Source organism: Macrotis lagotis, chromosome 1 (genome assembly GCF_037893015.1).
Source record: "Macrotis lagotis isolate mMagLag1 chromosome 1, bilby.v1.9.chrom.fasta, whole genome shotgun sequence".
NCBI lineage: Eukaryota > Metazoa > Chordata > Mammalia > Peramelemorphia > Peramelidae > Macrotis > Macrotis lagotis.
The window spans coordinates 697,791,537-697,863,625 of NC_133658.1; positions in this window are offsets into that span (position 1 = coordinate 697,791,537).

Sequence of the window (72,089 nt, forward strand, 5' to 3'; positions counted from 1 at the left end):
TATCTCACAAATTAATGAAGAAGCATGTACCCTTTGTACATGTGATGCTTATGATATCAAATTGTTTGTAGGGCTGGAGAAACATCTTTGAAAAGCAAATCTTGCTCAAAGAAGTTTTCTGATGTTCAGAAACTTCAGTCCCACATATATTCAGGGAAACAAACATGCATATTAAACAAAACACTGCATATTAAAAGGGAAAAAGTTATCAGTGTTGGAATTAGCACTCCATTCTAGTAGGTTTGCATCAGAATAAATACATTAACAGCTTCCCCCATATTCATCAGGCAGGTTGTGTTTAGTAAGATTCTTTATCCTTTTAATCTTTGAACTAAAAAAAAAAAAAGAAAATTGCTTTGCCCCTTGGGCATTAGTGAATGGAAAACTGAATTTTGAGGGATGAAGGATTAACTTTTTTTTCAGAATAATACTGCTAGTGGATTGCCAGTGACTTTTCTCCCCTTGTTACCTCCAGTTATTGCCTTTAAGAAATTGTTTCCCTTAGCCAATTGCCCAGTGTGAACACCCAGGTACAGGGATGGCTTTAGATAAGGCAGGTGCCACGTGTAGGTAATATAGTGATACTAGAACAGGCCTCCTTGTTCAAAGGGATCATCTTTCCAACCCAGCTATTCAATGCCTAAAATTTCACCCTTAATACTTAATGTACTTGGCTTATGGATTTTGTTTTGTTAAAATTAAATTTTTTTTGAGGAAAAAAGAGCATTAATTAAGTACTTCACATGTTACAAATACTGTACTAAACATTTTACAAATACCTTTTTTGATCCTCACAACAGGTCCAAGAGACAGGTATTGTTATCCCCATTTTACATTTGGTGGAAACTGAGGAAGAAAGAAATTAGGTGCACTACCCAGGATCACAAAGATAGCAAATGACTAAGATTTGTTGAACTTGTCCTCCTGACTCCTTGTCCAGTTCTCTACCTACTGAAACCACGACTACCTGTATGATAATGGTCAGTATTTAAATAGTTTTAAAGTTCGAAAAATCCTTTGTATATATTAAGTTAATTGATTCTCATAACAACCCTATGAGGAGTAATAATCAGTCTTATTGGTCATTTATGCTTTCACACAAGCAAATTTATGTGATTCTTCCCTAAAAGCAGATTATGCCAGGGTTAAGGGTAGAGAATATAAAGGAATCAAAGGGTTTTTTTTAATGTTTCACTCCCTACTCCTGATCACACACACACACACACACACATACACACACACTGCAGGTGATTAAATATATGTTTTCCCTAGGCTTTCATCTTCAAACACATTAAGAATATACTAAAAAAATTCTTGACTATGATAAGTTGTTGGAGAAAAAAAATCTGATTAATAACCTTCCATGACTAATCTCCTCTATGCTGTTTTATAGATCCACCCAAGGTTATATTCTAAGACCCAGGTTTCCCCATATTTTTCCCCAACCCCTAGCATTCTGTCAGACCTGGAATTTAACAGTAGATAAGACATTCTGATTCTTATATTCACTCACCCCCTGCCAGTATCTCTACACATCCCAGTGAACACTCTTTTTCCCTAATGATACTTTATTTTTCAAATTATATGTAAACATTTTCAACATTTATCCATATGTATATGCTAATTTATGTTACATAATTTCCTTTCACCATTCTTCACTAACCCCTCCTCTCAGAGATGAAAAGTCTAGTGAACATAGTATATATAAATTTCCATTTAATATGTTTATAGATTAGTTATTTTCTATATGAGGAATTAGGTCTAAGGGAAAAGAAAGAAAATCATGAGACAGGAAGGAAAAATATAAGATCAACTTTTAAAAAGTGAATGCTCACTGAGATTTTGTACTTTGTTGTTGTTATTGTTGTTGTTGCTATTTTTCTTCCTTTGGATGGGGTTAGCATTGTCCATAACAGGTCTCTCATGGTTGTTCTAGCTCTCTGAACTGCTGAGAGGAGCTGCATCCATCAAGGCTGATCAAATCGCAATATGGTTGTTAATGTACATAATTTTCTTTTGGTTCTGCTCCCTTCACTCAGTGTGAATTCCTGTATTTCATTTCATGCTTCTGACCATTCATGGTTTCTTATAGAACAATAGTACTCCTTAACATTTGTATATCATAGCATGTTTAGTAATTCTCCAATTGATGGGTATCCTCGAAATTTCCAATTTTTTGTCACTTTGAGAAGGGCTAAAATGAATATTTATGAACATGTTCCACTTTCTCCATTTTTTAAATTATTTCTTCTAGATATAGGCCTAGTATTGATATTGCTTACTTAAATCAGTTTTGTTGCTCTTTGGACAAAATTCCATATAGTTCTCCAGAATGACTGGATTAGTTCACAACTTCACCAATAATTCATTAATGTCCCAAACCTCCCACAACTTCTCCAACATTGCTTCCTTTCCCCTTTTTGTCATCTTAGTCATTCTGATAAGTGTGAGATGATATATCATAGTTGTTTTAATTTGTATTTCTCTTATCAATAATGATTTGGAGAATTTTTTTCTATGATTATATATAATTTTAAAGTCTGCATATAAAAACTCTGTTAATATCCTTGGACCTTCAATTTCTTTTTCTTACTGCTACAGCTAGTATTTCCAATATTATATTGAATCCTAATGGTGATAATGGGCATCCTTGTTTCACCCTTGAATTTATTGGAAATGCTCTGAGTTTATCCCATTAAATATGATATTTGTTGATGGTTTAATATAGAAGCTATTTTTATTTCTAGGAAAACTCTATTCCTAAACTTTCTAGTGTTTTAAATGGTAGTGGATGTTGTATTTTATCCAAGGCTTTTCCAGCATCTATTGAGAAAAATTGTCAGGGACCCAGCTCTAGACCTTGGCTACCTATGGGCTAGGAGACACCTGCGAGTGTGAACCCACCCATATGGGTGCTGGGAACGCCCCATTAACAGGAACGGCTCCGCCCATGAGTGAGGAACAGGGGAGGAGCTCAGGACAATAAAAGGGACAGGGCTGGGGAAGAGGAGCCATTTTCCCCTGCAATGTAAGCAATAAAGACCTGCTTGTTAGACCACAACTGGGTGCTCTGTCCAGTTATTGCCCTCCGTCCCCAAGGAGGGTCTGTGATGTCTGAAGCCCAACTGGTCCTGTGATGCATGAAGACAAGGAAGAGGTATGTATCCAGGCGATGGATGGCTTGGGATAGGTCCCTGAGCAAAAAAATTATACGATTTCTGTTAGTTTTACTATTGATATATTTAATTATGTTGAGTGTTTTCCTAATGTTGAATGAACCCTGCTTGTCTGATATAAATCCAACCTGATCATGGTGTATTATCCTGGTAATAACTTGCTGTTTTCTCTTGCTAAAATTTTATTTAAGATTTCTACATCAATATTCATTAGGGAGATTAGTCTATAATGTTCTTTGTTTTGGTTCTTCCTTCTTTGAGTGTCAGCACCATATTGGTGTCATCAAAGGAGTTTGGCAGAATTCTTTCCTCTCCTATTTTTTAAATAGTTTATGTAGAATAGGAATTAATTGTTCCTTAAATGTTTTGTAGAATTCACTTGTAAATCCAACTGGACCTGGAGACTTTTTCTTGAAGGGTTAATTGACGGTTTCTTCAATTTCTTTTTTTTTTTTTGTGAAATGGGATTATTTAAGTAATTTATTTCCTCTTCTGTGAATCAGGGTAATTTGTGTTTTTGTAAATATCCATCCATTTCACTCAAGTTGTCCAATTTATTTGCATCTAGTTCAGCAAAGTGGTTCGGAATAATTGCTTTAATTTCCTCCTTATTGGTGGTTAGTTCATCCTGTTCATTTTTGATATTGAAAATTTGCTTACATTCTTTCTTTTTTTAAAATCAGATTAACCAAAGGTTTGTCTATTTTATAGGTTTTTCCATAAAATCAAATCTTAGTTTTATTTATGAGATCAATGGTTTTCTTGCTTTCCATTTTATTAATATCTCCTTGATTTTCAGAATTTCTAATTTGGTATTTAATTGGCAATGTTTAATTTGTTACTTTATTAGATTATCTTAGTTGCATATCCAACTAAAAAAAGAAATCAAAGGAAACGGAATTGGCAATGAGGAAGCAAAGCTTTCACTCTTTGCAGATGATATAATGATACCTAGAGCACCCAAGAAAATCATCTAAAAAAATTCCTTGAAACAATTAACAAACTCAGCAAAGTAAAATTAAAAATATTCCCACATAAATCATCAGCATTTCTATATATTAACAACAAAGCTCATGAGCTAATATAATAAAAAGGACAATTCTACCCAAATTAAATTACTTATTCAGTGCCATACCAATCAAACTACCAACTACGTTCCTGAGCTAGAAAAAAAATAGTAACAAAATTGAACTGGAACAACTAGGGCAAGAATAGCAAGGGAACTGATAGAAAAAAAATGTAAAGGAAGATGACCTAGCTCTGCCAGGGCTAAAACTGTGCTATAAAGTAGCAGTAACGAAAACTGCCTGGTATTGGTCAAGAAAAAGAGTGGATTAGGATAGGTTGAAAAGAAACTGCAGTAAATGACTACAGCAATCTTCTGCTTGACAAACCTAAAGACATCAGCCTCTGGGATAAGAACTCAATATTTGACAAAAATTGTTGGGAAAACTGGAAAATAGTATGGCAGAAACAAGCATAGATCTACATCTCACACCCTATAGCCAAATAAGGTCAAAATGGGTACAGGATTTAGACATAAAGAGCAACATCACAGATTAAATTAATAGACCAAAAAATTATCTATCTGATCTATGGAAAGGGATAAATTTATGGCCAAACAAGAATAAGATCACATTATAAACTTCAAAATAAATTATTTTGACTATATTAAATTAACAAGTTTTTGCATGAATAAAATCAATGTGCCAAAATTAGAAGAAAAGCAGAAAGCTGGGAAACAATCTTCACAAACATGAGTTCTGATAAAAACTTTCATTTCTAAAATATATAGAGAATTTCATCAAATTTATAAGGTCACAAATCATTCCCCAATTGATAAATGGTCAAAGGATATGAACAGACAGTTTTCAAATAAACAAATTAAAATTATATATAATAATATGAAAAATGCTCCACATCACTCTTGATTAGAGAAAAGCAAATTAAAAAAAATGAGGTATCATCTCACAATTATTAGATTAGTTTAGATGAGAAAAAGGGAAGATAATCAATGTTGGAGAGGTTGTGGGAGGACTAGGACATTGATACATTACTGGTGGAGTTAGAAACAGGTCCAACCTTCTGGAGAACAATATGGAACTATGCCCAAAGAGCAATAAAACTGTTCATACTCTTTGACCCAGCAATTCCAATAGGACTATATCCAGAAGATATTATTAAAAATGGGAAAAGTCCTACATGTTCCAAAATATTCATAGCAACTCTTTTTTGTAGTGGCAAAGAATTGGAAATTGAAGGGATGTACATCAATTGGGGAATAGCTAAACTAGTTATGGTACATAAATACTATGGAATATTATTGTTCTATAAGAAATCATAAATGGTTAGACTCTAGAGAAGCATGGAATGACATGTGGGATCTGATGCTGAGTGAAAGGAGTAGAGCCACACAAACAATGTACACATCAACAACATTATGAGATGAACAACCTTGACAGAAGGAACTCCTCTTGCCAGTCCAAAGAGCTAGGACAACTGTATTAGACTAGAAATGGTCTATATTATCCCCAACCAGAGGAAGAAAAACAAAACAAAACAAAACACACAGAAAACAAACACCCCTAGCAAATCTGATCGAATACTTTATAAAAAATTATCTCTTTTGTATCTCTTTCTCTTAATCTAATTCCTCATGCCAAAAATGGCTGATTTATAATATGTTTAACAAAATATGTATGTAAAATGCTAACCTGACTGTTCCCTGCTGAGGGGACAGGGGTGGGAAAGAAGGGTGGAGGGAAATTTTGTAACTGGGAAATGTGCATATACAAATGGATGAAGATTAAAAAAAAATAAAAGTGTACTTGGACCATTTATAAATTGGGGAATGATGTGTTACATTATCTATTTGATTCAATTCTCTATTTACTTTATAAATGAGACCTTTATCAGAAATTCAATCTGTGAAAATTGTTTCCCAGATTTCTCTTTTCCTTCTAATCTTGGTAGCATTGGTTTTATTAGTGCAAAACTTTTCAATTTAATATAGTCAAAATCATTCATTTTGCAATTTATAATGAACTCAATTTCTTGTTTTATCATATTTTTCCCCTTTCCATACATAGATCTCACAGATAGTGTATTTCTTTATCAATGCTTTCAGCCTTTATGTCTAAATCCTGTACCCAATTTGACCTTATTGCAGTATAGGGAGCAAGATATGTGTCTTTACCTAGATTTTGCCATACTATTTTCCAATTTTCCTAGCAATTTTTGTCAAATAGTGGGTACCAGAAAGATTACAGCATTCATTTACAACTCTTTCTTTTGAACCTCTGCTAATCCATTGGTTTGTTACAATATTTCTTAATCATTACCAAATAGTTTTTCTTTTTTATTACCAAATGTAGATTATGAAAGGCTCTTTTTAAGTATTCATCCATATGACTAAGTTACAAAATTTCCTTCCACCCTCCCTTCTCACCCTCCTCTACTCATCAGTGAATAGTCAGGTTAATATTGTACTTAAACATTGTATTAAGCATGTTTACAGGTTAGCCGTTTTTGCTATGAGGAATTAGGATTAACAGAAAGAAATTCATAAGAGATATTTTTTTAAAAAAAATTACTGCCACATTCCCCAGATTCTGAAGGTTTTCTTTCTGGTTTGTTTTTTTTTGCTTTGTTTTATTTTGTTTTTCTTCCTCTGGATGGGGATACCATTGTCCATAGTCAGTCTAATTGGGTTGTTCTGGCTCTCTGAACTCTTGAGATCAGCTGCATCCATAAGGGTAGATCATCTCACAATGTTTTGTTAATGTGTACGTTATTCTCTTGTTTCTGCTTCCTTCACTCAGCATCAAATCCTATGATTCCTTCCATTCTCCTCTAGAGTCTGACTATTTATGGTTTCATATAGAACAATAATATTCTATAATATTCATGTATTATAACTTGTTTAAATCATTCCCCAATTGATGTGCATCCCCTCAATTTCCAATTCTGTGCTACTACAAAAAGAGCTGCTATGAATATTTTGAAACATGTGGAAATTTTCCCATTCTTTTTATGATTTCTTCTGGGTATAAGCCTAGAATTGGAATTGCCAGGTCAAAAGGTATGAACAGTTTGCTCTTTGGCTATAGTTCCACATTGTGCTCCAGAATGGTTGGATCGCTTCTCAAATCCAGCAGGAATATGTTAATGTCCCAATCCTCCCACAACCTCTCCAACATTGATGACTTTTCTTTTTTGTCATCTTAGACAATCTGATAGGTGTGATGTGATACCTCTGAGTTGTTTTAATTTGGATTTCTCTAATAATTATTTGGAGTATTTTTTCATACGATTATATATAGCTGTAATGTCTTCAATTGAAAACTGTTTATTTATATCTTTTCAACATTTATCAACTGGGGAATGATTTGTGATCTTATACATTTACCACAGTTCTTTGTTTTAGAAATGAGACCTTTATCAGAACTCCTAGTTGTGAAGATTGTTTCCCTGCTTTTTGTTTTCCTTCTAATTTTGATAGCAATTATTTTATTTCTGCAAAACCTTTTTAATTTAGTGTCCTCACAATCATTCATTCTGCAGTTTATAATGTACTCTAATTCTTGTTTAGTCATAAATTTTTCCCCTTTCCATAGATCAGATAATTTCTTGGTTTATTAGTTTATCTATGGTATCACCCTTTATGTATAAATCTTGTACCCATTTTGACTTTATTTTGGTATAGGGTGTGAGATATGGGTCTATGTCTAGTTTTGTCATCCAGTTTTCCCAATAATGTTTGTCAAATAGTGTAGATTGCTGCAAGTTGTTTACTGCATTTTCTTTTGAACCTATCCTAATCCACTGATCCATTACTCTATTTCATAACCAGTACCAGGAAGTTTTAATGACTGCTGCTTTATAGTATAGTTTTAGATCTGGTAGAGCTAGGCCACCTTCCTTTACATTTTTTTTTCATTAGTTCCCTTGCTATTCTTGACCTTTTGTTGCTCTGGATGAATTTTGTTACTATTTTGTTTCAATTGGGTAAAATAATTATTTGGTAGTTTAGTACAGCACTGAATAAATAATTTAATTTGAATAGAAATGTTATTTTTCTGTTATGTTTTGCTTTTGGCATAACCTAGAGTAATTGACTTTTTTCCAATTATTTAGATCTGAGGTTATTTGGGTGAGAAGTGTTTTATAATTGCCTTCATGTAGTTTTGGGGTTTGTTTTGGGAGGTGTATTCCCAATTATTTAATGTTGTCTGCATTTACTTTTAATGGAATTTCTCTTTCTATCTCTGGCCCTTGGGCTTTGTTTTTCATACATACATACATACACGCACATATATACTAATGATTTCTGTGGGTTTATTTTATATTCTGCTATTTTGCTAAAGTTTTTAATTGTTTCAAGTTTTTTAGATGCTTTTCTCAGGTACTCTATGTATACCATCATATGATATACAAACAGAGAAAGTTTTACTTCATCATTACCAATTCTAATTCCTTCAATTTCTTTTTCTTCTCTGATTGCTAAAGCTAACATTTCTACTACCATATTGAATAATAATTGTGATAATGGGTATATTTGTTTCATCCCTGATCTTACTGAAAATGTTCCTAGTTTATCCCCATTATATACTGAATTTGTTGATGGTCTTAGCACTGCTTATTATTTTAAGGAAATTTTCATTATTCCTCTACTCTCAAGATTTTTTAAGAGGAATGGATATTGCACTTTATCAAAGGCTTTTTCAGCATCTGTTGAAAAAATCATATGATACCTGTTGTTTTTGCTATTGATATGTACAATTATGTTGAATATTTTCCTAATATTGAACCATCTCTGCATACCTGGTAAAAATCGAACTTGATCTTAATATATTTTCTTAGTAATAACTTGCTGTAATCTTTTAGGTAAAATTTTGCATCAATATTCACTAGGGAGATAGTTTTCTAATTTGCTTTATTTCTTTTGGATTTAGTTATCAGTATCATATTTTTGTCATATAAGGAATCTGGAAGAACTTCTGCTTCTCTTTTTTAAAAATAATTTATGTAGAATTGGAATTAAATGTTCGTTAAATGTTTGGTAGAACTCAATTGTAAATCCATCTGGATCTGGATACTTTTTCTTAAAGAGTTTATTGATGATTTCTTCAATTTCTTTTTCTGGATGGAGTTATTTATTTTATTTCCTCTTTTGTTAATCTGGGCAGTTTTTATTTTTGCAAATATTCAACCATTTCATGCATGTTATCAAATTTGTTGGTATTCTCTTGTGTAAATAACTCTGAATTATCTCTTTAATATCCTCATTTGATTTCACCGTTTTTCATTTTTGATACAGCAATTTGATTTACTACTTTATTTTTTAATCAGATTAACTAAAGGTTTATATCTTTTTCATAAACCCAATTCTTAGTATTATTTATTCAGTCAATTGTTTTCTTGATATCAATTTTATTAATATTTTCTTTGATTTTCAGAATTTCTAATTTAGTATTTAATTAGGGACCTTTAATTTTATCCTTTTTCTAGCTTTTTTTAGCTGAATATCCAATTTATCATATCTTCATTTATATTTTTATATAAGCATTAAAGATAAAAAGTTTTCCCCTAAAAACTGTTTTGGTGCATTCTATAAATTTTGCATTGCTGTCATCTTTGTCTCTAAAGTAGTTTCAATAGTGAGATCTCTTTTAGCATTTTGTTGTTCATCTTTGCTGTTTTAGTTCTGTTGCTGGAGCATATGGAGTATAGAACCAAACTTTTATTTTTCTGTGGCTTGGGTCTGATCCCTGGTTTGTTGCTTGCCAAGATATTGCCTATGCAATCCAGGCCTTGCCTTTTCAGAGTCACCCCCCCCCCCTTATGTCCAGGTTCTGACTTAAGAGAAGATCATTCCTGACCCTGTCTTGTCTTTTACCCTGGTGTTTCCAGGGTTAACATTTTGTTTAGGGTTGGTATCCTCCCTGCTGGCTTGCTATCTAGCTGTTGGGAAGTTGTCAGGACTTGGTTTGAACGATGCCTAAAAGCCTCCTGCTTGCTTTTCCCCTGTCTCCCATCTCCTGGACTTTAATTCCCTCCCCACCCTCCAAGACACAGACCTTCACTGAAGATCCTCCATGATGTATACAGTTGAAAAGTTCTTTGAATCTTCTTTTTTCCTTGGTGGGATCTGTAGTGTGAAAGTCAAAGTAAAGGCTTCATTTATTTTTGGTAGGGAAGTACTCCAGGAGCATGTTAGCTGCACCACCATCTTGGTTCTACCCCAGAAGTCTCCATTTCATAAATTTTGGTATGATGTCTCATTGATATCATCTTCTTGGATGAAATGATTGATTTCTTCAATCATTTATTGTTTGACCCACACACTGTTTAAAATTTAGTTATTTAATTTCCAATTAATTTTTTGGTTTATCTTTCCAAGGTCCTATATTACATGTAATTTTTATAATCTTAAAAGTATGCATTAATTATTCCTGCCTCTCTGCATTTGATTGTAAGGATTTTATGCCCTACTACATGATCAATTTTGGTATAGGTGCCATGCACTACAGAGAAAAAAACTATATTCTTTTCTCTTCTCATTCAGGTTTTTTCAGAGATATAATATCAAAGTTTTCTAATATTTTATTCACCTTCTTAACTTCCTTCTACCTTATTTTATAGTTAGATTTATTTAGTCCTGAGAAAGGTAAGTTGAAGTCCCTGATTATTATAATTTTGCTGTCTATGTCTCCTTGTGATTAATTCAGTTTCTCCTCTAAGAATTTGGATACTATACCACTAGGTACATATATGCTTAATAATAATATACTTCATTGTCTGTGGTGCCTTTTAAGAAGATGTAATTTCATTTCTTACCACTTTTAATAAGATCTATTTTTCCTTTTGTTTTATTTGCTATCAGGACTGCTACCCTTTTTTGTTTGGTTGTTTTTGTTGTTTTTTTTTTTTATTTCCCTTGAAACATAATGTATTTTGCTCCAGGCTTTTACCTCTACTCTGTATCTATCTTTCTGCTTCAAATGTTTTTCTTGTAGACAATATATTGTAGGATTCTGGTTTTTAATCTCTTCTGCTACTTTTTTTTGGTTTTGTGGGAAATTTCATCCCATTCAATTTACAATCAAGATTACTAGTCCCAAATTAAAACAAGAAATATTCTATCTGGAAAGGGGGAAAATTTATGACCAAGAAAGAAAGAGTACATTATAATTGAAAAATGGATGATTCTGACTCTATTAAATCAAAAAAGGTATTTGCACTAATAAAAATCAATGCTCCCCAAACTAGAAGGAAAACAGAAAGCTGGGAAATAATTTTCACAGCAAGGGGTCCTGAGAAAGATCTCATTTCTAAAATATATAGAGAATTGCATCAAATTTCTAAGGTTACAAGTCATTCCCCAAATGATAAATGGTCAAAGGATATGAACAGTTTACAAATAAAGAAATTAAACCTATATATAAATTTATGTAAAAAATTGTCCAAATCATTATTAATTAAAAAATGCAAAACAACTATAAAGCATTACCCACACCCATCAGACTGGTTAAGATGACAAAAAGGGAAAATGTTCAATGTTGGTGAGACTGGAGGAGGATTGTGGCATTAATGCATTGTTGGTGGCACTGTGAACTGATACAACCATTCTGGAGAACAATATGGAACCATGCCCAAACAGTAATAAAATTGATTATACCTTTTGACCCAGTAATTTCAATGTTAGGCTTATATTCAGAAGAAATCATAAAAAAATGGGGAAAAGTTCCAATGTCCCCAAATATTCATTGTGGCTCTTTTTGAAGTGGCAAAGAATTGGAAATTGAGAGGACACTCATCAATTGGGGAATAACAAGTTATGGTACATGAATTCCATAGAATACTATTGTTCTATAAGAAACCATAAATGATCAGACTCTAGAGAAGCATGGAAGGAATTACAGTGTCTGATACTAAGTAAGGAAACAGAACCAAGAGAACATGCTAAACATTAACAACAACATTGTGAATTCATCAGCTTTGATGGATGCATCCTCTCAGCAGTTCAGAGAGCTAGGACAATCCTATTAGACTGACTATGTACAATGTTATCTGCATCCAGAGGAAGGAAAAAACACAACATACAAACAAAAATACTTCTTAATTTGATGACCACTACATTCACTTTTTACAAATTCCTCTTACATATTTCTGTTCATGAATACAAATTCTTCATATCAAAAATGATTAATCTGTAACCATATTTAACACAAATATGCATGTAAAATATCCCCTGACTGTTCACCACTGAGGAAGTGGGGTTTGGAGGGAGGTTGGAAGGAAATTATGTAACTTAAAAATATGCATATGCACGTGAATGAATGTTGAAAATCATTTATAACATGTATCTGGAAAGATGAAATATCAAAAAAAAGTAGTACTAATACTTCATTTCCCTTCATGGTTTCTTTCCCTATTTGTAATTTCTCTTTCCTTTCCTCTTGTTTTTCCTCTCCAATATTTTGCTCCCTTTCCCTTTTAATTTTAATTTTAAATTTTAACTTTACTTTCACTTTCTACCTTCACCTTTCTTTTTTATCAGTTCCTTCTTTCCTTTTCTTTCCCTTCCCTCCTCCTTCCTTCCCCCCCCCATTCTTTCTTGTTGGGGATAGATTTTTAAACCCATTGGGAATATAAAATGTTTCTTCTCTGAGCCAAATCACCTTCCCTTCTTTCCCTAGTAGAACTTTTGTGCCTCTTCATCAGGTGTTATTTATCCACTAACACCTAGCCTTTTTTTTTCTTTTTTTCTTTTTTTATTGTTTTAATTCTTTCTTGTACTTAGATCCCATTTGTAAAATTTTGCTCCTTTTATCTGACCTGATAGAATACTATTCATCAAAGTATTATCAATAGAAATACAAAGTTGAAAATTGTGAAGCTGAACAAAATCTTTTCATAATGTTTTTCATGTTTCCATGTGCAGTCCCTCTAAGTACACTCTCTCCTTCTGTTTCTGTAGTACTCCAACTATAGCCCCACAACCCTCCCCAACCAAAGTATCAGGTATATTCTCTGCACACCCCACCCTTTGGTTTCCCAACAATAGTACTTAAATCCTGGTTAACTAAAGTATTAATAAAAATAAAATCACTTCCTAATCACTTTATATATTATCCTTCTAAGTAGATATCCACTCTCTGCTCCTATGATACCACAATTGGGTAACCTTGAAGTCAGGAAGATGGGATTTTAAAGCCAGCCTTAGACACTTTATACTTACTAGCTTTGTGAGCTTGGACAAGTCACTTCACCTCGATTGCCTCTGATCCAGGGCCATCTCCAATTATCCTGATTCATATGTGGCCACTGGAGCCAAATGCCTCTGGAAGAGAATGTGAGGCTTTTGACTTAACACAGCCCCCGCCCCCTACTTAAATCTAATTCATATGCTTGTCCTGGCATTGCCTCTCTGATGTCATGGTCTTCTTCGAGAATGAAGGACAAAATCTCAACACAAACTTCTAATTATCTAGTATAGTAAAGTCATTTCTGATTTAATTAAGTATAGAATTTCTAAGCATACTAAGTACTGGGATACCCTGAAAGTCTCTCTTAGGAACTCTAACATTGTTGTAAGGTGTGGGAGACACTGGCACAGGATCACCCATCATAGATTGGCCTCATCAGAGAAAGTGCTGAGGTCTATGAGCAAGACAGAATTTAAGCAGGTCAAAGAAAACAAAAGACACATAAGTTTAGAGTAAACATCTGAGCTTTTCACCTGAACTATTTGTACATGACCTGAAGTAAAACATTCTGAACTCATATTGACCTGATAAGCCATAGTTGGATACACTGTAATTTGTCTCAAACCTAGTCATGTCATTTTGGTTTTCTTGGAGAGGAGGATAAGAACAAATTATACCCATATTCTCTAAATACAATCTCTTCAACTATAGTCATCCCTTTAATTATCCTAAAAGAAATACAGTTCTCAAGACTTACAAGTGTAATTGTTTTTTTTTTCTTTCCATTTATCTTTTTATGTATCTCAAGTCTGATATTTGAAAATCAAATTCTCTAGTCAGTTTTGGTCTTTTTATTAGGAAATTATGGAAGTGCTCTATTTCTTTGAACATCAATCTTTTCCCCTGACAGAATATGCTGAATTTTTTAGGGAAGGAAATTCTTGGTTGTAATCTAAAGTCCTTTGCCCTCTAAAATACCATATTCCAGGCCCTCTCATTCTTCCATTTTGAAGTCATGTACAATTCTGATTGTGGTTCCTTTTATTTAAATTGCCTCTTTTTTTTGGCTGCTTACAATACTTTTTCCTTTATTTGAACATTATGGAATGGGTTATGATAGTCCTTGGAGGTTTTCATTCTGTTTCTGAAGAAGTTCTGTGTATTCTTCAATAAATGTCTTCTTGTTCTATCAGATTTGAAAGGTTTTTCCTGATAATGTCCTTGAAAGATATTTTCCAGGCTCTTTTTTTTATCTAAGCTCTCTGATAGACTCAGTTGCATTCCCTTTCCATGTGGTCAATTTTATTTTTTGAAAAGTTACACCCTTTTTCTGGTAGGTTATTTTTACTTTTAAAGGAGGTGATTTCTTTGGTAATTTTTTTTTTATAATTTTATTCATGGCTCCCATTTGTTCCCATTTTTCTTCTTTCTCTCTTCTTCAATTTTTGAATTATTTTTAAGCTCTTCTAATGAGGTTTTGGATCTCAGTCCATTTCATAGACTCCTTTAAGACTTCTCATGTAAGTAATTTTTCACTACTTTCTAGCATTTTTGTTCATTTTGATTGTTTGAGCTTTGCTCCTGGGTTGTAAGGTATATAGACCTTTGCTTTTTCTGCTGAGGCAAGGGTCTGATTCCAGTCTTATAATTTGCCAAGATGTTGTCTATATAGCCCAGGCATTGCTTATGCAGAACTTTGTTTCCTCCTTTATGTCCAGGCTCTGCCTATGATGTGCTTTGTTCTCAGTCCTATCTTTAGCCCCAGTGTTCCCAGGTTTCAGAATTTGTCTGGGGTTGGGACTATCTCTGCTGGCTTGCTGGCTAACTACTGGGACCTGGACTGAACTGTGACTAAAAGCCTCCCACTGGTTTTCCTGCTCTCCCACCTAGCTGGGCTTTACTTCTTCTTTCCCCCTGAAGAGACAGACCTTCACTGAAGATATTACAGGGTGTCTCCAGTTGAAAACTTGTTTAAATATTTTCTTTTGTAAGGATTTATAACTATGATGGCTGTGTAGAGAGTTCATTTAATGTTGTGTAGGGAAAAGTTCAGGAGCCCGCTTAGCTTCAGGCTGCCATCTTGACTCCACCCTGGAAGTGAGTTCAGTGCACACTTTTTTAACTCTCATTTGCTCGCTTTTTTCTCTCCTTCTTTCATACACATACTCTACTTAAACTCCTATAGTTAATTCCAGGCAGCTTCCATTAATGTAAATATTGTTATCAGTCAAAAGATTAACTACTAGGTCCTTTCTATCATCATACTTACGACAGTTTCCAACGAATAAACAGCTATGAAACTAACTCCTAAAGACCTTATATATACCTGTAGAACAGCAACTGAATACTTTCACAAACTTGGAAATATAGTATTTTTTTCTTTTCTGAATGGAAATGGTGATGATGATGATGGTAATGTTATCTGCAATATATAAGACTTGGTGCTTAAGAGAGTGAGGAAAGGTTGTTGCCAGGATAAAAGGTACAAAAAGGGAAGACACAGGATTCAATGGGAACATGGTGTGGGGGGGGGGGCAGAGGAGGCATAGATGTGTCTCACCTGTGCTTTACTTCTGATTGCAAAGGGTTGAGTAAATACACTTGTTACATAAACTAAGCAGTGCCAGATATATATGTGTGTGAGTCAGGTGAGACACATCTATGCCTCCTCTGCCTTCCCTTACTGCACATTCCTGGGATATAATAACAAATCTTACTATTTTAGATCCATCATAGTCATGGAATCTTTAGCATGTAGGCACTTGAGAGGTTATCAAAATAAATTTGCTCATTTCTACAGCATTCTTGCCAAGTAGTCTCTGCCTGAAAACCTTCAGTAATGGAAAAATCATTTCTTCTTAAGGCATCCCATTTCACTTATGGACATCACTTATTGTTAGATAGTTCTTTTTATGATATAAAATCAACCTTCCTGTGGCTTTTCTCCAGTTGTGTTAACTCTGTCTCTAAAAATGCACAAAGTAAATCTAATCACTTTTCTATATGAAAGTTTTTCATTCTAATCCTTCATTTACTATCTGTGAGAATTCAGATAAATAATTTCTATTCCCTGTTGTTAAAGTTTCCTCATATATAAATGAGTAGTTTGAACTAGGTAATTTTTGAGGATTCTTTCAGCTCTAATAATCTGTGTCTTTTTTTAAAAATTTACTTGAAGACAATTGTGATACCCTCCTTAAAAAAAAGCAATTTTTAAAACTGCTTTTTGCAGGGAAATATAAGTTCCTTCTGAAACATGTTTTTCATTACACTCCAACTTGTCAATTTTCCTGCTAAAAGTATGTTTATAGAAATTAACATGATTTTCAGATGCAATTTGATCTGACTTAGAGTACCAAAACTTAAGATTATAAAAAAACTGGATAGAAGTAGTAGCAGAGTCCTAACCCTTGCCACCACTTGGCTAGCTTTTTCTTCCTTAAATGATATTGAGAACTTCTTTGGTATATTTTGGCTCAGATTAAAGTCACAAATTGTTGACATCACAACCTCATCCACTGAGTAGAAAAATAACCATTAAGAGCTCAAGGAATACTGAGATAATTAACTGGTTGATTACTGTGAGTAACCTAGGCAACAAAGCCTCTCTCACCAAATCTCCTCAGTGTCCTCAGTGCTTTCCTCGCTAAATAGCCATCTGCTAAAACTAAATGCTTTACTTTTATTAATTGTTGAATGAAGTCTTAGTGTCTTATTTTGCTACAAAATGGAATCAAAACTGGCAAAAGACCATCCTGAGCATCAGTTCTAACTCAGAATACGTATTTTCAATACATAAGATTAAAATTTAACTTCAAATTAATAGAATTTCACTTTTTTTTTTTTGACAGAAAGAAATTTTTTTTGACTTTTATTTGATAGCATCCAGAGACTGGATGCAATTTTAAGTTGGACAAAACAACAGAATATCTGGCCAGAATCTGAAAGAATTGACATGTTTCTAACAGGTAGGCATATTTTAAACAGCCAGCTAATGCTGTCATAACCTCAGTCCAAAATTGAAATGGTTTTTCCTAATAAAATGGCAAACAAAACAAAAATTGAAAAAAATGATAAATGTTAGAGAGGCTATTTAAAACAGGGATACTGATACATTGTTGGTCAGTATGTAAATTGCTACAATCATCCCAAAAGTCATTTGGAATTATGCACAGGAAAATATTAAATAGTCCATGCTCCTTAAGCCATCAGTATACTAATGGCCTATACCCCAAAAAAAGATCAGAATGAAAATATATGAAACAATACTTTATTTTTTTAGTGGCAAAAAAATACTGAGATAGATATCCAATATTGATTATGGATGTATAAATGTGATATGGTACTGCACTTAAAGTAAACAAGTTTAATCTTCCTGAGTTCAAATATGACCTCAGCCATTTAGTAGATAATTGAGTTAAAGAACACTAGTACCTTTACCAAGAAAACCCCCAGATGAATTCAAGAAGAGTTGGATATGACTAACAAAGCAACTGAATGACAATAACAACATGAATTGGTTAAATTGTGATATTGTTTTGTAAGAAATGAGGAAATGCTTCATATAAAAAGAAATGGAAAGATTTATGTGAACTGATGTAGAATGAAGTAAAAAAATTCATACTATATAATCCATGTAAAAATAATTTTGAGAACTTTATTAACAAATTAATGGATTGTGCAGAACTTGGAGGAAAAAAATCCTACCAACAACTATGTAAAAACAACTTTGTAAATTATACAAACTATAATGAATACAATAGTCATTAATGATTCCAGAGGAATGGTACAGGAAAAATATCCATTACAGAGAGAAGATAGATTTGGGTGCAAAAGTGAGAGAGGGGGGGAAAGACACCCAGAGCAGCCCTTAAGCATGTCAAGAAACCAGTAATATAAACTGGTTACAAACTAACATTTTTTTATTTTTTATTTTAAAAACATTTGATCATATTAATTTCAAATTAAAAGTTGTTTTCTGAATCTCAAGCATCCTCTCTATTGAAGAACAACAAAAGAGAAAACTTTCATAACAACTATGTATAATTAATCAATACAAATTTACACATTAATTTGTCCAAAAATCTATGTGTCATTCTGCATTTTTGATCCATTACTTCTTTGACCAGAGATCGATAATAAACTTTACTTTAGTCCTGTGAAATCTCTAGCATCTCTCTAGCTACACATTAATAATGAGGTTGATACATGCATCACCAGACTAACTCATTATGGAAGAAAAGAGGTATTAGACTGACTTCTAGACTGAAGGTCTACAGAACCCTTGTGCTGACCTCATTGGTCTATGGCTGTGAAACCTGGACAGTCTAACAGCAACATGTTAGGAAACTGAATCACTTCTATTGAAATTGTCTTAGGAAGATTCTGAAGATCATCTGGCAGGAGAAGATACCAGACACTGAGGTTTTTTCCTCAAGATAAACTGCCTAGCATTTCAACATTACTACAGAGAGTGCGACTATGATGGGCTGGGCATGTTGTTAGAGTGCCAGAAGTTCACTTGCCATATAGACCATTTTAATGAAAACTCACACAGGGCAAGAACTCACAAGGTGGTCAGAAAAAGTGATGCTGCGATACCCTGAAGGTCTCATTGAAGTTTAAAACTGATTGTACAACATGGGAGACATGACACAGGACCACCCAGCATGGTATGCCCTCATCAGTGAGGGTAGCTGCGCTCTATAAGGATGATAGAATTGAAGCAGCTCAAAGGAAATCTGACATCAGTTTAGATTACCCACCCAAGGTGTTTTGGACTATTTGTGCTCAACCTGTGGTTGAATTTTCCAAGCTCATATTGGTAGGATCAGTCACAGTTGGACACACTGCAATTTGTCTCAAATGTAGTGAAGTCATTTTGAGCTCCTTCAAAAATGAAGGACAAGAATTAACCAAGTATACTTTTTACAGTATATCTAATTTAAATCAAGAGTAAAACTACTGGGCCAATGAAGACCTGGTATAGTGTTGTAGTTTCCATTAGAGGATGAACATTAGTTAATCCAAAAACAGGTCAATCCTGACCAGGATATGTTTACTTAACAGTTTCTATAACTTCTGTATTTTTTTTTCTCGTGTCTCAAACCAGGATCCTCTCGCTTCCAGATTCCAGAGCCTATCACCTTCCAAGTTACTTTCATGATGAAAGAGAAAATGAAGATATTCAATACTGATCTCAATTTAAAAAATGAGATATTTTGTGATTGAGTTATTGTTTAGCTATGTCTGATTCTTTCTGGTCCCATTTGGATTTTCTTCACAAGAATAGTAAGTGTTTTACCATTTCTTACTCCAGCTCATTTTACAAATGATGAAAATGAGACAAGTAGAGTTAAGGGATTTGCCCAGGGTTACAAGCTAGTAAATGACTGATGCAAATTTGAACTCAGGAAGATTAGTCTTCCTGATTCCAGACCCAGCATTATATTCAACTAAGGAATTTCCTTTCCTAGAACATTCAGATAAAAGTGAAATTATATCTAAATTATCAGGGCAAATGATTCAACTAAATATTTTGATTTGGTAATGAAGAACTAACCAGGTAGTAAAATTGATTTCCTTATCCTACCTATGACATCAATAGAATGTAGAAAAAATGTAATTGGATGTCTAATTATTTACCAGAAGTTAAAACCTATACAAATTCTAAAAATATTGTGCTATAATCTGACTTAAAAATGAATCATCGTTCAAATTCATATTTGTATGCTTACAAGAAATACAACACTTGGAAGTCATTTAGCCTCTGTCTACCTCAGTTTCCTCAGCTGGAAAAATGGAGATAACTATAACACCTCTCTGCCAGAGCTCTTGTGGGCATCAAATGAGATATTGTATTTGTGAAGCACTTAACATAGTATCTGGCACATAGTAAGTATTTAATAAATGCTTCTTTCCTTCTATTAAAGTTTGAGAGGGAAATGCTGAGGCTGCTACTTCTCCTATCTTACTTTTGCCATAGACTTGGGAAATAGGGTGGGGACAGTAAAAACTATTATGCCTTCTATTTCTCAGTTCATATTCTTTTTATCTCATCTTCTTCTTGGTCTTTTTTCTACCTGACAAACTGCTTTCTTATCTTTGTATTTTGCCCAGTCCAAGGTGAGCATTTGTCTCTTTCTCCACCTCCTGCTCCCCACTCCAGACAGCCAACTAAACTGTTTTCCTTCTAAGAAGAGAAGAAATATGGAAGGAGATAGCTGATAAGGATTGTGTAGTAATTTCCAGGAAACCACTGAAAACAAAAGCCAGTAAAAGAATTAGAATAAATAAAGATAACTCAATACAAAATCCCCAAAAAGTCAGGTAGAGGGAAGCTGGGTGATACTCTCATTCATCACAGTTGTACTCATCACTTTTGAAAAATTATGGTATTAAAAAGTCCCTTTTTATAGATATATAAGAATAAAAAAATCAATGTGTGAATCATGAGAAGCATTAGTAAGTACTAATAATAAGGCACTTTAGAGAACTTAAGTCTGTTACTAATTAGAATAACAGAAGGGAGGGCAGGTGCCTGATAATTTCAAATTCATTCACATTTAGATTGATTTAGAAATTAATTTGTTGCCAATATCTATAAAAGCCAGAAACTGTACTTGTCTCCCAGTAATATGGCTGTAAATTCACAGAATTGACCTTAGGGTAAAAATAGGAGCAGCCTATCATTTGTGCCTTTCTTCACCTCATTCCTGTGGAACCCCTTCTCTTTTGACTGTTGTATTCATGTCCAGAAAGTATTTATAGTGCCTCAGTTTCACCAGTCATTCATTTTAATGTCCCATCTTTGCCTGTTCTCCTTGATAGTTGAGTTCTCTATATTTTTCCTGATTATACCTCCATCAATTAAAACCTATAAGTTCAGAATACCATTCCTCCATACAAAACATATCAAGACCCTTAATTCGTGACCTAAGTCTGATGCTGTGAATTATAATAATAGCAACAGCAATAATAAGAACAACTACCATTTATACAGTACTTTAAGTTTTGTAAAGTATATTATAAATATTATCTCATGTGATCCTTATAACAACCCTGGGTTTAGGTGTTATAATCCCCATTTTAGAGAGGAATAAAAAAGGCAACCAGAGGCAAAGGACTTGCCTAGTATCATATAGTTAATGCCTGAGAGATTTGGATTTGAACTCTTCTTCTGAACTCTAAGTAGAGCACTCTATTGATAACAGTGTAATTGCAATCATTAGACTATATATCAGTTCTCAGACTGGCCAATATGACCAGAAAGGACAATGATCATTGTTTAAAGGGTTGTGGGAAATCTGGGACACTAATACATATTGTTGGTGGAGCTGTGAACTCATCCAACCTTTCTGGTGAGCAGTCTCAAACTATGCCCAAAAGGCAACAAAAATGTACAGCAATAACACTACTGGGCCTATACCCTGAAGAGATGATGATAAAGGGTAAAACCATCACTTGTACAAAATTATTCATAGCAGCCCTGTTTGTGGTGGCAAAGAATTGGAAACCAAGTAAATGTCCTTCAGTTGGGGAATGGCTTAGCAAACTGGTATGTGTATGTCATGGAACACTATTAGAACAAGAAGAAACCAGGAGGGATGAGAATTCAAGGAAGCCTGGAAAGGATTTACATGAACTGATTCTGAGCAAGATGAGTAGAACCAGAAAAACATTGTACACCCTAACAGCAACATGGGGGTGATGATCAACCTTGATGTACTTGCTCATTCCATCAGGGCAGCGATCAGGGACAATTTGTGGCTGCCTGCAATGGAGAACATCATTTGTATCCAGAGGAAACAACTGTGGAGTTTGAACAAAGACCAAGGACTATTACCTTAACCTTAGGGAAAAAATGTTATCTTATTATGTAATTTTTGATATCTCTTATACTTTATGTTTCTTCCTAAAGGATATTATTTCTCTCTCACATCACATTCAGTTTGAATCAAGGTATACCATGGAAACAATGTAAAGACTGGCAAATTGCCTCCTGTGGGAGGTGGGGGGAGGGAAGTAAGATTAGGGGAAAAATTATGAAACTCAAAATAAATAAAATCTTTAAAAATAAAAAAATTAATTTATATCATTGAGGAATACTATACATTTGATAAATACATTTGTGAAATAAATATTGGCAGTTTCCTTGGAGTATCATATATGATATTTTCTAGTTTAAAAAATATAAATGATCACATATTGTGATTATCTGAAAACCACCAGATGGCCTTCTATCTGTGTAGGCATCTTTTAGTCATTTATCTCATATTCATATGGAATTAGCTACTTTTAATAAGGTACAATAAATAAAGCAAGAATGGGGCAGTGAGGTAGAGAAATGGATACAGTATTGAACTTGGAGTCAGGAGGACATGAGTTCAAATCCTACCTCAGATACTTAATAATTACCTAACAAGTCACTTAACCCATTGCCTTACAAAAGACAAAAGAAAACAAAGAAAAAAATAAAGTAAGGAATATTCCAATACTCTCACCTTAATCTGAGTTCAGGGAATGAATGAAGATCAAGCCAGTACTAGAAAAGGGAGCTCAGGAGACTATGTCATCATGGGGTAACAGATTTTAGGGATAGCTACAAGATGAAAGGAGTGGTAGAGGAAAAGATTTAAGATCAAGGAAAGTTTGTTACCTGTGAATTAGATATTACAGAGGACATAGTAGGGTGGGTGGATTACATTCAATCGAAACTTTGGGGTGGAAGAATTGATGGGGATAGGAACAAGAAAATTGGTGTTAAAGGATGGGGAAATGGTGTTTCACCGATATACTCTATAGGTTCAGAATCACTGGGATATATATAGAGTAGAGTTATCAAAGTCAAAACAAGGACTAATAAACCCATCATAGAAATTCCTGTGGGGTACTTATTAACAGAAAATCACATATGTTTTTATACACTATTAAAATATCAGCTCATTAAAACAGAAAGAAAGTATATTTTAATCTAGTTTGAGCTGCACTTGAAATGTTTTGCCCTACATATAGGCCTAGATCCATATGTATGACATCTCAGCAATGTCGAATGAGGTGTGAGAGTGTTTACCAAACATAAGGTACTATACTTTTTCAGAGAAGGCTGGGGATCAGGCCGTAAATAAGAACAAAGCTAAATGGCACATAAATTAGAAGATGATATAGTAATCCCTGTTTCACTACTCTTCTTCCCTCCAAGGTTTGATCTGGCAGGAAAAGGTCCAAGAAAAGATGGAAGTTGAACTGATATAGCAGATATATTAGATTATTTGTGTACCTTTCTATTCTCCCATTAGATCTTTGAGGGCAGGAATTTTGTCTTTTATCATGTTCTAATCTTTAATACTAAGGAATAATTTGTCATAAGAGGTATCATGGATGTCATTGACTTGCTGGATTATTCGAGGCAGTGTCCTTACATGAAATTATACAATCCCAATATAAGGAATTATTGAGAGAGGAGAGGCTTTTATTTTTGTAATTTATAATTTATTTTATATTTCCAATTACATGTTCATCCACTTGCATATTTATAAGTTATACAGTTTCCTTCCATTCTCCCTTCCCAACCCCCTCCTTTGGCAGCAAAGTCTACTGAATGCTGTACATCTATGCTTGTGTTTAACAAGTTTACATATTAATCATTTGGGGTTTGAGGAATTAGGACTAAGGAAAAAGAAAGAAAATAAATGTATAGGAAGGAAAAACATAAGAGAAATTTTTAAAAAGTGAACATAATATTCATTCAGATTCTGTGGTTGTATGGTGTATGTCTGTGTCTATATGAATGCACGTATGTGTGTGCATGTGAGGTGTGTGTATTTGTGTGTGTGTGTATGTGTGTGTGTGTGTGTTTGTCTGGATGTGGATGGCATTATCTATAACAGGTCTTCCAGGATTGTTCTCTCTCTCTCTCTGAACTGCTGAGAGGAGTTGCATTCATCATAGCTGATCAACTCACAGAGTTGATAATATGTACAATGCTCTTTTGGTTCTGCTCCCTTTATTCTGAATCAATTTGTATAATTCTTTCCATGCTTCTCTAGAGTCTGACCATTCAAGGTTACTTCTAGAACAATAGTACTCTATACCATTCATATACTATGACTTGTTCAACCATCCCCCAATTGATGGGCATACCCTCAATTTCCCATTTTCTGCCACTACAAAAAAGAGCTGCTACAAATATTTTGGAACATGATGGACTTTTCCCCATTTTTCATGATTTCTTCTGGACATAGATATAGAATTGGTATTTCTGGGTCAAAGAGTATGATCAAGCTTTATTGTTCTTTGGGCATAGTTCCATATTGCTCTCCAGAATGCTTGGGTTAGTTTACAACTACACCGGCAATGCATTATTTCCTTTCTTTTTTTCTTTATTCATACATTACTAAAATAGACTTGTTGTAAGAGTAAACATAAACTCCCCTCTCCCCACAAAAATAAAAACCTCATGAGAAATAAAGTGAAAGAGGAAAAAAATGTGCTTCAGTCTGTCTTCTGATACCATCAGCTCTGTCTCTGTGGTGGATTGTGTTCTTTAGCATAAATTCATCAAAGAAGTTACTTCCACAATAGATGGTGCTGACTGTAATTCCCTCCATCCATTTCTCCCACTACTACTTATTATATTTTCTCTCTCCTTTCACTCTGTCCCTCATCAAAAGGTGCTGTGGAAGTTGAGTAACTCAGGGGACAGAGCACTGACCCTGGGGCTAAGAAGTCCTAAGCCTACATTGGACCCTAGAGACCCAGCACCCACCTATCCCCGTGGTCCTGGACAGGCCATCCAATTCCACTACTTTGCAAAAAAGTAAAAATTAAATGTATTATATCTGACTATCCTCTGCCATAATCTACCTTCTCCTCTCTCCCCTATCTCCCCCTTCCCTTCCCCCATCCCCTTTCTCCCATCCCCTTTCTCTCCTTTTTCTTCTAGGTTTCTATTAAGTATATATGTTTTCTTTGTGAGTCATTTCCAATGAGAATGAAGGCTCCCTCATTTCCCCCTCACTTCCCCTGCCTTCTATACCATTGCAAAAGCTATTTCTTGACTCTTTTACATGAAATATATTAGTCTATTCTGCCTCTCCTTTCCTTTCTCCCATTACATTTCCTTTTCACCCATTGACTCCATTTAAAAAAATATATATATTATACCTTCAAATTCAGCTCTCTCCTGTGTCTCAACTAAAAAAAAATCTTCTAACTGCTCTAATAAATGAGAAAGTTCATATGAGTGTTATCAGTATCATCTTTCCTTGCACGAATACATACAGCTCAAAATCATTAAATCCCTCATAATTTGCGCTTCCCAACCACCCTCTCTATGCTTCACCTGAGTACTATATTTGAAAATCAAACTTTCTGTTCTGCTCTGGTCATTTCAACAGGAACATTTGAAATGCCCCTATTGAAAATCCATCTTTTCTCCAGGAAGAGGATGTTTAGTTTTGCTGGGTATTTAATTCCTGGTTGCATTCTGAGCTCCTTTGCTTTCCAGAATATTATATTTCAATGAGTCCTTTAAGATGGTTACTGCTAAGTCCTAGATAATCCTGACCACAGCTCCATGATATTTCAATTGCTTTGTTCTGGCTGCTTGCAATATTTTTCTCTTTGACTTGGGAGTTCTGAAACTTGGCTATAATATTCCTGGAAGTTATTAATTTTTTTGGAATTTCAGTAGGAGATAGTGAAGTCTCTCAATTTTCCTGTAGAAATTCTTTAAAAATGAAGTCAAGGCTCTTTTCCTGATCATGACTTTCAGCCCAATAATTTTTAAATTGTCTCTCCTGGATCTGTTTTCCAGATCTGTTGTTTTTTCAATGAGGTATTTCACATTTTCTTCTAGTTTTTCATTTTTTTGATATTGTTTTACTGTGTCTTGATTCCTCATGTAGTCATCAGCTTCCTTTAGCTCCATTCTACATTTGAAGGATTTTTTTTCTTCAGAGAGCTTTCTTATGTACTTTTCAATCCAACAAATTCTGCTTTATAATGCCTTTTTCTTCTCATTAACTTTTTGAAATGTTTTTTTTCCATTTGACCTAAAATAGGTTTTAGTATGTTATTTTCTTCAGCATTATTTTTATCTCCTTGACTAAGCTGTCTACTTGGTTTTCATGTTTTTCCTATTTCTCTTCCCAATTTTTCCCCTACCGCTCTTGATTTTTTTTTAGTTTTTTTTTTTTGCAAGGCAAACGGGGTTCAGTGGCTTGCCCAAGGCCACACAGCTAGGTAATTATTAAGTGTCTGAGACTGGATTTGAACCCAGGTACTCCTGACTCCAGGGCTGGTGCTTTATCCACTATGCCACCTAGCTGCCCCTCTTAATTTTTAAAATCTTTTTTGAAATAGCCTGAGACCAACTTCTATATTTCTTGGAGGATTTAGATGCAGAAACTAGAACTTTCTTGTCTTCTGATTGTGTGCTTTGTTCCTCCATGGGACCAAAATAATTGTTTATGGTCAGATTCCTTTTTTTCTCTTTACTCAATTCCCCATCTGTGGCTTGTTGGGGTGCTTACCGTGCTTTGGAGTATTATTGAGACCACCCCTCCCCCCACAAGGACCTCAGTTCATTCAAGGTATTGTGTGAGGTGCTGAAGGCCATGCTGACTCCCACTCATTCTGGCAGAGATTTCCCCACTGATCTTCCAAGTTATGCTTATTTTTTCCTGGGTTGCCAGGTCAGGAAACTGCTTCTGCTGCTGGGAGCTTGAGCTCCTCATGATCCAGGTGTCTAGGTGTCCAGCAGATGGTTCCTAGAAGACTGGAACTCCTTTGCTCCAGACTAATAATCCTGGCTGTGTTCTCACCCCATCCATCTCTGTGGAACAGAGCTTCCCCACCAGTTTTCCTTGAGTTAGAGAATTGCCTCACTGGATCTTTCTGTGGGTTCTATCTCTTGGAAATTTAGTCAGAGCCATAATTTTTAGTTTTTTGGAGTATTTTTGAGAGAACTCCTAGGAAAGACCGTTCTCATGCCAATATCTTGGCTCTATCCCTGACAATGCATTATTGTACCAATGCTCCCACAGCCTCTTCCAACATTGTTTTCCCTTGTGTCTATCAGGTGTGAGAAGTTATAGTTATTTTAATTTGCATTTCTCAAATCAATAATACTTTGAAGCATTTTTTCATATTATTTTATATATAGATTTAATTTCTTCATTTGAAAACTTCTGTTCATTTTCTTTGACCATTTATCAATTGAGGAAAGACTTATAATCTTATAAAATTGATTCAGATTTATCAGAACCCCTTGCTGTGAAAATTGCTGCATTTTTCTGTTTTCCTTCTCAGTTTGGCAGTTTTGCAAAAAAATTAATATAATATTGGAAAATAATTTTGCAATTTATAATGTACTCTATTTGTTGCTTGGTCATAAATTTCTCCTCTTCATAGATCCAACAAATGAAATTATTTCTTCATGTGTCAATAGATCTATGATACCATCCTTTATATTTAAATCCTGTATCCACTTTTTCTTCTTTTAGTATAAAGTATGAGATGTGGCTTGTTGACAAGTTTTTTTCTATCCTATTTTTAAATTTTCCCAACAGTTGTTGTTAAGTATTGAGTTCTTATCCCAAAAAGTTCTTATCCCAGTAGATTGCTCTGGTTATTTATTGTGTTTTCTTTGAACCTATCCTAATCCACTGATCCATTATTCTATTTCTTAATCAGGACCAGGCAGTTATGATGATTGTTGCTTTTAGTATAGTTTTAGATGTGGTACAGCTAGGCCACCTTCATTTATTTTTTTTAACTAATTCCATTGATAATCTTGACCTTTTATAGCTCCAGATGAATTTTGTTATTATTTTTCTAGCTCTATAAAATAGTTATTTGATAATTTTATTGGAATGGCACTGAATAAGTAGTTAAATTTGGAGAGAATTTTCATTTTTATTATATTAATTCAACCCAACTAAGAATAATTGACATTTTTTCCATTTGTTTATCTCTGAATTTATTTGTGTGAAAAGTATTTTGTTATTGTTCTCATAGATTCCCAAATATTTTAGTTTGTTTGCTGTTACTTTAAATGGAATTTGTCTTTCTATTTTGCCCCTGGACTTATTGTTCATATATGGAAATGCTGATGGTTTATGTGGGTTTATTTTATATATTGCTACTTTGTTGAAGTTGTTAATAGTCTCAAGTAGTTTTTAAAATGATTTTCTAGTGTTTTCGAAGTACGCAATTATATAATCTATAAAGAGTGAAAGTTTTGCTTCCTCATTTCTTATTTTAATTCCTGCAATTTCTTTTTCTTCTCTTATTGCTAAAACTAATATTTCTAATACTATATTGAATAATAATGGTGATAATAGGCATCTTTGCTTCACCCCTAAACTTATTGGAAATGTTTCTAATTTAATCCCATTACATATCATATTTATTGATGCTTTTAGATAGATATTACTTATTATTTTTAAGGAAAACTGAATTTATTCCTATACTCTATAATGTTTTTGATAAGAATGAATGTTGCATTTTGTCAAATGACTTTTCATCCTCTGTTGAGATAATGATATGATTTCTGATGGTATTGTTATTGACATTCAATTATATTGAGTATTTTCATAATACTGAATCACCTTTGCCTATTTCATAAAAATTCTACCTGATCCTGGTGTATTATTCTATTTATAACTTGTAATCTCTTTCAAAATTTTATTTAATATTTTTGCATCAATATTCATTAAGGATATTGGTCTATAATTTTGTTTGTCTGTTTTAACTCTTCCTGTTTAGGTATAAGCACTATCCTAGTGTTATAAAATAATTTGGCAAAACTACTTCTCATATTTTTTAAAATAGTTTTTTGAGAATTGGAATTAATTGTTCCTCAGATGTTTGGAAGAATGCACCTGTAAATACATCTAGACTTAGAGTCTTTTTTTTAGGGGTTTTATTGATGTTTTCTTCTTTTTTCTGAAATAGGGTTGTTTAAGTGTTTTATTTCCTCTTCTGCTAATCTGAATAGTTTGTATTTTTGTCATTATTTATCCATTTCATTCAGGTGGTCAATTTTGTGGAATATGGTTGGGCAAAATAACTTCAGATTATCTCTTTAATTTCCTCCTAAATGGTGGTGAGTAAACCCTCCCTATATTTGATATTGGTAATTTGGTATTTTTCTTTCTTATTTTTAATCAGATTAGCCAAAGGTTTGTCTATTTTATCATTTTCTTCCATAAAACCCCACTCTTAGTTACACATATTAGATGGGTTTTCTTGCTTTGAATTTAATTAATCTCTCCTTTGATTTTCAGAATTTATAATTTAACATTTAATTGGGGATTTTTAATTTGTTCTTTTTCTAACTTTTTTTAGTTGCACAGCCAATTCATTGATCACCTCTTTCTCTATTTTATTCATTAAATTATTAAAGATATTAAAATTTCCCTAAAACCTGAATTATTTGCATCCTGTACATTTTGGTATGATGTCTCATTGTTATCATTTTCTTGGATTATAATAGTTATGGATGAAATGGTTGAAAATTTCCATGATATGTTGTTTGATCTACACATTCTTTAAAATTAATCATTTAGATACCAATTTTTACCAATCTTTCCACAGTACTTTATTAAATATAATTTTTATTGCATCATGATCTAAAAAGTATTCATTTATTATTTTTGCTTTCTGCATTTGATTGCAAGATTTTTATGCCCTAGTACATGGTCATTTTTGGTGTAAGCGTGATGTACTGCAGTGAAAAGAAATATTCTTTTATATTACCATTCAGTTTTCTCCAGAGCTGTATCAAATCTAAGTTTTTCACAGATTTTATTCACTTTCTTAACTTCATTTTTATTTTGTGGCAAGATTTATCTCATTCTGAGAGAGGGAGGTTGAGGCTCCCCACTATTATAGTTGTGCTGCCTATGTCTCCTTGTAATTTGTTCAGCTGCTTCTCTATGAATTTGGATATTATACCTCTTGGTGCATGTATGATTAATAATGATCTAACTTCATCTCCTCTGGTGCCCTTTTAAGATGTAGTTTCCTTCTTTATCCCTTTTGATGATGTCTGTTTTTACTTTTGCTTTGTCTGTGTTCAGGATCACTACCCCTTTATTTTTTCCTTAGGTGTAAGCAAAGTATATTTTATTCCATCTTATGTGTTTCTCTCTGCTTTAATGTGTTTCTTGAAAAACAACATATCGTAGGATTCTGTTTTTTAATTCATTTTTGCTCTCTGCTTCCATTTTGTGGAAAAGTTCATCCCATTCACATTTGCAGTTAAGATTACTAATTTGTATTTCCCACCATGCTTTCTTTCCCCATGTATACTATTCTCTTTCCTTTACCCTTACTCTTTCTCAACATTTTTCTCCCTTTCCCCTTTAACTATTCTTTTAAATTTTAACTTTAATTTTCCTTTCACTTTTACCTATGCTTTTGCTTTTGATCATTTCCTTCTTATCCTTTCTTTCCCTTTCCCTCCCCCTTCCCCTAAGGTAGAATGCATGGGAGTGTATGGTATTCCCTCTCTGTATCAAAGTTATTGAGAGTAGGAATTACGCAGTGTTCACATCCTCCATTCTTTCCCTCTTCTATTTACCCACTGTCAATAAAGGGATGCTCATCAGTCCTTGCATAGTCAAATGTATGTTTTGTTTTTAGGATACAACCTAAATATAACTCATTCCCTGCTATCTTGGGAAGCAGGTACTGAAGCAGTACCTCATATAAGTTCAGTTCAGATCCTATAGATCTAGACCTCCAGCCTGAATGCCTCATCATTACCATTTTGAAGAAGCAGCACCACACTACCATCACTCTCTATCATCAGGGGTCACTGAAAGCAGAAATACTAACCAAATGAAATACATGACAGAACTTTGTAGTTCCTGTTTTCTAAATCTTAGTGAATCAGAGTAAGTAGAAATCATACAGCTTGAATGTTCCCTGTCCATTTTAGTTCTCAATGTAATTCCATCTCCTTTCAACTCAAAACTATAAAAGGATATCCATTTTCACCCTTGTACCCTCCATGTTTTCTACTTCTATGCCTTGCTAAAAAGTAAGGAAAAGAGGAAGGTAATTGGATCTATAAAGTACTTACTTTGTGCCAAGCACTGTGCTTATTGCTTTATAAGTATTATATCATCAATACAACTTTTTCTTTACACTTGTTATACCCAGCCTCTCATAGATCTCCCATATTTTCATGATCAAAAAATTCACTCTATTTCAGTCATCAAGAGGAATGATTGTGTCTCATATCTCACCATCACACAATGCTGTACCACATCCAGAATTACAATCCCAGATATTTAAGTTTGAAGTGATCTCATGACATCTAATCTATATTTTAAAAATTCCCACTGCAATATTGGCAATGAGAGATTATCTAGCCTTTACCTGTAGATCTCAAATGAAAAATCAAATTCCTCTTTTATCAATCTTCCAAATAAATATCAAAATTATCTGTCTAATGAAAAGGTCTAGCTATATAGAACTTATGCTCAAAAACTTTCAGTGACTTCTCACAATCTAAATGATACAGTATAGTCTCCTTAGGTATTTAAGGACTACTGCAATAATTAAGTCTAGGGTCTAGTAACACAGAGATTTGTGGTTGATCCTATGCTAGTCTACACTTTAATTAAAGATTCATATGAAGGTATAGATGGAATTATTTCCAATTTTATTTCATACAACTTACTTTAAAAATTATGTTACAAGTCAAATTGAATCATTCCCCAAATTTGACATTACATTCCCTATCTATATGTATTTGTATAAGTAATCTTCTATATTTGGATTATATTCAATTTTGATATTTCAGAATAATTTTCTTCCTTAAGGTATCTTCTCTCTGACACTGCCTTCCACAGGAAGCTTTCTCTGGTCATCCATGTTATTAGATCTCTCACTTTCTTCAATTTTTCTTGTATTATATTTATTTGCAAACTTGTCTTTGATCTTTCGAAGTCATTCCCTTATATTGTTATAAATTAAATTTAATTAGATAAGGTTCTGGATAAAGTTAGTCTAGTTCTTCTCTTCTGTCCTTAAACAATATCTCATTTTCAATAAATTGAATAGGTTAAGATTGAGTTACTTCATCTGCATGCTATATCTTTCTCTTATTTATATTCTTTCATCTAGCTTTAGGCTATTTTTGACTTTTGCTCTGACAAGTATGTAATCTAACACAGACAGCTGTTTTGGGATTGACTTCAACATAAGTAATGAGTCATTTCCTTTCAATTAAAATCAATTTCATTTTTGTGATGTTATTTTGAATTTTCTATGACTAGCATTTACTGATTCTTTTCTCAAGCAAATTGTTCATGATATAAAGGTATGAATTTTCTGACTATCTCTTAAGTCTCTCTACTTACTCATTCTGTATTCTTATATAATTTTTGCAATTTGCTTCTGGGTGTAGTCACTATGTATGATGTTCTAATTTCATAGGATCATAGCTAAAGAGCAAAGTGAATTTTAAAGGTCAAGTAGCCCAACCTTCTCATTTTACAAATGAAGAAACTGAGTGTTGGAAAGATCAAATGACTCATTCAATACAAAGACTTTCTCTGAAGTCAAATAACGAAGGATTGATACATTGAGGTGATCTCCATTGGTCTATGGTCTAGTTTTCATATTTCATACAGAGAATTAGTGACAAAGATAACATTTAAATTCACATTTTTTGACATATAGTTGTGCAAATCTGGGCTCTACCTGATAGAGCATCAGAAAATTCATCTTCCAAGTTCAAATCTGACCTCAGACATTTCACTAGTTATGGGCAAGTCACTTTAACTTTGTTTGCCTCAGTTTTCTCATCTGTAAAATTAGCTGGAGAAGAAAGTGGAAAAACCATTATAGTATCTTTGTCAAAACAATGACTCACCAGCTAAACTCATGCCATTCTATTAACATTGCCTATTAGTTTGAAAGATTTTAGCTTTGTCTTCATCTTCTGTAAAAATATTGATTTAAAAGAAATACTTATTTTCATTTTTAAACATTTATCATATATAATGTAATATACAATGATCATATGTCCCATGAAAAGCTGTTTCTTATTTCAATAAAACTTTGACTGACCATAGGGTCCCATTTGGTTGAAAGCCTGGGATATGAATTCATTAAGTTGTAAAAGTCATAATAGTTTGCACTCCTTTGATAAGTGAAAGTCACGATATGGATTTCCTGGTCTCTAGTAGTAAAGTTCATTTTGTGGGTTCCCAGCAGAAGTTTCTAATAGTGAAAGCCATAGTAGTAGTAGTAGTAGTAGTAGTAGTAGTAGTAGTAGTAGTAGTAGTAGTAGTAGTAATAATAATAGAGAATTCCTATCAATGAAATCTATTAATAATGTATATAACAAGGTTAATGTAAGCCACAAGAAAGCATATTGATGAGAGCACACCCAGGGCATGACCAGTCTATAGCATTGCATTTCCAAGACTCCAGTCAAAAATAGAACTGATATGCTACCACGTGTGCAACCCAAGATTAACATTAAGTTAAGAAAATCCCAAATATCAAACAATCCACTCTAACATACTCTGCTCCTTTTCTTTTCTTTGTCTGTTTTCTATAATTGTCACAGGAATTTTGGAGTTGTCTTTCCAGGGATCCATCTATGTCATCAAGTGGCTACCTTAGATTGTCCTGAACTAACTATCCCAGTTTGATTATTAAACAACTTATATAATCAATATAGAGCTCCCAGCTCAATTCTTCAATAAATAGATTTTAAACTGAATTCTTTATGTGAGAAAATCTTTAATATCCTAACATGGAGAATTCGGGGGCAAAACATTGATAAATCCTATTTATCTCCTAAGAGAACCAGTAAATTTGAAGATACTAAGAATTCAAGAATTCACTACATTAGGAATTGCATTTCAGAGGAATTGAATTAATTACTTCATTGCAAAATTATATTATGTTGTAAAAATGGAATGTTTCCATTGAGATGGAACTTGCTTCTCTTGGTTGAACATAATGTGATTATTTCAAAAATGATACATTTATTTTCCTCCAGTATACTCATTGGTCATTGATAAAACTCCTGCAATCAAGAGTATCAAAAGTTAAGCTAAACTTTATAAATGGTCTTAAAAAGCAATGTAGTTCTTTACCCCTCTAATGCCACTACTCTATTCCCTTCCCTATGACAAAGAAATCACATATATTTTAGATTTTTCTTTGATCCGTAGGTCTCCATAATCAAAGAATTTCATCATCAACTGATCAGCCTGCTGATGAATCTCCAAGACAGTGAACTAATTTTGTAGCTCAATAGAGCATTATAACTGTGGACCATCAGCCATGGCTTTCAGAAATCCCTGTATTTTTAGACATGAGTGTGTATATACGTATGTGGGTATGAATGTGACAAATTCATTGTAACTGAATTTGAACTCAACTACATTGCTCAATAAAATTATTTCCAAATGAACTTTACTTAATGATAGTGTACATATGGCAAAATGAGAATAATATTTGGAACAAAATTAAATTCAACCTGAAGTCAAAACTATCTTTTCTCAAAACTGAAATGAGGGTAAAGTATTTTCTATTTAATTATTCATCCCAAGAGGTAGAGACAGTAGCAGGAAATGACCACCTATTTTTACAATTTAATTAAAAGCCAGAAGTCATATATGCCTAGGTATTTGGTGTAATTTCTTTAATAGATGTTTTATTCTGAATTTTTAATATTTATACTTGCATAGAAGGACATGGATTAAGATTTTTAAAACTACTGGTTGCCTTTTACAATGCTTCTAATTTCTTCTATTTATTGATGCAATTGGTATTTTATCCTCTTTCATGTACTAAAACTGAGTTCTACTTCACATCATTGCAATTCTAGATATGCATAGAATTTCATTTGGTACTTTATCCAGTATTTAAACCAATAATGAAATTGATTCATTAAATACTTAATTGTGAATTTCATAAGTCCTATAGGAAATGTATTGTTTAATACCATTTAATTTTAGTATTTTTACAACATAATATAATTTTTCAATGAAGTAATTAGTTCAATTCCTCTGAAATATAATTGCTAGTGTAGTGAATTCTTGTATTCTTAATATCTTCAAAGTCACCATTTTACAATCTCCCAGAAAAAAGAGATCAAATAGCTAACACGTATTGAGTACCTAGTAGGTCTTAATATGGTCTTCAATTAACCTGGTCATCATCAAACTGCATCTAATAATGTCTTCTCAATGGACATTGTAAAGATAATTGTAAATAGAAAAAATTGGCAGTCTCAGGCTGTCCATATTCATAGGAATAAGCAGGACATACATTTATAAGTTGACCAAAGCAAAAAACATGATATAGTGATAGAAGTCAAGTTCATAGAGAAACAATTAAACAGATATTCTAAAAATGGCATTTAATATATGTTGTGATGATATTTCTGTTTAGGAGTTGAAGTAATCAGAATATAATAATAATAAATTGTTATTATTATTATAGAGAATTATATAATATTTTAAAGTTCACAAAGTATTTTACTTAAATTATTACCTGATCTTCATAACAATTTTTTAAGGTAGGTACTAAAGTAGGTAATTATTATCCCTATTTTGCAGATATGACTCAGAGAAATTAAATGACTCACTCTAAGTCCCAAAATTATGGAGCCCAGGTGTTTGGGTGGTATGGAATGGAAAAACTATACTTTACTCATATCTGTTAAATGAAAGATTAATAGAGTATATAGGATTTGCTATGGATTCATTGCTTCATGCATACATGAAAGAGTTTCTTGTGAAGCTGTTTGGAAAAAGAAATTCAAATAGAAGGAATGGTGTATATGACGGTATAGAGTTGTCAAAAACTATTGAAATCATTCTCCAAGTTGTTATCATCAATTAAATCACCAAATAAAGTCAACAAGTGCTGAGGATGAAAAGCAAAATGAAAAAAATAAAAGTCTGGTCAAAAAATTAAGATGGGATTTCCCTGCTAAAACAGGAGGATTCATTGCAATCCACTCAACAAGTTAAGTATTGAAAATTGAAACCACTGAATACAACACTCTTGCACAATCCAGGAGGATATTAAATTTTAAAGAGTCTTTGTTCAGCTCGTATAAACTCAAGTTTTGTCACTTTTGTTCCTTTAACTATAATTTACAAAAACTGAATTAAATAAGCTTCCTTGTTTTGCATAGATACAAACATTAACCTTTTAAAAATATTAAATGGTTATTCTCATTGAAAGGATAATTTCTAAATTGACAAAGGGACACAATATTAAATATCAAAAATCAGTGACAGTCTCATGACAACAAAATATAGCTCTTCTGATTTGTCTCTGCCATTTTCTGGATCATGAAATGAAATTATTCCATTTTGAACTTGTTGAACATGAAAGATTTTAATGGGAAATAATTTTCTTTTCTTTTTGTTTTTGCCTGATGGATAATACAGTCAAGTCATTTTGACTGAGGTAATTTTTGCTCTCACTTTGACTTATAAATTATATATTCCATGATATCAAGCACTAACTCAGAAAAAAGTTGCATTTTTGTGTTTTTGACAAATGGGTTCAAAATCCACTGAAACTCTTCATTTTGAAAATTTTTTTTAAATAGCTTAGCAAACCTTTCTTTAGGTGATATACTTTGGGGAGTATTATGGGAAGTATGGGAAGCTTAGTTTTTAAATGTCTTCTTAATTATGATGATTTTAAACTTCATGAGCCAATATGAGTATGAATCTCTTCATTAATGACTAAGCATGTAAATTTTTTGTTCAAATAATCTTGAAATTTTATACTAACTTTTTATTAGATCAAATTAAATTTTAATTGTACTTCATGAAATGGCTGATAAAGATTTCATATCAGAAATAGGATATTTCAGCTCTACCATTTTTCTTCTTCACTTTTGCTCATACAATTCCCTTGAGTTTCTTTGCAGGAATCCTTATTGGTAAAATTTCCATTTTGTTGAAGTTAGTATACTTAAAACTTGATAATATAATCCATAAATCCACTTAAACAGACATTAAAACATTTTGTTAAATTATAATACTCTGAATGTAAATAAAAAAAGTAGGAGCACCATGCTAGCGACTTCAGACTCTGGAAATCCCACTCTTCCATTAAAATATTTCATGTATCAGTGTCGATTCATTGTAAAAATCATTGTAAAGCTTATTTTTGAAAATAAAAATTTTCTTTCTGTACCCCCGATTGATTATCTAGCATACTCTTTGGTTAGTGTTCATCCCACTTTAAAAACCACTGTGCTTGGAATCTGGGTGGAGCCCCTCATCCCTTTTGAAGATGTCACTGGCAGAGAGCTGAGCTAGTCTGATAGTGGAGTGAATCTGAGAGGTGACTTTCATCTTTCCCCTGTAGTTCTCCTGATGAGGAACTAAATGGGTCAGCGGAGGGTACACCAAGTGGTCTAGGGATTCCTTCCCCCTGAGCATTGCCCCTGGCTCTCAATCCTCTGATGCTTCAAGGACCTCCTTCCTGGGATGATGACAACAGTCAGCCCTAGCCCCTGGACCCATTGCACAGAATAGCAAGCAGATAGAGGACCAGAGTCTGGTCCCCTCCAGTCCTCTCACCGACCTAGTTACCCTATCTAATTTGGAACCAGTGATAAGGACTGTTTTCTGCCTGGTGGTGGGAAACAGTTTAAAGCCAGAGAACCAGTTGCTACAATCTGTGCCTGGCATGCATGCTCCAGTACCCTGAGGCTGGAAATTGCTCCTCTCTGGTCCACCTCAGTTGACGCAACTTACAAAAGCCTTGGGCCCAACCACTGTGGCCCAGATCCTAACCCTTTGGGTCCCTCCTTATACACTGAGGGCTTCTACAGCAGCTCAGGGCCTCCAGGCACCCAGGTCCCAGGGGGAATCAGTGGACTCTGAGTTACATCGCATCAATGGTATCTTCCGCCAAAGGATCCTTTCATTGCATCTGCTCTTCACAGCCCCTCTGCCCCTGCTTCAGCACTGCTTTCAGACAAGCCTCAAGGGTCAGTTCCTGGATTTCTCAGGCAGCAGAGCTGGAGATGCTGCCAGCTACGGTGTCCTCTATCTCTTTCTTTCCTCTATTCCCAGGCCCTCTGTCCCAGTCCTCTGCCTGATCCTTTGCTGCAGGTTCTCCAGGACCTGCGGTCCCCTTCAGATTTCTATTTCAGAAAGCCAAACTTCCTGACCTTCTACTTCTTTAGTAGAGTCACAGTTACCTGTGACAAACTTCAGTTCTTTGCCTCAAGCCCCATCTCCCCTTTCCTGGTTGCCTGTGGGCCCTGCCCCACAGCTCCCCAGTTGGCAGTCCGGCTCCCAGCAGCTCCCACAGCCTAATTGCTCTGTCACCAATCCTATCTTTCTTTCCAAGTTTGGGAAGGATTGAGTTACTATATTCAGTGAAACCCAAGAGGCTAGAACCCCAGCAGCTGGAAGGTCCTTTCTCTGGTTTCACCTCCCCAGTCAAGGACCCTCCCTCTGGATATAGAAATGTTGGTCTGTTCCACACCCAGTGATCCAATCTCCACCAGCAGTCTTCCCCACTGAATGCCCAGCATTGGATGCTGAAACCCTGGGAACAGGCAGGGTCACCCTTTCAAACGGATGCAGGCCACCATGGAGACCCAGATCCTGAGTTGCCCCCGACCCACTGAGGGAGCCTCCCCCCACCAACTCATAGATATAAATATATAAGGCTGAAGGGGGTGAGTGTGGAGGGCTTGTGGAGCTGGGGTTAGGACCTCCCTCTTCCTCCCCCTCTTTGCCCTGGACCCCTATCTCTGGGGCCTTTTGTTCAAAAAAGAATAAAAGGATAAAAAATAATAGTGAACTAAAAGACTTTTCTTAATATGGGAAGAACTCACAACCTTTTTACATTGTTATAATTTTTTATTCTGATAAAATTAATTACAGTACTTGAACCTTGCCCAAACCTTACATGTAGAACTCACCCGATGACTGTGTTTGGACTGTACCCAGTCTATTAGTTATTTAGACTTGCCTAGTATAATATTGGTCTCTAGGGAGAGCCATATGGTTCATTAGATAGAGTGCCAAGCCTGGAGTTAGGAAGACTCATCTGGAATTCAAATTCATCCTCAGTCACTTACCAACTATGTGAAACTTGACAAGTCACTTAACCCTGTTTGTCTCAGTTTTCTCATCTCTAAAATGAGCTGCAGAATGAACCAGCAAATTCCAATATCTTTGGGGGTCATGAAGACTTAGACAGAACCTGCAGACCTGAAAAAACAAATAAACAGCAACAATACATCACAAACAACCCATATCCCCTACCTGGGAATTCTCTAGTATAGCCCACCCAGCTTATTATTTTGTGCTCTAATTTGAATTCTTTATATAAAATATGAAATTCACAAAGTTTAAGGGGAAAAGGAGCCACATCTTTTTTCTGGTTCTCTCTTCTGCCCAATTGTTCTAGTAAAATTCTTTCTAAAAACCTCCATTTTAGTAGGTTTTGGTATTTGTCCTTCACCAATATCAATCAGCAAAATACATTGTTCAAACAATTTCCAAGTCTGGGACTAAGCTAAGCACTGAGAAGGTAAAAGACAGTCCTGACTCTCAAGGAGTTCATGGTGTAATGGGGTAGACACATTAAAAAAAGGTCAGATAAGTTATGTGCAATAAAAATTGAAAATAATCAATAGAGGTAAGGCATTAGAATTAAGGATCATGAGGAAAGCCTTCTGTTTGAGGTGGGATTGTTGGTATCCTTCAATTCACACCATGAAGAAAGGCTGACTCTCCACATATAGCAGTGATCTTCAAAACTGACACATTTTATAGATTCTCACTAATAACATTAAGATTTCTGTGAGTTATTTAAAAGTACAGTTGTACTGAAATAGAGGCAATAGCTGAGATTTGGCCTAATTCTATGTGCCCAAATTTTATGAGGAAGAATCAGACCTAGAGGGAATAGTTTCCTCCAAGTTGAAATGCAAACTGGAATATAAAGCATCTGTTTGGAACAAAGATAGAGAATCACCTTTTGGAAAGTAAAAGGTTGTAAGTAAGGTTGTATATACTGGTAATTTGCAAATTGTTTGATTACAAGTAGTAAAATTTTACTCTTAGTGAAAGTAATGGCTGAACTATTAAACTTCCCAGAGTTCAAAATGGTGTTTCATTCTAAGCCCTATGAGAATGTCCTTTGCCACCCGGCATCCTATTCACTGAGCATAAGAAATAGAAGCATTTCCTTCTCTTTAGCCTGTTATCTGCTATCTTAAGAATGCACAATTGGTTCGATATTAGGAAAATAGTTGCTACAACTAACTATATCAATAACAAAACCATCAGAAATTATATGATTATATCAATTGATGCTGAAAAAAGACTGACAAAAGTCATCAACCATTCCTACTAAAAACACTAGAGAGTATAGGACTAAATAGATTGTTCCTTACAATGAAAAGCAGTATCTATCTGAAATCATCAACAAGCATATGCAACCGGGATAAGCTAGAGGCATTGCCAATAAGATCAGGGGTAAAACAAGCATGCACATTATTACCACTACTATTTGATATTGTGTTAGAAATGTTAGCCTCAGAAATAAGAGAAGAAAAAGAAATTGAAGGAATTAGAATTGGGAAGGAAGAGACAAAACTCTCACTCTTTGTAGATGACATGATGGTATACCTAGATAATCCCAAAAAATCATCTAAAAAACTACTAGAAACAATTAGCAACTTTAAGAAAGTTGCAGGATATAAAATGAACCTTCATAAATCCTCAACATTTCTATATATGACTAGCAAGATACAGCAGAAAGAGCTAGAAAGATAAATCTAATTCAAAGTAACGTCAGACAATATAAAATACTTGGGAGCCTACCTGCTAAGGCAGACTCAGAAACTTTATGAAAACAATTACAAAACACTTCTCACACAAATAAAATCAGATTTAATTTTAACTGCTCATGGATAGGCCGAGCTAATATAATAAAAAATGAACATTTTACCTAAATTGAACAACTTATCTCATGGCCAGCCAAACAAAATTCCAAAAAATTACTTTAATGAGTTAGAAAAGATTGTAAGTAAATTTATATGGAGAAATAAAAAGTCAAGAATTTCTAGGGATTTCCTAAAAAAAAGTACAAAAGAGGGTGGCTTAGCCTTACCAGATATAAAATCATATTATAAAGCCTTCAGTCATAAAAACTGTCTGGTATTGGCTAAGAAACAGATAGGTGGATCAGTGGAATAGACTAGGTACAAAAGAGATAGCAGGAAATGATTATAGTAATCTGCTGTTTGATAAACCGAAAATACAGCTATTGGGATAAAAACTTTGATAAAAACTGTTGGGAAAATTGCAAGTTAGTATGACAGAAACTTGGATTAGACCAATACCTCACACCCTATACCAAGATAAGATCAAAATGGATACAGGATTTAGACATAAAAGACAATATTATAAGCAAACTAGGAGATCAAGGAATTGCTTACTTGTTAGATCTATGGAAAGGGAAGTAGTTTATGACCAAGGAAGAGCTGAAGAACACCATTTAAAAACAAACTAAATAATTTTGATTACATTAAATTAAGAAGCTTTCGCACAGCAAACTATAACCAAGATCAAAAGAAATGTAGTAAATTGGGAAACAATTTTTACAACTAGTATTTCTGACAAGGGACTCATTTCTAAAATGTATAGAGAATTGAGTCAAATTTATAGTAAAAATTTATATTAAATTTATATTATATATAATTATATTATATATCACATTTATATTAAAAATTTATATTAAAAAACAAGCAATTCTCAATTCTCAAAGGAGGAGGAAATCAAAGTGATCTGTAGCCATATGAAAAATTGCTCTAAATCTTTACTTATTAGAGAAATGCAAATTAAAGTATTTCTGAGATACCATCTCATGCCTCTTAGACTGGTCAATATGACCAGAAAGGACAATGATCAATGTTGGAAAGGGTGTGGGAAATCTGGGACACTAATGCATTGTGGGTGGAGCTGTGAACTCATCCAAATTTTCTGGAGAGCAAATTAGAATTAAGCCCAAAGGGCAATAAAATGTGCATACCCTTTAATCCAGCTATACCATTACTGGGTCTATACCCTAAAGAGATCATGAAAAAAGGTAAAAGCATCATTTGTACAAAAATATTCAAAGCAGGTCTGTGTGTGGTGGCAAATAATTGGAAATTGTCCAGAGATTTAATGAAAAAAAAAAGTGCAAAAGAAGGGGGCTTAGGCCTATATGATATAAAATTATATTATAAAGCATCAGTCATCAAAGCTGTCCAGTATTGGCTAAGAAATAGAGTGGTGGACCAGTCGAATAGACTAGGTGCAATAGCAGGAAACGATTATAGTGATCTGCTGTTTGGTAAACCCAAAGAGTCCAGCTATTGCGATGATAAAAACTGCTGGGAAAATTGGAACTTAGTATGGAAGAAACTTAGATTAGATCAACACCTCACACTCTATTCCAAGATAAGATCCAAATGGATACAGGATTATGCATGTAAAACAATACTATAAGCAAATTAGAAGATCAAGGACTAGTTTACCTGTCAGATAGAAAGGGAAGTAGTTTATGACCAAGGAAGAGATGAAGAACATCACTGAAAACAAACTAGATGATTTCTATTACATTAAATTAAAAAGCTTTTGTACAGATAAAACCACTGCAACCAAGATCAAAAGAAATGTAGTAAACTGGGAAACAATCTTTACAGCTAATATTTCTGACAAAGGACTCATTTCTAAAATAGACAGAGAACTGGGACTTTTTTTTTAAAAAAGCCATTTTTCAGTTTACAAATGGTCAAAGGATATGCAAAGGCAATTTACAGATGAGGAGATCAAAGCAATCTATAGTCATATAAAAATTGCCCTAAATCATTACTTATTAGAGAAATGCAAATTAAAGCTTCTCTGAGGTACCATCTCATACCTCTTAGACTGGTCAATATGACGAGAAAGGACAATGATCAATGTTAGAAGGGTTGTGGTAAGTCTGGGACACTATTACACTATTGGTGGAGCTGTGAACTCATCCAAACTTTCTGGAGAGAAATTTGTAAATATGCCCAGAGGGCAACAAAAATATGCATACCCTTTGATCCAGCAATACCACTACTGGCTCTATACCCTGAAGAAATGATGAAAAGGGGTAAAAACATCACTTGTACAAAAATATTCATAGCAGCCCTTTTTTGGTGGAAAAGAATTGGAAATCAAGTAAATGTTCTTCAGTTGGGGAATGGCTTAGCAAATTGTGGAATATGTATGTCATGGATCACTACTGTTCTATTAGAAACCAGGAGGAACTAGAATTCAGGGAAGCCCGAAAGGATTTGCATGAACTGATGCTGAGTGAGATGAGCAGAACCAGAAAAACACTGTATACCCTAACAGCAACGTGGGAGTGATGATTTACCTTGATGGACACACTTATTTCATCAGTGCAACAATCAGGCGCAATTTGGGTCTGTCTGCAATGGAGAATACCATCTGTATCCAGATAAAGAACTGTGAAGTTTGGACAAAGTTCAAGGACTGTTCCCTTTAATTTAGGGGAAAAAAACTGATATCTTTCTGTCTGATCTTGTTCTCTCTTATACTTTATGTTTCTTCTTTAAGGATATGATTTCTCTCTCATCACACTCAATTTGGATCAATGTACAACATGGAAACAATGTAAAGATCGACAAATTGCCTTCTGTGGGGGTGGGTGGAAGGGAGAAAGACTGGGGGGGGGAATTGTAAAACTCAAAATAAATAAAATCTTTAATAAAAAAATGGAAATTTAATGAATGTCCAACAATTGGGAAATAGCTGAACAAATTGAGGTATATGTACATTATGGAACAACATTGTTATATTAGAAACCAGGAGGGATTGGACTTCAGAGAAGTCTGGAAGGATTTGCATGAATGGATGCTGAGCGAGATGAGCAGAAATAGAACAAAACTGTACACCATAACTGCAACATGGGTTTGATAATCTTAATGATCTTCCTCATTCCATTAGTGCAACAATCAGGGACACTTTTGTTGTATCTGCAATGGAGAATACCATTTGTATCCAGAAAAAGAAATGTGGAGTTTGAACAAAGACCAAAGACTATTGCCTTTAATTCAAAAAAAATTATCTTATTATGTAATTTTGTTACTTCTTATATGTTATTTTTTTCCTTAAGGATATGATTTCTCTCTCAAAACATTCAATTTAGATCAGTATATAGCATGGGAACAATGTAAATACTAACAGATTGCCTTCTGTTGGGGTGGGGGGAGGGAAGCAAGATTAGGAGGGAAATCATAAAATTCAAAAAATAAATAAATAAATTTTAAAAAGAAGTATTTAGGGTCATAGACTAGGAAAAAATGCTCAAGAATATGGGCAGGTAACTTTATGGAATTACCTCAAACCCAAAGACATATCACCTACTTTTTACATATTGTTATTTTTTATCTTCTTTTAAATAGATTTATACTTTCAGATTTTATATAATCATTATATTTAAATATAATATATTACTACATGTAATATAATTTAACTAAAATAAATAATGCTATTTAAAATCCTAGAAAAATTACTTCTTTACACATGTATTTTAGCTTAACTAATCAATAAATGATGAGTATTTGATAAATAGGTACTAGGTACTTAGAAACTCTATATAAAGCATATTCATAGACATGGCACCTGTTCTTTCCTAAAAGAAATAATCTATTTTGGGATATATTGATCCTAACATCTGACAGGCCTTATCCCTTTAAATAGCAGAGGGATAAAAATATAGTCATGGATTAGCCCTCCATTAAAAGAAGAAGGGCTCACCATAAACACTATCATTTTGTTATAAGCCCTATGTTCCCATTTTACTCTGACTTTATGGTTTTTTAAATTCCAACTCATCCATATTCTTATGACTTTATGTCTCCATCTATCTATTCTAGGATATCAAACTGGAATTGACCCCCTATATCTGTTTCAATGACCTTTTTATTTGAATGGCTTCAATTCTCTGAGATTCAGTTCCCTTGTCTGGAAAATAGACTGGATTTAGATGATTACCAAGGTCCCTTTCATCTGTGGATTACAATAATCCTTTGATACTAATATGTTTCTATTGCCTCCCTTCTGGTATGCAATTAACACAAAGTCTAACATGTATTATACTTGTGAAAATGATCTTTTTAACATAAATCTAAGACCTCATATTTCTTTCTGTTAAATTTCATCTTATTTTGCATGGCATTCTACCTCTTCAAGACTTTCATGGTTGCTAGTTCAATCATTTTGCCATCTCTGGTCACCTACAAAACAAGAAATGTGCCATTCATAGCTAAAATTTTTAATATTATAGTGTCTAGCTTAAAACCCTCCAGAACCTAGTTGCCTCTTTTTAAAGTGACATTGAATCACTTTATCATATTAACAGAATTTCTCCATCTTGTTCCATTGGTTCAAATATTCAATTGGAATCAATGTGAATTATATCTATGTTATATTACTGATCTACCATCAAGTAGTGAAGTGCTGCTTACTCAGTAATATCTGCTTCCTTTTCTTGATGTTACTTCACTATTTTTTAATAATATTCTAGAACCTTGCAAGATTCAAAGTCTATATCACTGATAACCATCTTCCATTTTTTTAAAAAATCAGGATCTTTAGCTTTCCACAATCTTAGAGCACCTATCCTATTATGTGGAATGTTTCTAAGAAATCATTGACAGTTTTTCCACTAACCACCATATTATCAGTTTTAGAAATTATTAGTATTATTAATATTAATTTTAACACATTATTAACATAACCTACCTAATTATAGAAAGGAAACAGGGAAAGAGCCTAGTATCGTGGAAAAAGCACAGTATGTGGTTCAATTTACCTTTTGTAAATCATTTAAGTTCTTGAGGTTGCAGCTATAAAGTAAGGGAAGAGTGGTCAAAATTGATGACTTCTTAATTCCTTCCACTTCTAAATCTATAAAGCCCCTAATATATATGAAAAGCTATATAAGGAGTTTGTCTATCTTATATATTCATTCACAGGAGTTGGAATTGCCAAGTCCTTTCCTCACTCAGTAAATGAATGACAAAGGATTTATTAAGCACTTAATATTGGTCAAGCATTGTGCTAAGAGATAGGAATACATACAAAAAAAAAAAAAAAAAAGAAAAACAAATGATCCCTTTTACCAGTGAGTACATACCATAACTGTTGTTGGGTGGGCAGCAATGGTACCTAAAAGGAAGTTCAGCTACAGAAGGCTAAAAGAGAATACTAAAATTTTGGAGACCATGAAATCATGGAAAATCATCATATATAAAAGGACCTGTTGAGTCTTTGAGAGTTCAAAAGTCAAGGCCTGGTGATCCTCCATCTCAACAGAAGGAAAAGATTTGGTGATTCTGATTTTATCCAAGCCATGTAAAAAGTGAAATAACCTGGATGGTTTCTGTTCAGCTCAGTCCATGAGAGAGATTAGGGAAAAGAAAGGAGGAAAGAGTGTGTCATTCCTTTATAGGCTCTAAAGGTCTAGTGAATTTGGGACATGAGAGCCATTTAACTATCTCTCTATAGATTCTGAATATTTGAATACATACAAGAAAAATACACACACATATATTATATATACATACATATATATATATATATATATACATAAATTTGACAAGCATTGGATGAATCATTCTTATTTCTGATTCATGTCATTGCTCTTAGCTGTCATGAAAGTAGTTAATAGATACTTCTATTTTGGGGACTTCTTAGATATTATATACAAGATAAAAGGAAATATTAGCAACTATAATTTTGCATTGTGCATCTGGGAAATTTTCAGAGCTCAAAATGGGTCTCTAGATACTTACTTTGGAAATGAGTTGGGGAAAAATTAAATAGAAAATAAAACATCATCATTTTTAGGCTGCATAATTGTTTTTAAAGCAAATGTAATAGACTTTAATAGCATGCCCTGATGCTTGTTTTTTTCTTCCCTTTTTTATTATTCCTGATTCTAGCTAACTTTGCTTTTTACAAGCAGATTACGCTCTATAATAAAATTTTAAATACATGACAAGTCATGAATCATATGTATCCCATTTTTTGCTAAATGCATGAATTTTCTCTCTGCTTTCAAAAATATGGATTATATGCATACAAAAAGCTAAATAGAAATGAATTCTCACACATACATTCATATGAATGTACAGACAACTATGTATGCAAATGTGGGAAATGTACAATCACAATATATACCAAGATAATACATACCAGGTGTATCAGCTAGATAATACTATTCTATAAATGTGTATATGAATGTATATATATATATATATACATGTGTGTGTATGTTTATACAACCTGTTATGTGTAAATGTATACATATAATGCATATTATGCAAGGAGTGTATGTGTATGTGGTGTAGCAGAACTAAGCCCAAGTTTTGAAGGAGTGAATCTGATTCCACAGTCCTTTGATAATTCATCTTTTACCTCCCCCTAAATGTGAGAATCATTGACCTCTTCTAATCTCTGGATCTTCTTTCCTTTGTTTCTGACTTCTATGCAAATGATTCTCAGATTCTGGTCCTAATATTCTCTTTTAACTCCATTTCCACATAGCTGGACTTTAGAACAGAAAGTTACTTGAAAATCTTTCGGGTCAACTCCATCATTTTATAGATGAGAAAACTGAGGCTCAGGGAAGTTAAGTGGATGATCCATTTCATGTTTTCTGTAACAGAGAAGGATTTGGACCCATGATCTCTATCTACAAATCCAGTAGGACACACATATCAACTACTAGTGCAATATTCACTTTTAAGTTCCTTGAATTCATTATCCAAATTTTAATTTACTATTTTTCTCCTTTTTTGCTAACTTTTCTTTCCTTTGCAATGACCATAGTTCTCCGAGTCAACTATCTTTAAAATTATGGGTTCATCTTTGCCTTTTTCCTCTTCCTTTCCCCAATATACAATGATCCATTTGTGCCAGAAACACCCCATAAGTCACAAAACAGATACTAGACTCTCCTCTGCCTTTTCTAATAAAAAATCTCTCTAAAAAATCTTCAGAGAAGTCTCCTTGGTTAAATTACCTGACATAGTTCAACTTTGTAGCGAAACATGAGAGCCTTATGGATGCCTTTTGTAGTAACTCAACAAAAAATCAATGGGAGGTGTTGATTGGAAAAGAGAAACCCCACCTGGATTCAAAGAGGCAAGAAATAAATGGGATAGATTCAACTTATGTAATGACATCAGTAGTCTCCCTATCCTCTAAAAGAAATAACTCAAAACCCTCTTACAGGAAAACTGAGTCACTCTGTCAAAGTAAGGATAGCAACAAGGGTCCAAAGGAGAGTATTTAAATACCAATTAGCTTCCATTTCCCCAGAAATCTTCCTTTTTTTTCCCATCACTAGGAATCAGCACCAGACCCCAGTTCTAGACAACTTGCTCCCTTCTTCCAATGCTTTGTTTTTATAGAACCCCCCCACACACACACAAAAAAAAATCTTTTAAAAATCAACTAGAGTTTACTGGTTTGTGGATAGGATTCACCTAGGGATTGCCTAATTCCATCCATGGCTCCAATGGTTAGTATGTGCTCATCTTCCCTGATCTTTCATTTAATAACTATTTTTCCTCAACCAAGCTATCTTGCTTTACTGATTCATGTTTCATATTCCCTTGTCCTGACTTTAATATTACAAACTTTTAAAAATTTATACAAAAATGAGTCATCCAAAATTAGAAAATGACCCAGGAAGAGAAAGAAGATATTCCAACAGATTAAATGTTTGTGCCTTACAAAGTATTTTTACACTGATATTCCAGTTTGTATATCAACTACCCTAACTTTCCCTGTACTCCATTTCCACATAGTATAGATTTAGAAGGACGAAACCCTAAAGGTTATCTAATCCAATCTCTTCATTTTGGAGGTCTCCCTAGGATACCATTTAAGGAAACATATTCTAACATGTTACCTTCTGACATGTCTATTACTGGAATCTTCTTTCAGAACTTCAGTACCTTATTATCTAAGCAAAACTTACTATCTTTCCCCACAATGACAGTCCCTTGTTCCAAATCCCTTGCCTCTGTTCCTGTTTGCATTTTTTAGTTACCCTGGGTTGAAGTGGTCTCCACAACTTTAATATTCCCACTAACATTGGACAATTAGACATAGATCTGACATATTGCTCCCTTGCTCAAAAAATTTTGACTCTTTTGATCAAAGGATTTAAAATACAAGCACGATAGTCCTATTAGGTCTTCTCCAACTACTAACCTCATTTAGGTCCTTTTCTTTGTTTTTCCCACACTGTTTCAACCAAACTCTACTATCTTCAACCTCCTCTGCTCATTTGACTAGTTGGCTTGCATGCTTGAATATATTGCCACTATATTCCTGCCTTGTGGAAGTATGCTTGTCCTTCATGGACTAACCTTCCATCGTTGATTGAAATATATCTACCTCTTTTTTGTTTAGTTATTTTTCCTTTTATACATCTTTAGATACATCATACCCACTAAACTATGATTTGTATGCATTTTATTTTTGTAATTTTAAAGAATATTTTTATTAATGTTTTCTGTTATATCATTATTGTATCCTTCAAACTTCCTAAAAGCCATATCATATGACAAAAAGTAGGTTTCTCTTTTGAGAGGAAATCTCAGCACAATTGGTTGATATCCTGAGAAAGTCCAAGAACATGTACAATGTGTAATATTTGTGGAAACTACTACTTTCACAAAAGGGTTGAGGATGTCTTCTCATATCTTTTCATTTGGGTCCTGCTTGATCTCATAATTATGTTAAATTTGCTTTTTTTGTATGTCATTCTTTCCATTTACATAAATACCGTGATTATTGTTTTTTGATCCTGTTTACTTCACTGTGCATCAGTTCAAATAAATTTTCTATGCTTTGTATGCTCTACCAGTTCTGTATGCATTTCTAACAGCTGTGATGGGTGAAATTTTTTATAATTGAAGAACCAAAAGTTTGAGTTTCTGAGTATGTCAATTTATTGAACAATCTATGCCAATTGCTTAATAAATCTTGACTTGGTGTTGGACCCTGTAAACAGGGGGAAAATAAAATTTTTATGTACTAAAAGAAAATAATTAATAGAATATAAATACCAGGATAGAAGATTAGGCAATCTGATTTCTAATGTGAGGAAAGGTTTGAGGCTTTCCTAGTTGGAAGAAGAACGTAATCAAGTGCAATTCTCTGAAATCAGAAAAAGGTACCCCACTTCCTCTAATTATCTATGTGAATTTTACCTCCAATCATGTTAAAGTAGAGAGGGATATTTGATAACTTAGACAATTGCCTTTCAGATTTCTCCTTCAGTTTCTCTGTCTCTTTTTGCTTCTTTTTGTCTCTCTGTTTTTCTGTGTGTCTTCTTTTCTATCTCTTTCAGCAAGTATGATTTGGATTTCAGATTAATGCTAAATTAAATAAAATTGTTTCTCATAGACTTGTGCCTAAAATATAAAAGCAGCTTTAACACATTTTTTTAACATTAGGCACTTAAATATTTGTTGAATGCAAGTGAAATGAATAGACAATGCTGTAAATAAAAATTCAAATATATCTAACAAGAAAATCTAAGGAAAAAGTTCAAATGAGTTTAGTTCAGTGCTACCACTTAAATTCACGGGTATCTATATTATTAAGGAACATCTAATCAATGCATAAAAATAAATTCATAGCCCAAAAATTTATAAAAAAGCAAACATTAGAAATATAGTCATTTCTGCACTGCAGAAATACAGTTTATTGAGTTTCATCTTCTCTCTTTGAAAAGCAATAGTGAACAATGTTGGATAAGAAGATTTGAACAATTTCTCTACTGTCAACATTTAAACATTATAGATAACTTTAATTGTCCCTTCAGATATCCTCTTTAGATTTTCTTGATACCTTTTGTTTTACATGATAGATTCCTCTCTCCTCTGCTCAGTAAATTATATTTTGCAAGAAATACTTTTTTTTTCAATTTTACAATTTTTCTCCCAATCTCACTTCCCTCCCCCATGGCCCCAGAGAAGGCAGCCAGATAGGCTTTACATTGCTTCCATGCTATCCATTGATCTAAATTGAATGTGTTGAGAGAGAGAAATCATAACCTTAAGGGGGAAAAAATAAAATGTAAAAGATAGCAAAATTACATAATAAGATAACTTTTTTAAAAAAAATTAAAGGTAATAGTGTTTTGTCTTTGTTTAAACTCATCAATTATTTCTTTGGATACAGATGGTATTCTCTAATGCAGATACACCAACATTGTCCCTGATTGCTGAACTGATAAAATGAGCAAGTCTATTAAGATTGCTCATCAATCCCATGGGGCTGTAATGGTGCACAATGTTCTTCTAGGTCTGTTCATCTTGCTCAGCATCAGTTCATACAAATCCTTCCAGGCTTCTCTGAATTCCCATCCCTCCAGGTTTCTAAAAGAACAATAGGGTTCCCACAATTTGTTCAGCCATTCTCCAATTATTTGCCACCATGAACAGAGCTGCTTTGAATATTTTTGTACAAGTGATATTTTTACTTTTTTTCATGTCATGATTTCTTCAGGGTTTAGACCCAGTAGTAGTATTTCTGGATCAAAGGTTATGCACATTTTTATTGCCCTTTGGGTGAAATTCCAGAAAGGATGGATGAATTCACAGCTCCACCAACAATGCATTAGTGTCCCAGATTTCCTTACACCCCTTCCAACATTGATGATGACCTTTCTGGTCATATTGACCATTCTGAGAGGTGTTAGTTGATAATGCAGAGATGCTTTAATTTGCATTTATCTAATAAGTAATGATTTAAAGCAATTTTTCATATGACTATGGATTGTTTTGATTTCCTCTTCTGTAAATTGCCTCTGCATATCCTTTGACCATTTGTCAATTGAGGAATGGTTTAATATTTTTTAAATTTGATTCAGTTCCCTATATATTTTTGAAATGAATTTTGTCAGAACTAAGTTGTTTCCCAATTTACAACATTCCTTTTGTCTTAGTTAAAGTGTTTTCGTTTGTGCAAAAGTGTTTATTATTTAATGTAATCAAAATTATCTAGTTTGTTTTTAATGATATTCTCCATCTCTTCCTTGGTCATGAACTGCTTCTCTTTCCACATATCTGACAGGTAAATGTTCCTTGATATCATCGTTTGTTTATTATATTGTCTTTCATGTCTAAATCCTATATCCATTTTGATCTTGTCTTGGTATAGGGTGTGAGATATTCGTCTAATCCAGGTTTCTGCCCTACTAACTTTCAATTTTCCCAGTAGTTTTTATCGATGAGAGAGTTTTTATCCTAGAAGATACACTCTTAGGGTTTATCAAACAGCAGATTACTGTCATCATTTCCTGCTATCTCTTTTGTCCCTTAGCCAGTACCAGCCAGTTTTGATGACTGATGCTTTATAATGTAATTTTAGATCTGGTAGGGCTAAGCCACCTTCTTTTATACTTTTTTCATTAAATCCTTGGAAATCCTTTATTTTTTATTTCTCCATATAGGATTTTATTTACAATTTTTTCTACCTCATTAAAATAATTTTTGTTTTGATTGGTAAGTCACTAAATAAGTAGTTTAATTTAGGTAAAATCATTTTTATTATATTAGCTTGGCTTATCCATGAGCAATTGATATTTGCTCAGTCATTTAATCTGATTTTATTTGTGTGAAAAGTGTTTCATAGTTGTTCTCATAGGGTTTCTGGGTCTGCTTTGGTAGGTATTTTATATTGCCTGAAGGTACTTTAAATGAGATTTCTCTTTCTAACCCTTTCTGCTGTATTTTGCTACTCATATATAGAAATGCTGAAGATTTAAGAGGATTTATTTTATATCCTGTGACTTTGCAAAAGTTGCTAATTGTTTCTAGTAGTTTTTTAGTTGATTTTTTAGGCTTCTCTAGGTATGCCATCATGTCATCTGCAAAGAGTGAGAGTTTTGTTTCTTCCTTCCCCATCCTAATTCCTTAAATTTCTAACATTTCTAACACATCATTGAATAGTAGTGGTGATAACAGGCATCCTTGTTTTAACTCTGACCTTTTTAGGAATGCCTCTAGTTTATCCCCATTACATATAATGCTTGTTGATGGAATCATCCTAAGGAACAATATATTTAACCTCAAATTCTCCAGTGTTTTTAGTAGGAATGGGTGCTCCATTTTGGCAAAAACTTTTTCAGCATCTGCTGATGTTATCACATGATTTCTGATAGAATTGTTACTGATATATTAATTATACTAACAGTTTTCCTAATATTGAACCAATCCTGCATTCCTGGGATAAATCCTGCTTGGTTATACTGTATTATCCTAGTCATAACTTGCTGTAATTGCTTTGCTAAGATTTTATTTAAGATTTTTGCATCTATATTCATTGGGAGATAGGTCTATAATTTTCTTTCTTTGGTTTTACTCTTCATGGTTTAGGTATCAGCATCATATTTGTGTCAAAGAAACAGTTGATCAGAGTTCTGTCTTCATCTATCTTTCCAAAGAGTTTATGTAGAATTAGAACCACTTGTTCTTTGGGAGTTCAACAATGGCTTGTTGAATTTCTTTGTCTGAGATAGAATTATTTAGATATTTAATTTCCTCTTCAAATAACCTGGGTAACATATATACATATATATATATATATATATATATATATATATATTCATTTCACTCAAATTATCAAATTTATTGGTACATAGTTGTGCAGTATAATTCATAATTATTACTTTCATTTCCAACTCAATAGTGGTGAGTTCACCTTTTTAATTTATGATACTAGCAATTTGGTTTTCTTTTCTTTTATCAAATTAACCAGAGGTTTATCAATTGTATTGTTTTTTTCATGAAACCAACTCAGTTTTATTTATTATTTCAATATTTTTCTTGATTTTCATTTTATTAATTTCTCCTTTAAATTTTAGAATTTCTAATTTGTTATTCAATTGGGAGTTTTAATTTGTTCTTTCTCTAATCTTTTTTAAATTGCACGTTTAGTTCATTGATTTCCTCTTTCTACAATTTATTCATGTAAATTTTAAAAGATAAAATCTATCACCTGACAGCTTCCTTGGCTGTATCCCATAAGTTTTGGTATGCTGTCTCATTATCATTATCTAGGATGAAATCATTGATTCTTTCTATAATTTGTTGTTTGATCCATTCATTCTTTAAAATGAGTTTATTGGGAAAACTAGGTGGTGCAGTGGATAGAGCACCAGTCCTGGAGTAAGGAGGACTTGAGTTCAAATCTAACCTCAGACATTTAATCATTTCCTAGCTGTGTGAATATTGGGCAAGTCACATTGCCTTAAATAAAACAATCAACAAATAAAATAAAATGAGGTTATTTAGTTTCCAATTATTTTTAGGTCTATTTCTCCATAGCACATTATTTCATATGATTTTTATTGCATTATGATCTGAGAAGAATGTATTCACTATTTCTACCTTTTTGCATTTGATTATAAGGTTTTTATGCCCTAGCACATTGCTAATTTTAGTGTAAGTACTATGTACTTCAGAAAAAATACTATATTTCTTTCTATCCTCATTCAACTTTCTCCAAAGGTCTATCATGTCTAAGTTTTCTAACATTCTATTTATCTCCTAAACTTCCTTCCTGTTTATTTTATGGTTAGATTTATCTAAATCTGAGAGCAGGAGACCAAGGTCTCCTACCTGTAGAGTTTTGCTGTATATATCCTCCTGTAACTCATTCAACTACTCCTCTAAGAATTCAGATGTTAAACCACTTGGTGCATGCATATTTAGTATTGAAATTACTTTGTTGTCTATGGGACTTTTTAGGAGGATATAGTTTCCTTCCTAATATCTTTTAATGCTATCTATTTTTGCAGCTGCTTTCTCTGAGATAAGGATTGCTACTCCTGCTTTTTTCACTTCAGCTAAAGCAAAATATATTTTTCTCCACCCTTTTACCTTTATACTCTGTATGTATCTCTCTGTTTCAAATGAGTTTCTTGTAAGCAGTATATTATAGGATTCTGGATTTTAATCCACTCTGGTATCTGCTTCATTTTTATGGGAGAGTTGATCCAATTCACATTCCAAGTTACAATTACTAACTCTTTATTAACTCCATGCTATCTTCCCTCAGTTTGTATTTTCCCCCTTTTTCAGTTTATCCATGTTTCCAAGTATTTTGTTTCTGAATACCACCTCCTTCAGTGTGTCCCTTTAAAGCCCTTTCTTCTTTCCCTTCCTTCTCTTAGTTCTTGTTTTCCTCCCCATCCCCCTTTCCCCTTTTAATACTTGAAAGGTAAGATAAGTTTCTTAACTTAACTGACTGTATGTAAACTTTGAGCCAAATTATGATGACCTTTAAATTCAAGTGGTTCTCACTGCCTCCCTTCTTCCCCTCTATTGCAACAGGTTCTTTATACTTCTTTATATAATGTGATTTACGCCATTCAATGTTCTCCTTTATCCTGTCTCTTTACTGCCCCCCCTTTGGAGGAGAAATGGTTTTTAAATCATTCAATCAGAGTCACGTATAAGTCATGAGTGACCATTATTTCTGGCTAAATAGAATCTCTAAAATTGTGTTACAATTCTCAAGAGTTATGAGAATCTTTCTCCCAGGTGGGGATATAGCCAGTTTCATCTTATTGGATAGCAGTTTTTTTCCTTTACCTTTATTTTTTACCTTTTCATATATCTCTTGAGTCTCCTGTTTGATTTCCAGATTTTCTATTTAGCTCTGTTCTGTTCATTGGGAAAAGTTGGAAATCTCTTATTTTGCTATATGTCAATCTTTTCTCCTGGAAGATAAGGCTAGCTTTTGCCATATAGTGAATTCTTGGCTCCATTCCAAGCTCCCTTGCTTTTCAGAGTATTGTATTCAATCTCTTAATTTTGTTGCAGCCAGGTCCTGTGTAATCCTTACTGTGGCTCCTTGATATCTAAATTGATACTTCTCTTTTATTTGATAGTTCTGGAACAATATTTCTTCATTTTTAGATCACTTTCAGGAGGGGATCTATGTATTCTTTCAGGAACTATTTTGCCTTCTTTTTCCATGATATCAGGGCAATTTTCCATCACTAAATCCTGTAATATTGATTCAGGTTTTTTTGTTCACCTCAAATGCTTTCAGAAAGCCTAATGATATGATCCTTTACTTGTATCTTTTGGATCTGTTCTCGAGGTGAGTGGTTTTGCCAATGAGGTATTTTACACTTTCTTCTACTTTTTCAATTTTTTGGTTTTGTTTAACAGATTCTTGATGTCTCTTGAAATCATTATTTTCCACAGATTTCATTCCTTTTTTTAGAACAATTTTCTTCATTTACCTTTTGCAACTCCTTTTTCAGTTGGGCAATTCTATTTTTGAAGGAGTTTTCCATTTGCCCAATTGAGGTTTTGAGAGACTTATTTTCTTTTCGAATTCATCCAACTGTATTTTCTAAGGATATGTTTTCTTGTTACAAGATGTTAATTTTCTCTTGCAAAGTGTTAATTTTCTCCTGAGTTTCTTTTCTTAATTTTTCCAATTGATTTTTAAACTCCTTTCTGACTTCTTCTAGGAAATATTTCTGGACTGGAGACCAATTCATATTCTCCTTAGAAGTTCTAGATCTCTCCGAGTTAGGATCTTTGTCTTCAAGGTAGTTTTCGATGAACCCCCCTTTCACTGGCTCTTCTTCATTTTCCTAAGATCTTTTGTTGGCGGAGGGGCTTTTTCATAGACATTTGGCATTGAAATTCTTAGAGGCTTTGCTCACTGGATTTAGTAACTCCAAGTGGGTCAGCCCTTAGGGGGTGCTTTTTACTTTCTCTGGGGTGTCTGATCTTGATTTGAGGCCCACTCCCTAAGCCTGGAGGGGGTGGGGGGTGCAACTGGATACTGTTACCCTTGAACAATGTGGTCTGGGCCCTGTGGCTAGATAGTTTATCTCCTTCTTCTACTGAGGGAGCTCTGCTGCCTGTGCCTGGGGAGAGGGGGAAAGGAGTTGTTACTGTGTGTGTGTGTGTGTGTGTGTGTGTGTGTGTGTGTGTGTGTTCTGGGAAGGGGTCTCCACTGAAAGTATGGAGCCTATGGCCCTGATCCTCCAGACCATTTGAGCTGAGCTGAACTGATCAATGTCCAGCAACACTCGACAACTCTCTGTGCTAGAACTCCCCCTCCAGCTCTGCTGGAGCTCCTCCAGCTGCTGCTCATGCAGTCAAAGCTTCCATGGCTGTTCTTAGGTTGGTCCTCAGGCTTTACCCCACTGCCCCTGGGCTTACTCTCTGCTCTCTTCTTCTGGCTCACCTAAAGTCCCCTGAGACAGATCTTGCTAGATGTTCTAGCTTCTTTAACTGGATTTTGTCAAACAAATTTTTGTTAAGAAGTTTCTTTCCTATTATTTTGAGGCAAAGCCTGGTGATCTTAACACAGTTCCTGGCTTCATTCTGTCATCCTGGCTATAAGTCTCAAGAAATACTTTTTTTTTTAGCTTTTATTTTTGCAAGGTAATGGGGTTAAGTGACTTGCCCAAGGCCTCACGTCTAGGTAATTATTAAGTGTCTGAGGCTGAATTTGAACTCATGCACTCCTGGCTCCAGGGCCAGTGCTCTATCCACTGTTCCACCTAGCCATCTCAAGAAATAATTTTTAAAAGAAAGAAGAAAGTAGTATAAAACTGATCAATTGTTATCAAAAATTCCTTTTTCCCCCTCCCTCTCTCCAAACACTGAAACACTGTAGGAAAAATATCTAATACCTGAATCATACAACATAAAACAAATTCCTACAATAGTCATGTCCAAAAATTTATTTCATGCTTTCATACTAGTCTATTATTTTTCTGTCATGAAGTGGAAAGTGTTCTTTATTAATCGTTTGGAATTATATGTTTTTCATAGCTGTAAGTTTTCCCAGATGCCTTTTCATTTAACCCCTCCTCACTTTTTAACAGATTAGGAAACTGAGACTTAGATAAAGGAAGGGGCAGAAATAGTAACAGAACTGATATTCAAGCATGGATCTGCTAAATTTGAATTGTGTCCATTGCATCGCATTATTTGTCCACCCCACCCTTATACTGTGAAAAATAAGGTAAAGGAAAAAAATGGGGAAGGTTTCCCCCCCTTCCTGAGGGGAGTGATGTCTAATAATATAGTAATCATATCTAATCAACAAAAGTATTATAGGGATTTAATCATGAGAGTGGACATGCAGGATGGGAAAGGAACTCTTAGACCCAATGTGAAAAATAAGAAAAAAAAAATAATCAGGTTCCAAATATAGCTTTAGATAGGTTTTCATGTCTTATATATCAAAGAGTTTTTAATTATGTGGAAGCATGTATAACCCTAGTCTCTTGGGCCCCTCACATAGCCTTATCACTACCAGGATACGTTCCTTTGCAGCTTCCCCTTTTAGAACTCATTTCTACCACTCCACCTCTTCAACTCCCCATTTCATTTGCAACTCTATCTTTAAAAAGCTTCATTTTTTTGGTCTTTATATCTCTTATTTTCTCCCTCTTTCAGCAGTGGTCCTTAGGATGCATAGCTTTGATCTATTCACCATAAGTTATCTTTACAGCCCTGCCTGAAGTTTATATTATCTGAGGCTTTGAGCTCTTTAATTAAATAATCTATTCAACTGATAGGAATTTGAAATCATGGATAAAGCTGCTCAGAGCTTAGGAAGTCCTTTCTCATTCCAAATTGATCATGAGTTTTCCTAGAGTTCTATTTTTATTCTCTTGATAAAAGTTAATCACATATGGCTAGCCATGCTAATTTGGCCTACATCTTTCAATTGATTCATGTTGTTGGATTTATAAAACCACTCAAAATTAGGTGGTATTACAATTTCCCTGATTAAACTTTCCAATCTACTTTCCAACCCACCTCCAATATTTATTCTGAGATCCAGGGACACTGCCCTTTTTGTTATGTTTTGTAAAAGACACTCCCAGAGTGCCAGCATTTTCATTGGCTGAACTCCATGCCTAAAATGTTTTCCCCATTCATTTCTGCCCCGTCTTTTTTCAAATCATAGCTAAAATTTTAAAGAAAGACTTTTCAGATCATCCTAAATTCAAGTACCTTCCTTCTATTATAAATGATTTCCATTTTATCATATATATATATGTATATATCTTATTTATAAATAGTTGTTTACATGGTTTTCCCCCATCCCCATCTCCTTTTATACAATTAACTCTTTGAAAGCAAGAAATATATTTTTCATGCCTTTGCATTTCTTGTGGATGGTACAATTCCTGACACACAAAAGGCACTTAATAATTGTTCATTGACTCACTGAATCTGCGTGACAGTTTTGTTTAAAATAAACAACTTTCTAAAGGCATTGCAAAAATCTCCTTTAATCCAGATATTTACTTTCTTCTGTTTTTCCTATTTAACCATCCCTCTCAAGTGGGACATATTAGGTTTGGCCATTTCATCAGATTATTGCCTTCAAACATATTTAATGATTTAAATTTTGATTTTTTTTCTCATAAATTTTCTGGGAAGATGAGTTCTAAACTTTTCTATAGCTGCATTTATTGGCTTCCAGCAGATCAACTCAAGTGATATCCCTGCCTCTGGAATTCATTCAAAAAACATTCTGCTAAGAAATAAATAGCTTTTAAATTGAACCTAATATCAACTATGTAAATCATGCATTTCATTGACTTGTCCACCACCTCCACTTTCTAGAAAATAAAACATTTTACTACAAGCATGTATCATTTTTAATTGCTGAGGTAAAGGAGGGCAGGATGCCTTGGTCAATTCTCTGTTCTGTGAGGACTCTTCTGTGTCTTTTGTATCAAATTCACTTTCATGATCAATAAATTCAGGTTTTATATACATACATACATATATATATATATTTATTTATTCAAAGATGATGCTCTGGAGGCAGAACCAAGATGATGAAGTAAAAACTGGGTCCCAGCTGAACTCTCCCAAGATTCCTCCAAGACAACTTTAAAGATTCCTCAAAACAAATTTTGGAGCAGCTGGGCTAACAAAAGATCAGAAGACATTTTCCCAGAGTAAAAAAACTTAAAAGGTTCATAAGAGAGTTCTGTTAAAGGGTGGCCACTGTCCCAGAGCAAAACAAAAGTAGTGGTCAGACTTGGATGATGCCACAATAGTGGCAGCAACTTCAAGAACTTTCAGCCCAGAGATGGTAAGGGGAAGGGTGTTCAGAAAGAGACACAGGGGACCCATTGCTGGAAATAGATGTAGCTGGTAGTGACTGAAAACTCTACTCCTGTGAGCACTTCTGAGTCTCAGTCCCAGAACAGATAGGAGTGCTAACACTTGAAGCTTCAAGAGGAAAATTCAGTTTCAGGGCCAACTAGTATTTGTGATAACAAAGGAAGAGGAGTCCTTCCTGGGTAAAGACCAGTAAAGAAGAACCATGCTCACCCAGGATTAGAAATATTGAAATCTTGCAGACCTCCCAGAATTTGTTCTGATAACAGCAGCATAAAAAGTTTGAAACAACTCCTCTCCACCCCAAAGTTCAAAGTGCAGAAATGGTTGGGGAAATGTGCACACAACAACAACAAAAACAATACCAAAATAACTTGTGTATAAAACCTAATATAATGGCAGGGAAGATTGAAATACAAACTTACAAGAAGACTACAATGTGAAAAGAACTACATGAAAGTCTCAAAGAAAAATTCCAATTGGGCCCAAGGAAATCAATAATTCCTGGAAGATTTAAGAAAGAGAAAAGAGTGCTATAAGAAAAAAATGAGAAAAAATAATGAGCAGGATGCAAGAAATTAGGGAAAAAAAGAATTGGTTTAAAAGAGGCACAAAAAATACTAAGGAATACCAATGTTAAGCCTATATACAAAAGAAATCATTAAAAAATCAGTAAATCCTCATATGTTGCAAAATATTCATAGCAACTCTTTTTATAGTGGCAAAGAACAGGAAATTGAAGGGGATGCCCAACAAATATAGAAAGGCTGAACAAGTTGTGGTATATGAATGCAATGGAATACTATTGTTCTATAAGAAGCCATGAATGGTCAGACTCTAGAGAAGAATGGAAATAATTACAGGAACTTATGTTGAGTGAATGGAGCAGAATCAAGAGAACATTGACCCCAGTAATAACAACATTTGAGTTAATTAACATTGATGGAAGCACTTGCTCTCAGCAGTTCAGAGAGCTAGGGCAACCCAGGGAGACCTGTAATGGACAAAACTATCCACATCTGGAGGAAGAAAAACAAAACAAAGGAAAATTTAAAGAATCTAAATGAACACTTTTTAAATGTTCACTTTTAAAAAATTTAATTAATTAAAATTTTCTTTTATGTTTTCCTTTCCTATCTCATTGTTTTCTGTCATTTCCTTTAGTCCTAATTCCTCATATAGGAAATCTCTAAATTGTAAACGTATTAAACACAAAAGTACAATGTTTGCTATACTCTTCACTGTTGAAGGGAGGAGGATAGGAAGGGATGGTGAAAAGAAATTATGAAACTTAGAAAGTTATATCTGCATTTGGATGAATATTGAAAAATTTTCATAAAACATTGTTAGAAAAAGAAAATGAAATATCAATTGAGAAAAAAGGAAATATCACATTAAAAAGACAATCATAATAGAGGTACCGAAATTCATTGAAGAAAAGAACTGCTTAAAAAAGCAGAATTGGTCAAATGCGGGGGGGAGATACAAATGTGCATTGAAGAAAATTTTTAAAAAATTAATATTGATCAACTGAAAGCCAGTGACTGTGCAAGACATAAAGAAACAATAAAATTTTAGTTAAAAGAAAAAAATAGAAGAACATATGAAATACCTCATTGAAGGTTCAGCTAGATAGTGCAGTAGATAGAGCACCAGCTCTGGAGGAATTGAGTTCAAATTCAGCCTCAGATGCATAATAATTACCTAGCTATGTGACCTTCGGCAAGTCACTTAACCCTATTGCCTTGCAAAAAATCCCCCCAAAGCAAAAAAAAAAAAAAAAAAAAAAAGAAAAAGAAAAATAATTCATGTGGATAATAGGTCAAGCAAAGATAATTTAAGAGATATAGGAATACCCTTTTTTTTTACCTTTTCTTGTGTCTCTTCAAACTCTTATTTGATGTCCAAATTTTCTATTTAGCTCTGGTCTTTTCATCAGGAATCTTTGGGGGCAAAAAAGCAGATAAATGAAAAAAACTGCTATCCACTAAGTTGAAACTGACTGTATCCCAGCATGGGAAAAAGATTCTCACAACTCTTAAGAACTGTTACTCTAACAAAGAGAATATACCTGGCCAGAAGTGATGGATACTCATGACTTATCCATGAGACTACTATCCAGTGGAATGAAACTGGCTATAACCCTACTTGGGAGAAAGATTCTAATAACTTTCAAGAATTGTAACTCTATTAGATAGAATGTATTTAGGCAGAAGTGATAGATACTCAGAATTTTTTATGACTGATATAGAATTATTTAAAAATATCTCCTTAAAAGGGGTTAGTAAGGAGATGGGAGGAGGGAAGGGATTGAATGGGGTAAATCTTATTACATTAAGAGGTAAAAAATACCTATGATAATAGATGGCAAGAAGGGAGGAGATGGGAAACACCTGAAATTTCTACTCATCAGACTTGGCTTAAAGTTAACTTACACACATACTCAGTTAACTTAAAAATCATCTAACATTTCAAGTATTAAAAGGGGGAAAAAGGTAGGGGGGATGGAGAAAAGGAGGGGGGAAAAGGGGGAACTAACAGAAGGAAGAGAAGGAAAAAGGGAAAGGGGAAAGAAGGGGGGAAAGGGTGGATATAGGAGGGCAAACAGACTGAAGGGGGTGGTATTCAGAAAGAAAATACTGGGGAATATGGATATGGGGGGGAAGGGGAAAACAAACAGAGGGAAGATAGCATGGAGGGCAAAAAAGAATTAGAAATTATAACTTTGAATGTGAATGGTATGAACTTTCCCTTAAAACATAAGTGAATAGCAGAGTGGATTAAAAACCAAAATCCTACAATATGCTGCTTACAAGAAACTCATTTGAAGCAGAGAGATACACACAGAGTAAAGGCAAAAGGTTGGAGCAAAATATATTTTGCTTCAGCTGAAGTGAAAAAAGCAGGGGCGGCAATCCTTATTTCAGACAAAGCACCTGCAAAAATAGGTATCATTAAAAAGAGATAATGAAGGAAACTTTATCCTCCTAAAAAGCAATTAAGTGATTTCAATAATATATATTATGCTCCCAGTGGGATAGCATCCATATTTTAAGAGGAGAAACTGAAAGAACTACAGCAAGATATAGACAGCAAAAGTCTGCTAGTGGGAAACTTCAAACTCCCGCTCTCAGATCTAGATAAATTAAATCATAAAATAAGAAAGAAGTTAAGGAGGTTAATAGATTGTTAGAAAAACTAGATATGATAGACTTATGGAGGAAACTGAATGGGGATAGAAAGGAATATACCTTTTTCTCTGCAGTACATGGTACTTGTACAAAAATTTATCATGTACTAGGGCATAAAAACCTAATAATCAACTGCAGAAAGGCAGAAATATTGAATACATATTTCTCAGATCACAATGCAATAAAAGTAATATACAATAGTTGGCCAGGGAGACATAAACCCAGAAGTAATTGGAAATTGAATAACCTCATGTTAAAGAATGAGTTGATCAAAAAACAAATTATAGAAAGAATTAATTATTTTATCCTAGATAATGACAATAATGAAACAATATACCAAAATCTATGGGATTCACTCAAAGTGGTTGTCAGAGGATATATTATATCTTTAAATGCTTACATGAATAAATTAGAGAAAGAGAAAATCAATGAACTAAATATGAATCTTAAAAAATTAGAGAAAGAACAAATTAAAAATCCCCAATTATATATCAAATTAGAAATTCTAAAAATTAAAGGAGAAATTAATAAAATCAAAATAAAAAACTATTGAATTAATTAATAAAACTAAAAGTTGGTTTTATGAAAAACAATAATTGATAAACCTCTGGTCAATTTGATTAAAAAAATGAAAATGAAAACCAAATTGTTAGTATCATAAATGCAAAAGGTGAACTCACCACCAAAGAGGAGGAAATTAAAGTAATAATTCGGAATTATTTTGCCCAACTCTATGTCAATAAATCTGACAATCTAAGTGAAATGTATGAATATTTAAAAAAAATAAGTTGCCCAGGTTAAATGAAGAGATTAAATACCTAAACAACCCTATTTCAGGAAAAGAAATTCAAGAAGCCATATTTGAACTCCCTAAGAAAAAATCTCCAGGGTCTGATGGATTCACAAGTGAATTCTATTAAACATTTAAGGAACAATTGTTTCCAATTCTATATAAACTCTTTGGAAAAACAGGGGAAGAAGAAACTCTGCCTAACTCTTTCTATGAAACCAATATGGTGCTGATACCTAAACCAGGAAGAGTTAAAACAGAGAACAAAAATTAAAGACCTATCTCCTTGATGAATATAGATGCAAAAATCTTAAATAAAATCTTAGCAAAACAATTATAGCAAGTTATCACTAGGATAATACATTTTGACCAAGTAGGATTCATCCCAGGAATGCAGGGTTGGTTGAATATAATTGTTTTCCAAAAGTTTCTTAGGGCAGCTAGGTGGCATAGTGGATAAAGCAAGACAAAAATAAAACAAAAATAATTTTTTTTAAAAAGATGATGCTATTAATTGACTCACCATTTGTAAGTCATTCTCTCCAAATTATTATTTTTGTCAAGGGGAGTATATGACATAGACAGACTAGATTTGTGGATCATTCAATCTGAATCTTCCCTGTAGCTCTGCCACTAACTGGTGGTATAATCATGAGCAAGTGATCTTATTTCTTTGATCTTCCTTTTCTCTCATTAAAATGTTTCCAGTCTTGATCAAGGAATACAGATAATAAAACACAATTCCTTTTGAAGAGAAGTTGGGAACTATGAGTGTGAAACATTTCATAAGCAGTCAAATGTTGTAGCTGTTTAAATTGGTTTTTGAAAAAGTCATCATTATGAGGGAGATTTCAAGGGAATGATTATGGTGTTTAAAAAAGGTACCAACAAAATATTTAAAAATTATAAAACACTTCTCACGCAAATTAAATCAGATTTAAATAACTCGGGAAACAAGAACTGCTCATGGATAGGTAGACCTAATATAATAAAAATGATAATTCTAGCAAAACTAAACTAACTTTTTAGTGCCATACCAATCAAAATTCCAAAAAAATTACTTTAATGAGTTAGAAAAAGTTTTAAGTAAATTCATATGGAGAAATAAAAAGTCAAGAATTTCCATGGATTCAATGAAAAAAAGGGCAAAAGAGGGGGGCTTAGCCCTACCCAATCTAAAATTATATTATAATGCATCAGTTATCAAAACTGTCTGATATTGCCTAAGAAATAGTGTGGTGGAGTAGTGGAATGGACTGTGCAATAGGAGGAAAGGAATAAAGTAATTGCTGTTTGATAAACCCAGAGTATAGCTATTGGGATAAAAGCTCTATCACTGATAAAAAATGCTGGGAAAATTGGAAGTTAGTATGGGAGAAACTTAGATTAGACCAAGATAAGATCTAAATGGATACAGGATTTAGACATCAAAAACAATACTGGGGCAGCTAGGTGGCTTAGTGGATAAAGCACTGTCCTGAAGCCAGGAGTACCTGGGTTCAAATCTGGTCCCAGACACTTAATAATTACCTAGCTGTGTGGCCTTGGGCAAGCCACTTAACCCTGTTTGCCTTGCAAAACCCTAAAAAAAAATACAAAAACTACCACTGTATGTATGGAAAATAAATAAAATATAAAAAAAAACAATACCATAAGCAAACTAGAAGATCAAGGACTAGTTTTCCTGTCAGATCTATGGAAAAGGAAGCAGTTTATGATTAAGGAAGAGATGGAGAAATCATTAAATATAAATTAGATGATTTTGATTACATTAAATTCAAAAGCTTTTGCACAGACAAAATCACTGGAAGCAAGATCAAAAGAATTGTAGTAAACTGGGAAAAATCTTTACAACTAATATTTCTGACAAAGGACTCATTTCTAAAATATACAGAGAACTGAGTCATATTTTTTTAAAAAAATGTCTTTCCCCAATTGACAAATAGTCAAAGGATATACAACGGCAATTTACTGATGAGGTGATCAAAGCAATGCATAGTCTTATGAAAAATTGCTCTAAATAATTACTGATTAGAGAAATGCCAATTAAAGCTTCTCTGAGGTACCACCTCACAACTCTTAGACTGGCCAATGTGACCAGAAAGGATAATGATCATTGTTGAAAGGGTTGTGGGAAATCTGGTACACTATTAAATTGTTGGTGGAGCTGTAAACTCATCCAAACTTTCTGGAGAACAATTTGGAACTACACCCAAAGGGCAACAAAAATGTGCATACCCTTTCATCCAGCAATACCACTACTGGGTCTATACCCTGAGGAGATGATGAAAAGGGGTAAAAACCACTTGTACAAAAAAATATTCATAGCAACCCTGTTTGTTGTGGCAAAAAATTGGAAATTGAGTAAATGTCCTTCAATTGGGGAATGGCTTATCAAACTGTGGTATATATATGTCTTAGAACACTAGTGTTCTATTAGAAACCAGGAGGGAAGGGAATTCAGGGAAGCCTGGAGGGATTTGCATGAACTGATGCTGAGTGAGATGAGCACAACTGGAAAAACACTGTATACTCTAACAGCAATATGGGGGGTGATGTTCAACTTGATGGATTCGCTCATTCCATCAGTGCAACAATCAGGGACAAATTGGGGGCCTCTCTGCAATGGAGAATACCATCTGTATCCAGAGAAACAGCTGTGGAGTTTGAACAAAGACTAAGGACTATTACCTTAAATTTGGGAAAAAACACCTGTTATCTTATTATCTAATTTTGATCTCTTATATTTTGTGTTTCTTCCTTAAGAATATGATTTGCTTCTCATCACACTCAATTTGGATCAATGTATACCAAGGAAACAATGTAAAGACTGACAAATTGCCTTCTGTGGGGGATGGGGGAGGGAAGTAAGATTAGGGGAATATTTGTAAAACTCAGAATAAATAAAATCTTTAATCTAAGAAAAAAAAGAAATACGGGAATATCTGAAGCAATTATCAAAAAAGAGCCTAAACATCACATTTCAATAAATTATCAAGGAAAACTATATTGATGGTTTAGATCCAGAATGCAAAATATAAATTTAAAGACTCTGCCTATCAACCCCTGAAAGTCCACAGTGAAAATCCCATATATTATAGCCAAATATCGGAGTTCCCATGTCAAGGAAAGCATATTGCAAATAGACAGAAAGAAAACAATTTACATCTCAATCAGACTCATACAAGATATAATAGTTTTCGTAATTTTTTAGGTTTTTACAATGCAAATGGGGTTAAGTGGCTTGCCCAAGTCCATATAGCTAGGTAATTATTAAGTGTCTGAGGTCAGATTTGAACTCAGGTCCTCCTGACTCCAGGACTGGTGCTCTATCCACTGCGCAACCTAGCCACCCCTAATAGTTTTCATATTAAATGAGAAGAGGCCTTGGAATATGATATTATTGACATTCACTTCCAGAAGTAGTATTACAACCAAGCTCAGAAAAACTGAGTAAAATTCTTCAGGGGGAAAGTGGATATTTAATGAAACAGAGGACTTCCAAGCTTTCTTGATGAAAAGATCAAAGCTGAATAGAAAATTTGACTTTCAAATACAAGATTTATTAAAAGTGGCATAAAAAGATCAACATGAAAAAGTAATCATAAGGGATTCAAAAGATGTGAATTGTTTGTTTTACTAAAACTCCTATGTACTGTATCATCATTAGGGCAGTTAGAAGGGGTCTTCCAAGAAAAATGACACAGGTGTGAGCCCATTATATTAGGATGAACTCCAAATCAAGAATTTAAAAGTGAGAAAGAGGTATGCATAAAGAGAAGGGGAAAGGAGAGGCATTCTGAATGGGATAAATTTTCGCATATTATAGGGTTGCACAAAATAGGGGTTGGGCAATACTTCAACATCACTCTCCTCAGAATTGGTTCAAAGAGGGAAGTGCATATAGACATATATTACATGTACCTGTATATGTATGTATGTATGTATGTATGTATGTATATAAACACAGTTGTGTACAGAAACCTATCTTTTCAAAAAGGAGTTAGGAGAGGAAGGGGATAAGAGATATGGGGGAGATTTTAAGGGACTGTATGGTTTGAAGGAGATAGTCTTTAGAAACAAGAAAGACTTGAGGTGAGTCAGGGTAAAAAGAGATAAAGAAGGATGAACAGAGAAAATGAGAAGAAGGTAAATGTTGTTAGTTATCATAACTGTGGTTATGAATGAGATGAGCTAAACTCAAGAATGTAACTGGAAAGCAAATGGATGGGAAACTGGAATCCAACAATATGTTGAATACAAGAGATACACAAGACAGAATGACAGTGTTCAAATAAAGAGCTGGAGCAAAGTTCATTATGCTTCAGCTGAAGTGAAGAGGCGGCAGGAGTAGCAATCATGAGCTCAGACAAAGCAAAAGATTAGATTAAAATTAGATTAAATTGAGAGAGATGAGGGAAACTACATTTTGCTAAAAAAAAGTACCATAGACAATGAAGTAATAACATTTTTTACAAGTTTCTCTAATAAAGGACTCATTTCTCAAATACATAGAGAACAAAATGAAAATATATAAAAATAAGTTCAATTCCCCAGTTGATAAATGATCAAAGGATTAAAATAAAGATTTTCCACAGGAAGAAATCAAAATTATCTGTTGTTATATAAAAATGATCTAAAGCACCATGATTAGAGAAAAGTTAAAGCAACTCCAAGATACCACCTCACACCTATCAAAATGACAAAGGTTGAGGAAATGAAGGAAAGTAGTTACATTAATAAAGTGTTGGTGGAGTAGTGAGCTGGTCCAATTCTTCTGAAGTAATATGCCTAAAAAGTTATAAAATTCTGCATATTATTTGATCCAGCAATAACATTCAAGATCTATAACCCAAAAAGAATAAAGAAAAAGAAAAGGGGTTTAAATGTACAAAAATATTTATACCAGTTCTTTTTATAGTGGCAAAAGATTGGAAATTATTCTTATCAGTTGGGAAATGGCTGGACAAATTGTGACAATATTGTAATAGAATTCTACCATGAGCTATAAGAAATGATGAGACATGGGGAAAATTGAGGAAAAAATGGTAAAATCTATATAAACTTATAAAAGGTGAAGTGAGGAAAAGCTGGAATCATTGTGCATAGTAACAGTTATGTAATGATGATCTAGTATGAAAGAAGTAGCTATTCTATTCAATATCATGATCCAAGATAATTTCAAAGGATTTATGAAGAAAATAATTCTATCCAATGCCAGAATGAAAACCGATGAACTATGAGTACAAAGTGAAATTTAATTTTCTTATTTTTTTGCATTATTTGTGATATGGGTAATATAGAAATGCTTTCCATAATTTCACATGTAAAACTGTTATCATAAATATTTGCCTTCTTAATGTCTAGGCAAGGGTGAGAGAGGGTGGTAGTAAATTTGGAAATCAAAATTTAAAAATACAAGACAAAAATAAAAAATATATTTTTTAAAAAAGATGATGCTATTAATTGACTCACCATTTATAAGTCATGCTCTCCAAATTATTATTTTTGTCAAGGGGAGTATATGACATAGACAAACTAAATTGTGGATCATTCAATCTGAATCTTCCCTGTAGCTCTGCCACTAACTGGTGGTATAATCATGAGAAAGTGATCTTATTTCTTTGATCTTCCTTTTCTCTCATTAAAATGTTTCCAGTCTTGATCAAGGAGTACAGATAATAAAGCACACTTCCCTTTGAAGAGAAGTTGGGAACTATGAGTGTGAAACATTTCATAAACAGTCAAATGTAGTAGCTGTTTAAATTGGTTTTTGAAAAAAATCATCATTACGAGGGAGATTTCAAGGGAATGATTATGGTGTTTAAAAAAGGTACCAACAAAATATTTAAAAGTGAATAAAATAAAATTCCATTTTAGTTATTAAAAATCATTCTAGAGCATGTGGGGTTGCACTAATCAGTATCTTAAATACTTTCCTGGTGTCCGTAGGAGATAAATAAAGTCTTGCTAGACTTGCAGTGATAAATTTGATAACCCTGGCTTCCATTATCCTGTAATTTAAACAATTTGCTTAACATGTTATGGATTCATTGTAAATACTATTTTGTGTCACTAATCATGGCAACTACCAGAGGCAACTAGAAGGCAGAAATATGTGTAGAAGGTGGTATTTTCATGATCCCCCCAGTATTTGATTTTTACAACTTATGTTTTAATGGTAGAATTTGGATTCAGAATGCCTGATTTCTAATCGCAGATCCAATATTACTTGGTGATTGCTCTGAACTTTAATTAATCCAGAGAATTGCTTCCAAATTTAGATGAATCCTTCAAAGGTTAACAAAATGTTCTTGCTTAATATTGCTATATATGTAGAAAGACATGTAGACAGACTATTGTATCTTGCAACATTGGCAAACACAAGCTATTATTTACATGGCTCCAATACCTTGCTATAGAAACTAGCATTTCCCATCAAAAAAGCAGAAAGACAAATTATGATAATTGCCACTGACAGCTGTTAGAGTGTTCTAAGAACAATTTAATGGAATTTTGGAAACTCACCTAAAATCAGAATTTAAAATGGATAATTTTCCCATTTTTGTTTTTTGTAGAAAATGGATTTCTTCCAACTATAATTTGTTAAATTTCCTGCCCTTCAGAAGGAAAATGTATGTCTCCAGAGAGTAAATAATGCTGCTTCTTTCTGAAAACCAACTGTTTTCCATATAAGACCAAATGACTGAAAAAGAATGAAAGAAAGATATTCTTCACTGGTTTTGCTTAAATTACATCTTTTGTTTCATTTGTTATCTCTCCTTCTTGCTCTGGAAAGATGTACAGCCCTCTGCTTAGAGACCCTGAATGACAAGATGAGTCAGCCTGACAAACACAGTGTTAATGTAAATGAAGACATTATGAATTGCATTGCAAAGTCAATCTTGCTTTAAAAAGCTGTGAAACAGCCTAATCATTCAAGATACAGATCGGATTGTGTTAGTGATGACAGACTCGGAGGATAGAGGCATCTATATTTTTTTGTCTATATTAGTGCATGCACATTGAAATATATATAATTATTCAATTCCAACCTGTAATTCTCCTCAGTAAGATGCATTGCCCTTGTGGGCAACTAGATGGCACAGTGGATAGAGCACTGGTCTTAGAATCAGGAGGAGGGGAGTTCAAATCCAGCCTCTGACACTTACTAGTTGCGTGACCTTGAGCAAGTCACTTAACCCTGATTGCCTTGCATCCAGAGTCATCTCTAGAATCCATCTGCTTCTTTTCTAGCCACTGCCTCTGGAGGAGAAAGTGAGGCTGGTGACTTAACACAGCACCCCCTCACTCAAATCCAATTCATGTGCTTCTCATCACATCATCTCCCTGATGTCCAGGTCTTTTACGAGAATGAAGAACAAAAACATTATAAAAACAAAAATCAGTTTCTGTTTAAAAGGAGAAAAGGAGAAGGAAAGGGAACCCTTATTAAGCACTTGTTATTTGTCCTTCCTT